Source organism: Erinaceus europaeus, chromosome 8, assembly GCF_950295315.1.
Source record: "Erinaceus europaeus chromosome 8, mEriEur2.1, whole genome shotgun sequence".
Taxonomy (NCBI): Eukaryota; Metazoa; Chordata; class Mammalia; order Eulipotyphla; family Erinaceidae; genus Erinaceus; species Erinaceus europaeus.
The window spans coordinates 108,139,788-108,211,876 of record NC_080169.1 but is presented as its reverse complement, the minus strand read 5'-3'; the positions used below and the strand labels follow the sequence as shown (position 1 = coordinate 108,211,876).

The window sequence follows — 72,089 nt, the reverse complement described above, 5'->3', positions numbered from 1 at the left end:
TAATGTCAAAGGACACAGATTATGATGATGTGCATGATACATCAAGTTCTAACAATGTGATTTTCAAAGTTAACCCGATTGCCAAATAATTTTATTATAGCAATAACTATCTATTGCCTTCTTAAACCCCAAGACAGCAGGAATCTCCCACTTCCTCTATAAATCCCATATTTCCCCCAGTACTGGAACCTCTAGGGTGGGGCTCACTTTCCAGCATGCTTCTCTCAATTCATACCAACTGATACTACATCTGTTGATCCCAACCTGTTTAATGCAATGAATACCACTTCGGCATGCTTCACTTCAGAATGTGACCAGAGATATCAGGCATAGAATGTCTCAGGCATAGAACTCTTCAGCATCATTACTTGCTGAGACGTTTCCTTTCTCATAGGACTCCTTAATTCCATTTCGGTGGTCCAGTTACTACCAAAGCCTCAAAACCTAGATATTGACCAGGTCCCATGAGACAGGGCACATGTACACATTTATCCATAAGTTAGGGCAAAATAAATACCTGAAAGCAAGAGTGCACAATAGTCTGCACTGAGTCAATAAATGAAGCAAGCAAGTAGAAAGACCTAAAAAGACACCTTAAAGTACCTAATGGAATAGTTTCTACTTAGACCTAGATACCCTCCTCACCTACTTCCTATTACACTTCCCTTAGTCACTCCAAAGCTAATCGTATCAAAATAAGGACTACAATAGCTGAATAAGGGCAAGATACTGGCATACTTTAATGATGACTCTTTAGTCACTATCAGGCCACCCCATCAGCTGGTGTCCTACTCTGGGATTCCCACACAGACATGATGGGCCTAGACCTTGAATAGATCCCTCTTTCCATTGTTACTGGTCATCTCCATCAGGAACAACACAATGAACCCCTTTGTGGGTCTCCATAGTATGTATGAAGTGCTGAAAGGCAGTGAAGTGCTATCTCATTGTTGTCTCTATTTGCATTTCTCTGGCAGTCAATGACTTCAAGCATTTTGTTTTTTTCACATGTCTGTTGGTTCTTTGGATCTCTTCTTTGGTGAATATCCTGTGAACATTCTCTCCCTACTTTTGGATGGTATCTCTATTTATTTATTCATTCATTCATTCATTCATTCATTCATTCATTCATTTTGTTTCTCAGTTTGGTGAGCTCTTAATATATTTTGGTTACTACCCTTTTGTCTGATGTATGACAAGTAAATATCTACCATTCTGTAAGAAGTCTCTTTGGGTGTATTTGTTTGTTTTTCTTTTCTAGCATCTTTTTTGTCACATAGAATAATGTTGACCACACCATCTTTCCTGAAACCTCTTTCCCAGATATTCTTAACTCTGTTTTTGTTTTGCTTATTTTGTTGTTTTGTTTGTTTGTTTACCTCTTTCTTCTCTGTTTGCTTCTTATTTAACTTCTATTTTTGGGGGGTGTTGGGGTGGAGGGCTTCTCTTTTCAAAAATTCATCTTTTAAAACTGGTGTTTTTCTACAGCATTGTGATGGATGGACTATACTTCTCTTACCCATTCTCCTACCTATGATTTCAATCTTTATGTTCTCTTGTTTTCATTTACTGCTATGTCCACAAAAGCAAGAACAGTTCCCCAGGCACTAAGGGTGTCAACAATTCAGTTCACCTAGCAGATTTAACATCCAGAATCAACAATTTTTTAATGTCCTACTTTCCTATACATTAAAATAGTTTTCAGGAGTCATCATAAAATAATCAGTAGGAACTATTACTTTCTCAATTGGTTTTGATTTTTTAAATTTTTTAAATATTTATTTATTCATTTTCCCTTTTTTGTTGCCCTTGTTGTTTTATTGTTGTAGTTATTATTGTTGTTGTTACTGATGTTGTCATTGTTGGATAGGACAGAGAGAAATGCAGAGAGGAGGGGAATACAGAGAGGGAGAGAGAAAGACACCTGCAGACCTGCTTCACTTCCTGTGAAGCAATTCCCTTGCAGGTGGGGAGCCAGGGGATAGAACTGGGATCCTTATGCTGGTCCTTGTGCTTTGTGCCACCTGCACTTAACCTCTGCGCTACCAGCCAACTCCCAATTGGTTTTGATTTTAAGGCAACATACAATAAAAAATAATTTTTCATACCTTGTCAAAATGAATCAAAACTTATATATAAAGTTTAGACTTCAGGGAGTCGGGCTGTAGTGCAGCAGGTTAAGCGCAGGTGGTGCAAAGCACAAGGACTGGCATAAGGATCCCAGTTCGAACCCCAGCTCCCCACCTGCAAGGGAGTCGCTTCACAGGCGGTAAAGCAGGTCTGCAGGTGTCCATCTTTCTCTCCTCCTCTCTGTCTTCCCCTCCTCTCTCCATTTCTCTCTGTCCTATCCAACAACGACAACAACAATAATAACTACAACAATAAAAAACAACAAGGGCAACAAAAAGGAATAAATAAATAAAATAAATATTTTAAAAAATTTAGACTTCAGTTTCTTATTGTTTTAAGTTGAAACACACATTTTAAAGAATAAATTAAACCCTCTAAGTGTCAAGTGCTGTGGCAGAGTTGGTATCACCCAAGCTCTTTTTCTTCACTTTCATAATTCACACTGCTAACATCACTTATTTATAATCTACTGTTGAGATACAAAATTATGCATTCACACAGAGGATTAAGATAAATAGCTGCTGTCAGATAATTAAAATAAAAACTTATAGACTTACTTAAAAAAAATGTAGTCAACTTTCCTTGTGTCAGACTGAGAAGATCTTAGAACTTCCCATATCAAAAACAATGTTTGAAAAATAAATAAATAAAATGCTAATTTGAAGCTTGCAGATAAATTGTTAAAACTCAATAGTCACTACAGCAGCAGTTTGTCAGAATTTAGGCTAATAAAAGATTTTCTTTTTTCAGGAAGAAGTATTTTATTATTGGCTTTGTAGCACTTGAGAATAATAACAAAAATAATAAAAAGACTGAGGCTTGTTTAGTTTTCTTCTACACAATAATGCACTATCTTGTAGCTTTACCACTCTTTTGTTAAGCACTTTTGACAATAGATATTTGTTGAATAGATGAATGCATCTGGTGAATGATTTCAAGACAGCTTTTACATCATCCATTCTCTTTGAAATTCTAAGCCTATATTTGTCACCTGGCTATTTCATAAGCTTAGATCTTCAGATCTGTGGCCCCAAAAGATCTCTTCTTTTTTATGCCCTACACTGGTAGATGACACCAGATTCAACAGAGTGGCTCAAGTAAGAAACCTGAGATTCCTATCTCTCTGTTTCTGCCAACCAGACACACAACTTGCTTAGTCTGCTCCCTAAACCTTCCTAGAATCCACGTTCACTCTCCTTTATCAATAACGATGGCTACTTCAGCACTTGATAGATCTGTTCAAGGTCATTACAACACCTAGCCCAGCCCCTCTACTTCAGTCTTACCTTATTCTTATCTCTCATTTTCTAAAAGGACTATTAACTTTCACTTTAAAATTATAGTGAGAATTAAAGAAGACTGAGAAAGTTAAAGAAGTTGAATGCAGTGTTTGCCCCAAAGATGATTTCACAAGTAACATCAGTTTCCTTTCCTAAAATATTGCTTGATACTCCGCTGCCTTGAAAATCTGAGTATTTTGAGCCAAAACAATTAATTCTGGGCTGAAATAATGAGACATGATTTTATATGCATAAACAGATAAATTATGCAGATAATTTGGGTTGTATAAATATGATCTAATTCAAAATATTCCCAAACTCATTTTATTATAGCAACAAACACATATTGATGATTAAAAGCAGCCCAAACAAAGTAAAGTCTGAATATATTGACGTAGAAATATATAGACACACAAAAATATCTTTGCACTAAGGACTTTATAATCTTATCCATGCATACAAATCATGGCGATGCAGAGTAACGCATGGCAAAAATTGAATAAACATCCTATATATTAGAGGGAGAGAGACAGAAGGAGATAGAGAGGGAGGACCCCAAAACTAAGGCAATAAGAATAGTATTTGAGAAAGATACAATGTATCTTAAAAGAAAAGTATGCAGCTAAACTGAGGTAAGAAAAGGAGGGCTAAATATATTTCCACTAACAAAAGAAAAAAATCTTGGCTTGTCAGAAAAATTCATGACACATTTTTGCATGCAAAAACATAGGAAAAAAAATGTGTCATGACTTTTCTGACAGCCCAAGTAGTAGAATATATAACCAAGTTTGAAGAGGACACAGAATTCAGAAAAGATACCAAGAGTGAAAGAAATCTGAGTCCCATGAACTGTTAGAATCAAATGCCTTTAGATTTTTTTCTGTTAAAGTTATGAAGTAGCAATCCAGAAACAATGAGATTCGATTTCATTGTACTGCATTTGGTTATATTTCTAATCATTTTGTTTTCATTGCTGGCACTGTGACCTTTCCAAAATTCAAATATGTATTGCCATGTCATTATTTAATATATATTCTATGGTTCTCTAGAGATGACATGAAAATAACCAAGGAGCACCTGAAAAGATATTTAATATCTCTAATTACTAAGAAATATAATTAAAAGGCTTAAAAGCACAGTCTCAATGAGATACTTGTATATTCATTCTCATAGCAGCATTAATCACAATACCTAAATGTAGAAAAAACACAGATGACCACTGCTAAGGAAAAGTCATGTCCAGGATTGCTGAATTCAAGTTCCACTGGAACTACCTGAGACTGGGAACTTTAACAATCTGGACCGTTTGTTTTTAGCTCCTTCACTGAGGAAAAGCAATTTGGAGAACACCTAAGGAAGGAAGTCAGGCTGTTTGTTTTTCTCACCTAGAGGGAAGTTAGAAACAGGCTGGGGTATCAACCTACCTCCCAACACCCATCTCCAATAGAGAAGCAATTACAGAAGTCAAACCCCTTACCTTCTGCACCACATTAAGAATCTTGGTCTGGGAGTCAGTAGGTAGCACAGCAGGTTAAGCGCACAGAGCGCAAGGCTCAAGGATGTCATAAGGATCCCTGTTTGAGCCCCTGGCTCCCCACCAGCAGGGTAGTTGCTTCCAGGAGGTGAAGCCAGTCTGCGGGTGTCTATCTTTCTCTTCCCCTCTTGTCTTCCCCTCCTCTCTCCATTTCTCTCTGTCGTATCCAATAACAACATCAATAACAACAACAATAAAAACAATAAGAGCAACAAAAGGGAAAATAAATAATAAATAAATAACCATTTAAAAAAAAGAATTGTCCATACTCTCAGAGAGATAGAAATTTTAGGGGAAGATGACTAGCTGGTTCAGAAACCCAATTTCATCACAACCCAGAGAAAGAAGAAGAGAAAAGGAAAGGCATTCAGAAGTAGTGATAGTTGTAGCTGTGACTTAAAATGGAAGAGAAGTCAGGACCATATATAGATGATAGATAGATAGATAGACAGACAGACAGACAGACAGATAATAATAAGATATGATAGATAAACCGTTATAGAAATAATAGAACATATCTGTGCCCTTGGGAAAATCAATGCAGTTTTCAGTGGATGGAATAGAGACACAGAACTCTGATGGTGGAAACAGTGTGGCATTGTACCCCTGTTACTTTGTAATTTTATAAATCTCTAGGAATTATATATATGTGGATATGAAAGAAAAGAAAAAGGAAGAACACTGAAAGAAGTAGTAGTAGGTGAAGACAACTTGGAAAGGAAGAAGGTAGAAGCTTTAGAAAGTCTCACCTGGTAAATAACTAAACTCAGGCCATTTAACTGACCAATGAAATGTTTCCTCCAGCTAGAAAGTGCTAACCTTGAACCAATAAATGCCATTCTGTCTGAATGGCCTGCCAATGTCTATACACATGTTTTCATTTTCCTAAACAATATATGCAATACCTGACTATGGCCTCCTCAAAATTCTTTGTGGAACACACCATAACAAACCAGACATCATGGTGAAGACACCTAAGTTTCATCCCCTCATAATAACCATCAGGAGATAAACAAAATGTAATACATAAATATAAAGGAATAATATTTAGTCTTTAAAGGAAAGAAAATTCTAATTCTTGCTAGAGTATAGATGAAGCATGAGGACTGTATACAATGTGAAGTAAACCAGGAACGAAGAAAGGAAGCAAACAAGCAAGGAAGAATGAAAAGAAGAAAAAGAAGAAAGGAAGGAAGGAAAGAAAGAAGGAAGGAAGGAAGGAAGGAAGGAAGGAAGGAAAGAAGGAAGGTAAAGACTGTATAAATCTGCTTATATGAGGAACTTATCAAAATTCAGGGAACCTGAAAGTAGAAAGGTGATGGTTTCCAGGAGCTGGGGAAATGGTGAACATCAACTTCTTTAATGAAAATAGGGCTTCATATTTACAAGGTGAAAAGTGTTCTTTAAATTGGTTATATAACTATGTAAATATATCTAACTATTGAATTATACACCTGTAAAATGTTTAAATAGAATTATATACCTGTAAAATGGTTACATTTGTAATAATACACAAGGACCTGGGTTCAACCCACCAGTCCCCACCTGCAGAGGAGCAGCTTGGCAAGTAGTGAAGGAATACTGCAGGTGTTTCTCTGTCTCTTCCTTTTCTAGATCCTCTTCCTCTATATTTCTGGCTGTCTCTATTTGATACATATAGTTTTTTTAAAAAATTAAATATTTGGGGGCTACTCTCTTCCCTGAAGTAGCTTTCTATTCCTATTTCTACTCTGACATCATCTGTCGGGGTCTCTGGCGGGGTGATCTCCAGGGGAAAGGTAATGGACTGGTTCATTCTCGCTCGTGACAGAGGACGACACTAAGTAAAAGACACCAGCGAGACCTTCAGCATGTTCAGACCTCAGATCTCAAGTCTCAGGTCTCAGGTCTCGTTTATTACCAAGTGGGCAAGGTTTAAGTAGAAAACCAAACAAAGAACATTGTTCAAATTTGTCCGAAATTACAGGTTTGTTAAAGGTCAGCTTGCCCCAATGGTAGGGTGCTGGTATGACAAGAATTGATGCAGATACATAAAGTTAAAGATGAAGTGATCATAGAACTTAACCAGCACCTTAAAAACAAGAAGAAGCAAAGGCCTGTCGTGATCTTGACCCACCCTAATTCCTCTGCATCTTGCCCTGAGGCCCCTATTTTGGCATCTTGCCCTGAGACCCCTATTTTGGCAGACACGTGTCCGAATTCTCCTTTGGACTCCACAGCCACTTCTTCGGCCACCCCCATTTTGGCAGACAGGTGTCCGGAACCACCTGCTGCCTCCACGGCTGCTTCTTCACCCACCCCTGTTTTGACAGACACATGTCCGAATTCTCCAGTAGCCTCCAAAACCACTTCTTCGGCCATTTGTCCAGAAGCTTCCACTTCGGTGACTCCTCCTACTGCTACACACTTATCAGAGCAAGTCCACACATTTCCGGTCAATGTTGCCCCCAATAGACAAAAACCTCAGGCCTGGTATCCATATTCTGTCACAGACCTGAAGGAACTACGCCAGGCTTATCAAAGATGACGGTGTTCATGCCCCATGGACCAGGTCCATTTTACAAGGTCTGCTTCAGAACCTTAATACCCCCCAAGATTGGAGGGATATGACTCGTGCTACACTCCCAGGCCACCTCTTCCTGCAATGGGAGGCATTCTTTCGCAACGAATGTTTACAACAATCGCGGAAAAATATTCAAAATCAGCCAGAGGGTAATTTTGATGCATTGTTTGGAACAGGCCAATTAGAAACAGGGATTCAACAGGCAGAAGCCAAGTTTCCACCGGGGTATTTTGAACAAATACGCCTGTGTTCATTAAAAGCATGGGAGCGATTCACACCACCCATGGGAGCAGCCTCAGCCCCCATTCTCTCCCTGCAACAAGAACCTAATGAATCCCTCGCTAAATTCATTGCCAGGGTCCGGTCGAGTTTGGAAAGGAAGATTTATAATCCTGACGCTTGTTTTCTCCTCCTGCGATCCATAGTCTGGGATGGAATGCTTCCGCATTTTCGACAGGCCTGTATCACTCTTAAAAACAAACACCCAGATACTTGGATTATAGCTACACAGGATCTCAGATCAAGCTCTTTTCAAGGACCTATGTTACAGGCCTATGCAGCTACCTTACATAAGCAAAAAGGGGCTTGCTTTCAGTGCGGTCGCCAAGGGCATTGGCGTAACCAATGTCCAGAAAATAGACCGTGACCCCGCCTCCAGTGAGGGCGACCCCACCTCCAGTCAGGGCAACCCTCCCTCCAGACAGGGAATCAGAGACCACGAATGCCTTGTCCCAGATGCCAGAAAGGATTTCACTGGAGGAGAGATTGTTGGTCAAGGTTCCATAGGAATGGCATGCCTCTGCCAAATGTAAACAGGGATTTAAACTAGGTATGGGGCTTCCCTTAGCCCCGCCCCCAAGAGGGAAGGAAGTGGGCTGCCCGCTTGGTGCTGTGCCCTTCTTCCACAAACAGAAGCCCAGCATGGGAACCAATCCATCGCTACACCCACCACGCCAAGTAACAATAACAGAGGGCGAGCAGAAGGAGGAACCCGCGGTATGTGGGAACTTCCAGCATAGAAATAACTGGCTGGAGCAAGAGAACAGCTCAAATTCGGAGCCTGAGATTTTATGGACCACCCCTGTTTTAGAAAGGGGTCACCCAACTATGACAGTAAAGATTGGTAATATTCCTTTTAAGTGTTTGATTGACACGGGAGCAGATAAGACAATATTAAGACAAGCAGAGGTTCCCCAGAGTTGGGAACTCCTCCCAGGACCACGCTTACATGGTGTTGGAGGATTGACTCAGGCATTCTGCACACGAGATTCCCTTGTGTGGGAAGATCCAGAAGGGACTACCGGATGCTTTCAGTCTTTAATAGCTGATATAAGCACCAATTTATTGGGAAGAGACTTGCTGGAATCTTTAGATGTAGTGATATCCTCAGACACCTCTGCAGGACACCACACTCACTCCTGTGAGAGTGCTAGACCCAACCAGCACCCCCAATACTAACTGCCACTGTTCGTAACAGAACTCCCCGCTTAGATTGGCTTTCTAATGAGCCTGTCTGGGTGGAACAGTGGCCATTGCCTAGGGAGAAGCTAGAAATTTTTAAAGAACTCGTCCAAGAGCAGTTATCTTTGGGACACATTCGTCATTCTCGGAGCCCATGGAATACTCCAGTCTTTGTGATTAAAAAGCGCTCAGGAAAATGGCGCCTCCTCCAAGATCTTCGTGCAGTTAATAAAACCATGCAGGTTTGGGGCTCCCCCCAAAGGGGTTTGCCTCTTGCTTCCGCAATTCCCACAGGAATTCCAATCATAGCTATTGATATACAGGATTGTTTTTTCTCTATTCCATTACACCCACAAGATTGTAAATGTTTTGCTTTCTCTGTCCCTTCTATTAATAATGCCAGCCCTGCCGATAGATTTGAATGGGTGGTACTGCCCCAGGGCATGGCTAATAGTCCTACTATTTGTCAAGAGGCTATTAAATATGCCCTTTTTTCATATATTCATAAGGGCCTTACGGTTTTTCATTATATGGATGATGTGTTAATATGGGGAGAATTAGATACAGATCTCTCCGCCCTACGTGATTTTCTAATACCTGCCGTAAAGAGAAGTGGACTTAATGTAGCTCCTGAGAAGATACAGCTAATCCCTCCAATATCTTTCTTAGGCTCAGAGATTTCCCTAACGCAGATTCATCCTTTAAAACCTTGTGTTACTTTTCCTTCTAATCTCACTCTTGCTTCTTTACAAAGTTTTCTTTGAAATTTGAATTGGCTTAGGCAGTATCTTTATCTGCCTACGAGCTGCCTGCAACCACTGTTCGATCTGTTAAAAGGAAACAAACAGCCCTCCTCAAAGCATATGTTAACCCCCGAAGCATCCTTGGCTCTGGAAAAAGTTAACCAGGCTCTCCAGGACATGCACCTCGTTCAGTTCTCCCCCTCCTCTCCAGTAAATCTTCTAATCTTTAAATCCACCCCCACGGTAGTGGGGGCATTGTGGCAGAAACATGGCATTCTCAAATGGCTTCATACGCCAGTAGGCGGAGCTCCAGGACTCCTTACCGAGATTGATGCCTTAGCATTTATGGTTCGCCAAGGAAGAAACAGATCGGTTCAGGTCTTAGGAAGGGAACCAGATTCAATCATTCTTCCCTTTTCTCTCACAGATACAGAATGGCTCATACGCCACCATTCTCTTTTTGCCATAAGTTTAATGGGTTTTCCAGGACAATTAGATAATCATTTTCCCTCTAATAATTTGATAGCTTCTTTACCTCTGTTGCCTCTACTAGTACCTAAACTTTTCTCTCAAGATCCCATCCCCTCTGCTCTTACAGTGTTCACTGATGGTGGAAAAAAGGGAGCTGCTGCCCTTATATATTATCCAGACCAGCAATACCCCAAACCTCTCTTTACTGAACTTCCTGATAATTCCCCTCAGTACAAAGAACTTTATGCTGTTTTCCTTGCATTAAAAGCTGTACTAGAATCCTTCAACCTTTTTTCTGACAGTGTGTATACTGTTAACTTACTTCCATGGCTTGCTCGATCTTATGTAAGAATTGATGACAACCCACTTTCTCCTCTTTCAATTCAAATTGCCTCTATGCTCTGTTCTCGAACCCATCCACTGTATGTTCAGCACCTACGTTCCCACAGCCCTCTTCCTGGTCCCCTGTCCGAAGGGAATGCTGCAGCCGACCACCTTGCCTCCACAGGAATTCTCCTAGCCTGTCTCTAATCCTGCTGACTTTCATTCCCTAACCCATGTTAATCTTAAAGGTCTTTGAGCTCGATTTCCTGATATTCCTCTGCCACAGTTAAAAGGTATTCTTGCTAAATGTTCCTCCTGTGCAGGTCTAATCAAAACACCTGCTATTCAGACTCTGGGGGTTAATCCTCGAGGTTTAAAAGCCAACGCTCTTTGGCAAATTGATGTTACTCACATACCTAACTTTGGCAAACAAAAATATGTGTTCGTCTCAATTGACACCTTCTCTAACTTTATGTGGGCTACAGCTCAAACTGGAGAAAACTCAAGAAAGCTTATAAGCCATATGCTCTCCTGTTTTGTTGTAATGGGCTCTTCAACTTAAAATGGATAATGGACCTGCTTTTACCAGCAAACAATTTAAAGATTTTTGTTCCCTCTGGAACATTACTCATACTACAGGCATTCCGTATAACCCACAGGGACAAGGCATTGTTGAGAGGGCCCATCAAACTCTTAAGGCTCAATTAAATAAAGAAGAAGGGGAAATGTACCCCCCTAATATCCAGCTGGCAAAAGCCTTAACTACATTAAATCTCTTTAATATTTACAAAAACTCAGACCAACCTCCTATAATTCTTCATTGGCAAACACCACCCACCCTCCAAGCTATTAAAGTCAAATGGAAAGACCCACTTGATAAAATTTGGAAAGGTCCTGACCCCCTGTTGACTATGGGGAGGGGTTTCGCATGTATTTTTCCACAAAATTACTCCAAGCCTGTTTGGGTTCCTGCCCGCCATGTCCGGTAATACCCACATGATGGCGCTGATATCCCTGAAGAACAAGAAACACTGCAAGAAGACTGGCTGCAAGAGGACTGGCTACAGGATGCACCCCAGGATCCATAATACAGCATGGTAGAATAAAAAAAAAAATCTGATTCACAGAACTCTCCCCCCCCCCCGAATGAATGTCTTATGCTATGACTGGCCAGTTGTGTTTTGTGAGTGAGTGAGTGAGTGAGTGAGTGAGTGAGTGAGTGAGTGAAAAAAAAAAAATTGAGTGAGTTGAGTGACCAAAATTTTTGTATGACCCATTGTGCTCAGAGTACTCTGAAAGTTAACTGACTTTATATAAAACGGCTGGATGCAGCCATGGTTTCTGGAGATGTCCAGAAACAGTCCAAAAATTGTTCATTCCCCTTTTTGATTTTTTTTAAGTCTTGATATAAATCTGAAATGTTTAGTCTTAAACTGTGTGAGTAAAGATGGTTCAACTATGACAGTAGATCTAAATTCGCATTTGAAATGATATGTCTTATTTACAAGTTTTTCTTCTCCTGTGTGTTATAAACTATATGTTTAATATGCGTGTTTCAAGTTTGGTAAACATTAACTTAACAGTTAAATTGTAACTTCGAAGCTACATTTTTACGAGAAGAGGTAAAATCAATTCATTTAAGTAACTGAGTGTTTAAGGTAAAATTCTAAATATTCAATGTGACAATTCATCATCTTCTAAGTTAAAATACAAATCCTCTATACAGGACATTTTTGGAGGGCCCCCAAAAATGTCCTGTAAGCTATCTTGTGGAAATTAATCCACAACAAATTTAGCATCAATCCGATATTGTAAATGTACCCCAAAAAAAAAAAATTGTCACTAAAATGTGTTAACTCTAGTAACCTGAGTTTGCTTAAAAACCCAATGTAAAAATAGTTAAGAATCAATATATGTGACTTAAATTCGGTATGAAAATTTTGCTATATAAAGACTGCTACATGAGGTCACATAAGATGACCTTTATACGAAATTATAAAGATACCTAAACCAATTATAATCATTGAGTTATCAATTGTAGTAAACTTCTAATTTGTTACAAAGTTTTTTCATAAGTAATTGACTACAGCTATGACACGCCTTCGCATAAAGAAGCATCTGCTCATATAGAATCCCCAGAAATCCATCTTGGATCCCTGACCTCTGACATCACCCACAATTACAGCCATCCCCCAAAACCCATGATGTGACCTGACACGATCTGGAGAACCTGATTCACAGACTCCAAAGGACAAGACTTTCCTACTGCCTTTCTCTCACCCATCGGTGTCTGCCCTTCCTGCTTCTGTTTCGCCCACCATGTTTTAGTGGTTCCAGGTCACTCTCTACAGAGAAGAAAAGTTCCAGTGGCCGTTCTCCTCCATCAAGATAGACGTGTGGCATTTATTTCCTGGCCGTTGACATTGGACTGATGCTTCTATAGAACTTGCTGGACACTCCCTTTATACTGCTGGACTTCTTGAAGAATGACTGTAGCAGTTCATAGAACTTTCTGCCAGCTGAATCAGGATTTTGCAATGCCAGATCTCCCCTCTAGCCCCTCGGCTTATCAGGCCCCCACTCCGCCACCCATCAGGCTCACTCTGTCCCTTGCTACTCTTACTTATCCCTCCCTGTCTTGAGCTAGTTCTTTTTGAAGACACTTATACACTATCATTCTGCTTTCTTCCCAACAGGTTTCTGTTCACCCCTACACTGCTATTCCCCTGATAGAGATGAAGCCTTTTACAGACATTGACCCAGTTGTATATGGCCATTAAGTAAGAGGAAGATGTTGGGGAATTGTGAGGATATGGTTGAGCTTGGAAGGGCTTGAGCCTGAGGGGTGTGTCAATCCTGTTAGTCTCTCTCTCCACGGAGAGGTTGAGCAAGAAGGGACAGTAGAACCCAAAAAAAGGTGTGCCTCTTATCAGTCTCCCTGCCTCACAAAGTGCCCCGCACTCCTGATACTATGGCAAATAGTTAAAAAAGAAAGGGGGATATGTTGGGTAGTATGCCATCTCCCCCTGGCTTCTGCTTAACCATATGCCTATATAGGGATTTACTGATCCCATTCAAAGCTCTGGTCTATTTACATAAATCACTTTTACATTTACATAAAGCACTCCCTCCAGGGCATTGGTGGTTCAGTGATAGGATTCTCGTCTGTTCTGCCCCCTCCTTGTCACACTCTGATTTTCACCAATCACTTTTCTCTCCACCCTCTCTATATGACATCCTGTTTCCACTCTACTTGGAGAGTATAATAACAGCTGCTCTTCTGATTAAAGACACTTGGAAATTGCTTTCCGGCTCTGAGAGTTCCAGAGTGTATCTCCTGCGGAAATGTATCTCCTCCTCTCCCATGCAGCAGCCTAGATCGGCTCCAGTTGAGTTCTCTCCAAGCCAGAGAGCACTAGCTCAGGAAGAAGTACCCTCAGGCTATCCCGGCAAAAAAAGAATATTTTTCCCATACTCTAATTCTTAACCCAAATTAAGTTATAGTCATCTCCTTGTCACCGCTATGACACCTTATTGGCTGGCCTGCTAAAGGCAGAAAATCCTATTGTTTCCAGGGGATGTGTTCGGAGCTCAGTGGCTAGCAGCTTCTCAGTCTGCCATCTTCCGGGAAACCCCCCCTCCAGACTTTTTTAAAGGATTTCTCGAAAATGAAAACTAGCTCCAAGTCCTTTGATCCAATGAGAGCTATACTTAAGAAGTCTTTGGATCCGCCCTCAGGGTTGTGGTGGTCCCCGGAGACTCCCAAGAGAAAGCCTCTGAGCTATAGTGCTCCCTCCAGGTCCTCTGCTGGCCGCCCAGCAGCGCTCTGCAACCGGCGGAGGAGCCGCCTTCCCGGGCGGAGGACAATGCCTGGCCCACCTGCCTTGCCCGCCGCCGCCTGGGAAGTCTGGAGCAGCCTGCCCGCTAGTCCGTGCCACCTTTACTCTAATTCTTAACCCAAATTAACTTACAGTCACCTCTTTGGTGACTATAATTATTGACTGGCCTGCAGAAAATCCTACCGTTTCCAGATGTGATCAGAGCACACACTGCTAGCAGCTTCTCAGTCTGCCATCTTCCGAGTAAGTGAATCTTAAGGAAGGCGGCCATGTGGCCTGCAGTCAATGGAGGGAAGTATTGGGGTTTCTGTGGACCTGAGAGTCAAGGAGGAAAGAACTAAGTCTAAGCTTCTCCCCTTTGCTCACCTCGGTTGAGAGAGACTAACCAAAAGGGTATCTTCTCAGACCTCCATCCAAGGATGGGGGTAGTTCTTCCTAAGCTCTATCAAGGTTACACATAGTCCCAACAATCATCTCCCCAGAGAATGTCTTTTGCTCATCTTCATGTTAGCTGTTGTGCTCAGGCAATAATTAGTAAAGTTATGAACCCCCTAGACTATACCTAAAAAAGACCTAGTAGCCTTTTCCAAAGTGGAGATCTCAAATCTTGTCTGCTATAGACTTACCTTTAGATTCTTGATTATTAAACATTTTGTTCTGATTTATATATTTTTTAATTATTATTAATTTTTTTGACTCCAGAGTTATTGCTGAGGCTCCATGCCCACACTATGAATCCACTGCTCCTAGAGGCCATTTTTTCCCATTGTTGCCCACTGATGTTGGATATGAGAGAAAGAAATCAAGAGAAAGGAGGGGGGACCGAGAGGGGGAGAGAAAGATAGACACCTGCAGACCTTCTTCACTGCTTGTGATGCGACCCCCCACACACACACACACACAGGTGGGAGCCAGGGGTTTGAACCGGGATTCTTATTCCAGTGTTTGCACTTTGCACCATGTGAGCTTAAACCTGCTGCGCTACCACCTGACCCCCTCTGCTTTATATCTTAATGCTTTTTCAGGCACCACGTTTCAGATGCTACCATGATGCCAACCTGACTTCACTGTACAGATGACCTCACCATGTGTCCTGGAACCCCACCTCTCCAGAGCCCTGCCCCACTAAGGAAAGACAAAAACAGGCTGGGAGTATGGATCAACTTGCCAATGCCCATATCCAAAGGAGATGCCATTACAGAAGCCAGACATCCCACCTTCTGCACCCCACAATGATCCTGGGTCCATGCTCCCAGAGGGATAAAGAACAGGGAAGCTGGGAGTCGGGCTGTAGCACAGTGGGTTAAGTGCAGGTGGCGCAAAGCACAAGGACCGGCATAAGGATCCCGGTTCGAACCCCGGCTTCCCACCTGCAGGGGAGTCCCTTCACAGGCGGTGAAGCAGGTCTGCAGGTGTCTATCTTTCTCTCCTCCTCTCTGTCTTCCCCTCCTCTCTCCATTTCTCTCTTTCCTATCCAACAATGACAAAAACAATAATAACTACAACAATAAAACAACAAGGGCAACAAAAGGGAATAAATAAATAAAATAAATATTTAAAAATAATAATAATAAAAAATAATAATAATAAAAAGTACAGGGAAGCTTCCAATGAAGGGGTTGAGATTTGGAATTCTGGTGGGGAGGATTGTGTGGAATTATACCCCTCTTATCCTGCAGTCTTATTGATGATTATTAAATCAATAAAAAATTAAAATAAGTTCATTTTCTGGTTACTTTCTCTGGAAGTTGAAAAATCCAAGACAAAAACACAAGTCAATTAATTAATTCTCCCCAGACTCTCTCCAAGCTATAGAAGACCATTGTATTGTCCCATAGAGGAGGAAAAAATGAACAATATGACACTTTTCTAAGAACATGAAGCCTATTGGATAAGGGCCCCATGCTGAAGATTTCATTTGATCTTATTTACTCCCTTACTCAAAATAAATTCAATAAGAGGTGAAGGATTCAACATTCAAATCCTGAATAGTGTAGTCAAAATGTGTTTGGTAGCAGATTTTTCAGTGCCAAGACAAAGGGGAAATTTGCTCAACTCACTGGGTTCTTTCAAGGCCAGCTGATTAAAGTAACATCAGAAATATTAGTAGAAGAAAAATTTTGTTACATATACATGGATAATATAGATATACATGAACACTAAAGTTAATGAAGCAAAATAACGATTACATTTGGAATGAAGAAATGCAATATATGGTCAGCAAAATATCTTACTTGAACAGTGTGCTGCTTTGCCAGTGTTGAGTCATGCCTCCTCCACAATGAAGGAGTTTCAGTGATATAGCTCATTCACTTTCAATCTGCCTCTCTATCACTGTCTAAATGAATGAGAAAGAAGAGGTAGAGGAGAAGGAAGTAGAGATTCTCTGTGACTACATGTTTGCCTGACCACATGGACAGGTTTTTCCAAAATGTTATTTCTACTATAAATCCTGATTCTGGATAATATTCTCAGTTGTTATTACTCTTGATAGCTTATCTTGCCTAAGCCTTAATAGTCTAAGTTGACCTCATACATCCTGTATGCTAAAGTGACACAAGTTTGAAAGATTTGTTCAGCCTATCTTGGAGTTTCTTTCCAGGATTATTTCTCAACATCACTGACACAGTCCAACACCAGGCCTTACCTGCCAAGATCAATCAGGTTGATATTCCTCTGATCTCTAAAAGGGTCATATGTGTCCTCATGAAATTCTATGACTTATTTTTATTAAAATTCTATAGCTCCCTAGCAGTGGGCTTTCCAGGACATACAGTAGGTCCATTTCTATTGCTATGAGTTATCTCCAGACTGTCTTCCACAGAGGTTGAAATGGGGTGGTTCCCATAAAAGGAAAAGCAACAAGGTCAGTCTGAAGGATTTATGACAGCTTAGAAGAGCTGCAAAGAACAGGTGGTCTGTAAAAAACGAGAGAAAATTTTCACCCCCTTCTTCACTTAAGAGAAAAGAAGATGAAGAGGGGGACAGTCAAGCAGCCATTGCAAGTCCCCCTGGGGCACTAACAGCCCATCTTTACCATTTTCTGGTTAAAGAACCATGCTTCCATCTTCAAATCTCTTACTGCCAAGATCAACAAATTGTCTTCTCATTTCTGTGTCTTGTAAAACTCTCCCTCTGGTGCATTGCAGCACTACTATAATCACCAAGATTTGAAAACAAACTAAGTAACCAAAGATAATTGAGTGGATAACTAAGCTGTGATATATAGACACTATGGATTACTATTCAACTTTAAGAAATAGTGAAGTCTTAACATTTGCTACATGTAATGATCTAGAAAGGATAACACTAAATGAAATAGATCAGAAGGAGAAAGACAAATACCAGATGATCTCACTTATATGTAGCATTTAGTAAACAAAGAAAGAGAACACATAAGGTAAGTAAATATTGACCATTGGTCTACAACTGCAGATTTAACATTACTAAGGTGGAAGGGACAGAGACAAAATAAATAAATAAATAAACAAATTGTTAAATTGTCTCTTAAGTACCCATTCTAGAAATAGGCAAGTTGATATATATTTAGAAATAGACCTTGATTTTTTTTGTATGGTGACAACTAGCAAATGTATTGAACAAATTAAAAGTTAATTTTGACAAAAATAATAGAAACAAACCTTAGCATAACTCATATCTTCTCTATTTACTATCTTTATGTCTAGATAAACTGATTTATCTGAGATCCTGAGTTTGACTAATAACATGAGTTTGTCTGAGAAACCTAATGTTCAGAACTCAGGAGGTTTGTTAGAAATATAAACTGAAACTAGGCAGTGATGTACCCAGTTAAGAACATGCATTACCATGATAAAGAACCCAGGTTCAAACTCCTGGTCCCTACCTGCACAAGCTGTGAAACAGAGCTTCAGATGTTTCTCTCTCCTTTATTCTATATCTTCCCTTCCCCTCTTAATTTCTCTCTGTCCTATCAAAGAAGAAATTCAATCAAGAAAAAGAAAATATATATTCAGAATTGGATAGTGGGTCACCCAGTAGAGCACACATCTTACTGTGAATAGGAACCAAGCATCAAGCTCCCAATCCCCACCTGCTTGGAGAAGATTCACAGGTGGCAGAGCAGTGTGCTATAGTTGCCCGTCTCTCTGTCTCTATCTTTCGTTCATTATCTTTCACTTCTTTTCAAAACATAAACAGAAAGAAAAAAAGTCAACATAAATACTGAAGTTGTACAGACACTGAATCCCAGCAATAACCTTGGAGGCAAAAATAAAAAAAAAATTTTAAAAAGGGAGGGTAAGGAAGTCAGCGCACTGTAGTGGGGGGAGATGGCCCACTGGTGGTTGGTAAGGTGTGCTAACATGTATTTTGAGGAGATGTGAAATCCTACCCCTGAGACAACAGAAATCCTGTAATTTATTCCCTCTATTAAATGAAAAGAACACAGTGAGCAATATCTCCCTTTTATAAAGGTCCTTGTGATTACAGTGACCCATTTAGATAATCCAGTATAATCACTTCTATATAAGATTCTTAACTAATCACACCTGCCAAGTCCCTATTAACAAGTCAGGTCACACTCACAGATACCAGGGATTAGGACCTAGATCTCCTTGGGGACTGTTAGTCTTCCTTCTACAAGTGAGTAGAGTAGCAGCATCAGCACGTCAAGCCACTTCCCTAGCTTCTACCAGAAACTTCTCAGTTAGCTGAGCTTCCAGTTCTGATTTTTGTATATTTATTTATTTATTTATTTATTTATTCCCTTTTGTTGCCCTTGCTTTTTATTGTTGTAGTTATTATTGTTGTTGTTATTGATGTCATCGTTGTTAGATAGAACAGAGAAAAATGGAGAGAGGAGGGGAAGACAGAGAGGGGAGAGAAAAACAGACACCTGCAGACCTGCTTCACCACTTGTGAAGTGACTCCCCTGCAGGTGGGGAGACTGGGGCTTGAACCTGGATTCTTATGCTGGTTCTTGCGCTTTGCGCCACGTGACTCCCCCAGTTCTGAATTTTATAGCTAGGTGCATATATCACATGACTGTCATCTCCCAGCATAACACCACAAACCCTCTCATGCTCTCTGACCTCTCTATGCTCAGTGAGCTGGGCACTGATAAATGACCATGTGAATCAATTCCACAGCATTAATCTATACCATCTCAAGCAAGCATTATAAAAGTTAAACTATTTTCTAAAACTTTTTTCAGTGAATTTTTGGGGCCTTGACTGTCTCATCATTCAACTTCACAATGGATTCTAAGAGTTCATCATTTCTATTTTATTTTACTTTAACTTATTCATTTTTTTTTTTTTACCAGAATACTGCACAGCTCTGAACCTGGGATTTCAGAGCCTCGGGCATGAAAGTTGTTTTGCGGGAGTTGGGCTGTAGCGCAGCGGATTAAGCGCAGGTGGCGCTAAGCACAAGGACCTGCATAAGGATCCTGGTTCAAGCCCTGGCTCCCCACCTGCAGGGGTGTTGCTTCACAAGCGGTGAAACAGGTCTGCAGGTGTCTATCTTTCTCTCCCTCTCTCTGTCTTCCCCCTCCCCTCTCCATTTCTCTCTGTCCTATCCAACAACAATGACAACAATAATAACTACAACAATAAAACAACAAGGGCAACAAAAGGGAATAAATAAATAAAAATAAATTTAAAAAAATAAAATAAAAAAGAAAGTTGTTTTTCCTAACCATCATGCTCTCTCCCCACCCAAGAGTTATGCTTTAATACCACAGAGTAGCCAAGCCAGTTTCCACTGTGTTCATACTTTGTACATAATTTGCACACCATGAGCCATAAGTGCTTGTAGGATACAGACGGTGTTAAAGAGACAGGAAATTAATAACCAAGTGGCTTTAAACAATTATCTTAGGGTGATGACGATATGGTGTCTGCCCCTGTTAGACTTTCAAGGAAGATGTGTTTATTTGCAAACTTGACAACTAAATGGATGTTATAGGACCTAAATAAAACCGAGTTTCTTAATTAGAGACTAATAAAATGTTAGCCGACAGTGTAAGGCAAGTTTAACTGCTCAAGAAAGTGTTCCAGCTAAAGGACAATAGCCTCCAATAAACCATAATAGATAAGAAGAGAGGGACTTTGAAGAGCCTGATACAATTTACAGCAGAGAATGTGAGGCTCGCCAATAGGCCTGCAGAGAGAAAGCTGTTCTCAATGTGAGCTGTGATCCTCTCCCACCATGCTGAGACACACTGACTCTTTCAAGTTTTCTGCCTTTCAAACAAAAGACGGAATTAAACCTTTTGAGGTCACCACATGTTATCTACGATTAGTCCCGCTTGGTGTTGAATAGCCTATCTATCTGTAACTTTTAATCAGCCACGCAAATGACAAAAAAATGAACACAAAACAAGCATTGCATCACACGCACACACTCATCGCTTATCTGAATGGACAGATGCAGAGACGCAGCCCAGAATAAATTAGAGCAAAATGAGCTCTAGATAAAAACAAGCTTAGTAGGGAGGGGAAAATGTGCTGTCATCAAAATGTCTTGGTCCCTTTGGAAAGGAGACAGATATTTAGGGATCCTTAACTGGAGTAAAGCCTGGTACAGAAGAGGGGTGTATGATGGTCACCCCAGGCACACAGTCTAGGTCCCTGAAGAAGTCAATTTCCTCTCTGCTGACCATCTCTTATATTTGACATCCAGATAGCTGCTAACACCAAGAAGGAAGGAACAACCTAAGGAAAAGAAAGCTCTGAAGTCATTTTCATCTCAGAGAAAAGATGGGGTTTGGGTGGGGCAGATAGCATAATGGCTATGCAAAAAGACTTCCATGCCTTTAGGATCCAAAATCCCAGGTTCAACCCCTACCACCCTGCACCCCAGCACCACCATAAGCCAGATCTGATCAAGATCAGTGATCTGGGGAGGGAGCGGGGAGAGATGTGGTTTGTTTTTAAAAGAGAAGACACTAGAGTCAATTGATTTTCTTTCATCATTTCTCTAAAATGGTTTTTAGCAGTTTCATTTGCTGTCGAGACATGATATCCTGTCAACTAACTGCCTGCTAATATCCATAAGGAGATCAAGAAACACAAACAAGAGGGAAGGGGATAGAAGAAGTAAACACTTAAAGCTCACGTGGCGCGAAGCACAAGGACCAGCGTAAGGATCCACGTTCGAGCCCAGGCTCTCCACCTGCGGGAGGGTCGCTTCACAGGCAGCGAAGCAGGTCTGCAGGTGTCTATCTTTCTCTCCCCCTCTTGCAAGTGTCTATCTCTCTCTCCCCCTCTCTCTTCTCTTCCTCTCTCCAATTCTCTCTGTCCTATCTAACAAGGACATTAATAACAACAACAATGATAACTACAACAACAACAACAATAAAAAAACAACAAAAGAGAAAATAAAAAAGTAAATTTTTTAAAAAATTTTTTTAAAAAAAGAAGTAAATACAGCATGTTCCCAGGTTCTCTGGGTCTCAAGGTGAGAGGTTGCATATTTTCCATGCCCTAAAGCTATACACAGCTATACCCCTGTACTACTGTTATGTTTTTTTTCTGACCATACCCATTACAAACTGAGACAAACTGAGGTCGACACAGGAAACAGAGGAAGATAAAGTATTTATTCACACAAGCACTTAGAATAGCTATTATAACAACTTACACATCTAAAGACACAGGAAGTGACACACATACACAGGAAGCTCAGGACAGCTGACCCCACCTCCCCCCAAGCTGGAGTACCAAAAATGGCCCCATAACCTGGGAGAGAGAGACAGAGAATATTTCTTTTTATAATGGTCAGGAACAAGATGGTCACTCTTATTTAGAGGGGCAGAGGGGCAAAAGGGTGTTTTTTTTTTGTGAGTTCTGTAATCTCACTCTTTGTAAACAGTTGTCCTTGGGATGTTCAGCTGGAGGGAGTCTCTTAACATCTGAAGAGCCACTTGGCCTTGGGTGCTCAGCAAGAGGGAGTTTCCCAGTATCTGAGGAGCCAGGTGGCCTCTGTCTGGCCGCCTGAAAAAATGGAGAACTTTTAAAATGAGAGAGCTCTGAGAAAAGCCTCTGGTGAACTCCCTTTCTCACACTATCACTTGGTCACAAAGAATACTGTGTCATTCACCTGGTATTAACACTATCTTAACAAAAGAAAATTTGCTCTCAGACCCACCCAAGTAAATATTATAGACTGTTCTTGATCATGACTCTTAATTCTGATTCTGCCAACTGATACCCTGAAATATAATGCCAGAAATATAGACCTTTATCAACTTCTTTCATTGTTTCAACAGACAGTAGCCTCAAATACAGCTTTATAAAATAGTCTGGTTTCCAATGCCAGTTTTAGTATCATGAACACAATATTGCTACGACTGCTATCTTTAATGTTTGTTAAATATATAAACTAGGCACTGTATTAAAGCAAAAAGACTAGAAAGGTAGCACTTCTCATGTTCTCCTTCTTGGACTATGACTAAAATGGCAGAAGCTTCTTGAGAACAAATATTTCAAGTCTTTTTCTTATGACAGCTCAGAGCTGAGCACATAGTACATGTTCATTTGAAAAGAAATGCTTGAATTTAAGCAAGAATGCTACTATCTAAAAAACAGTATTGTCAGTGTTTATGAATAGCACTAAATTTTATGATTCAAGAGAAAGAAGAAATCTGAGGTGCTGTTTAGCTGAATTTATTTTATAAATGATACAAGTTATACCTTAGTGTTTTAGGTGCAAAATTTCCTACAGGTGACTCAGTTTGCTAATGACTGATTATTCTGAGCTTGTGTTGCTCTTATCACTTCTAGAATTTTCTATTCTGATTTAAAATGCATACTGAAAAGTGAATTAGATACTCCAAATTGTGTCCAGAGAACTGAGACACACTGAGAGGGCCTGAGATAACCTTTCAGTAATAGTTCAATAAGCTAGACTGAAAATATAAAGACGATACATATATCTTCAAAACTTTGAAAGTTCATCATACCTGAGAGTGATTAAGCTGACATTAGCTGGGAATGCAAATCAAGACCAGTTACTGATCTCTCAATGACAGCTGAGCTACAGTGGAAAAGGTATTGTCATGGAACAGTGACCCCAGTAGCCTTAAAGATTATCAAGTACAAACTACCTGTCAAGTTTCACAACCAACTAGTAGCTGAAGCTAAAGCCAGGCAACTTTAGAGAGGCTTAAATTATACCATACTTAGATCTTAGGACAATCCAGCAGGGTAGATATCATCCCCACTTTATACCCAGGAAACAGAGACTCAGAGGTTAAGAAGTCTTTTCAAGGTCAAACACCTTATACAGGACAAAAATCAATTATTAAGAAAGCCTACAAAATTTCAAAGATTTGGGAGGCTGGGTGGTGGCACACCTAGTTGAAGGCACATGTTACAGTTTGCAAGGACCCAAATTTGAGCCCTTTTCCTTGCCTGCAGGGGAAAACTACGAGTGGTAAAGTACGGCTGCAGGTGTCTCTCTGTCTCTCTCCTCCCAGCCCCTTTGCCCTCAATTTCTGGCTGTGTCTATCCATTAAATAAATAAATATTTTTAAAAAGTTAAAAATTCAGTAGTTGACTAATATGAAGATCACAGAAGCTCTGGGTCTCTGTATAAGTCTTTCCAGGATAGGATAAACGAAATTAAACTAAAGTAGGAGACAAATTTTATCCAATGCTATATATTGACATCAGACCAAGAGTTAGTAAAATTATAAAAGAACATTGAAAAAAACAATTGGCAAGCCCAACATGGAGAGTTAGGTGCCTAAAATTCCAAAATCCCACACTTACCCAATATATAGGTAAGCCACAAATACATCTCATTGCTGTACATGGCTTTCAATTGTGAGATTACTTTTATTTTTTATTAATTTTTTAATTATCTTTATTTATTTATTGGATAGAGACAACTAGAAATTGAAAGATAAGGAGGTGACTTAGAGGGAGAGAGACACCTGCAGCACTGCTTCACCAATCACAAAGCTTTCCAAACCCTGCAGGTGGGGACGGGGAGCTTGAACCTGGGTTCTTGATCTCTGTATCATGTGTGCTCAACCAGGTGCACCACCACCTCATCTCCAGCATCATCTCCCCAGACAGTAACTTGGGTTCAACTGAATACCAGATGTCAGGCTCAGGAAAAAAACTAATAAAGTCATGGGCACTTTGGAATATACCTAAAATAAACATACTAGCTATTTCCAAAATGGAGACCCCAAATATTCATCTGCACTATTCCATGGTTCATGATTAGTCAAAAATCTGTATGCCCTTATATGTTAAATCTTTTTCAGCCACCAGGTTCCAGATGCCACCATGATGCCAATAGGCCTTCCCTGGGCAGACAACCCCATCGATATGTCCTGGAGCCCCACTACCCCAGAGCCCTCCCTCCTAGGGAAAGAGAGACAGGCTGGGAGTATGGATCGACCTGCTAATGCCTATGTTCCACGGGGAAGTAATTACAGAAGCCAGACCTTCCACCTTCTGCACCCCATAATGACCCTGGGCCCATACTCCCAGAGGGTTAAAGAATAGGGAACCTATCAGAGGAGGGGATGGGGTATAGAGTTCTGGTGGTGGGAATTGTACTCCTCTTTTATATATTTTTTCGCTTTTGTTGCCCTTATTGTTTTTCATTGTTGTTGTAGTTATTGTTGTTGTTATTTATGTCTCCATTGTTAGATAGCACAGAAAGAAATGGAGAGAGGAGGAAAAGACAGAGAGGGGGAGAGAAAGATAGACACCTACAGACCTGCTTTGCCACCTGTGAAGCGACTCCCCTGCAGATGGCGAGCCGGGGGCTTGAACTGGGATCCTTAAGCTTGTCTGTGTGCTTTGTGCCACATGTGCTTAACCCGCTGAGCTACCGCCTGACTCAATCGTACCCCTCTTATCCTATGGTCTTGTCAGTGTTTCCATTTTATACATAAAAAATATATAAGATTCCGGATGCCAGCAAGATGCTGACCAGACTTCCCTGGACAGACGACCCCATCAATGTGTACTGGAGTTCCACTTCCTCAGAGCCCCACCCGACTAGGGAAAGAGAGAGGCAGACTGGAAGTATGGATCAACCAGTCAATGCCCATGTTCAGCGGGGAAGCAATTACAGAAGCCAGACCTTCCACCCTCTGCAACCCACAACGACCCTGGATCCATACTCCCAGAGAGATAGAGAATGGGAAAGCTATCAGGGGAGGGGATGGGATATGAAGATCGGGTTATGGGAATTGTATGGAATTGTACCCTCTTATTCTATGGTTTTGTTAATGTTTCCTTTCTTAAATAAAAAAAAAAGAAAAAAGAAATCAAGTTGAAAAAAAATATATATATATATAACCTTTCTTCAAAATAGAGAAATGATAGAAAAGTAACTCTGTGGGCTTTAACAATATCTGCGAACACTGCTGAGATCCAGGTTGGTAGGAGTAGATCACCCTGTCTGCAGTTTGCATATGAAATAGCAATTTATCTGCTGGCACTTACACTGAATCTTCATTATTATCTATTTACCAGATATCTTAATTGAACAGAAAATACATCAAGAATATTTTGTAGCTGTGGTTAAAAATTTAAGCTAAATCCCGTATTCCAAAAATATGTATTTATTCATCATAACAACAAAGTTATCTGCCCCTGATCTGAGAGAGCACAGTAAAATGAACTTTGGCTGCCATCACAACTCAGCTGTCTGTCATTGACTCATATTCAGATGAGACTGAGAGACTTCGCTAGCAATTACTTTTTTCTCACTGTTTCTGCTTTCTCTGGATAAAAGGATTTATTTTAATACTAAAAAAGAAGTCATTTACAGATTAACATTTGATTTGATCATTATAACCTGAGCTGCTTTTCTTTTCTTAAGGACTCTTCTAATGCATAGAAACTACTTTGGTCTGACGCTAATTACACCCAAATCTTTCCATAGAGTTTTCAAGTAATCCTTGTATAGAAAATCAGGTAGTGTCATCCTAGCTCCTTCTACTCTTCAGACACCAGTATGACCTAGGAAATAACCTTTTTGGGCCACAGCCTTCTGTGAAAATTAGTGAAAGTTATGTAACTTGTTCCCATAAAAATACATAGACCACATATACACAAAATCTTAGGAATGTTGCCTGATAATAAATCTGAACCTTAGGGGGCCAGGAATTGGCACACCTGATTAACTGTATATATTACCAAGCAAAAGTTCGAGACTCCACTCTCCACCTACAGGTATGCAGGTGTCTATCTTTCACTACAATTATTCCCTATAACCTTTCGGCACAATTAAATAAAAAAAGAGGGAGAATGACCCCCCAACATTCAGTTGGCTAACGCATTAATGGAGTAACTACACTAAACCTTTTTAATATTTACAAAAATTTGAATTGTCCACCTATTATGTCTCATGGGCAAATGCCACCCACCCTTCCAGCCATAAACTTATGGAGACATTTTTGTCAACTCTGGATGTCTTTATATTTGCTTTCCTTTTGATAATTCAGGCAGTTGCCTCATAGCTGTTGATTATTATGGTGGATGCTGTTACTGGTCTTGCAAAATCCACGGAGTCCCTGTTGGCTTATCTCACATGATTACCAAAAGGGTTCCACACCGATATTCAACCCTAGCCGACAATATTTTTCCAGCAAAGGATCTCTTAAATTTACCATTCATGCCCCGTGGCACCCCAGGTGGGCCACTGGAGTCACTGGAAAACTTTACTACAGTGCTTATTCTAATTTTCCCTCTGCTGACATTTTCATCTCTCGACAGTCCTTGCCTCTAGAGAAATTCAGATTCAAAACATGATAACCAAACATGAACAAGCTCTTTCTCAAGCTCTTACCTCTCATTCCTCCAACTTTGATCTGTCATCATGGCCTGATTACCTTCAATATGTTGTTTCTCTTATTGATCAATCCCCTGCTCTCCCCAATGCCTTGAATTGTTTTCTGTGTACTTCTCTTAACAGACCCCTTCTAGCAGCTACACCAGTAAACAACACCCCAGCCAACCTCATTAACCTACCCAACTCCTCCCTTTCTGCTGACTTACCACTCCTTACCTCAATTCCTCTCTACACAGAAGCTATTGGCTCTGACTTCATCCTTACATGTCTATTAACTTCCTCCTTTACTCCCAATGTCCCTCGATGTTCAAGAAACCTTACTTTGTCTTCTAACATGTATGCCCCTCCTCTGTTTGTGTTCTGATGCAATTCTACCCTATATTTTTGTGTCAATTCTTCCCTACCCAGCCCTTGCCTCCTAGTCTCTCTTGTTCCACAGCTAACCCTCTATGAAGAAGAAGAGTCCCATTGGCTGACATCCCACCTGAGGGTCAGACATGCAGTGTTCTTTCCCTGGTCATTGGCATTAGACTGACCGCCTCCATTGGGCTTGCTGTCGGTGCTTTGGAACAATCTTTCTATATGGCTGGACTCATCAAGAATCAACTTCAACAGTCCATCGACTTCACCTCTCACAGCTTGGAGTCTCTCCAGAGACAGGTAAACTCTCTCGCTAAGGTGGTACTCCAGAACCGTCGAGCCCTTGACTTGATTTTGGCAGAACAGGAAGGAACATGTTTAGCATTACAAGAAGAATGCTGTTTTTTTAATGAATGAATCTGGACTGGTAGAACAAAATGTTGATACTTTGCATAAACTCAGCGTGACATTAAGAATTTCTTTTCCTCTCTTAATACTAACTCTTGATTTACTTCCCCTCTAACTTCTTGGCTTTTACCTTTCCTAGGCCCCATGATGGCTATTGAAGTTCTGTTACTGATTGCTCCTTGCCTCATTCGATTCCTCAAAAGGGACATACATGACATTATAAACGTTACAGTTCAGAAATTTTCTGTTCATCCCTACACTGCTGTCCTTATGAAAAACATGACATCCTTTGCTGATATAGACCCATAGACACTGCTCATTAATAAAAATAAAAGGAGAAATATGTGGGATTATATGAAAGCATAGTAGAGTTTAGAGGAACTCTCCCATCCTTGAGATAGAGGTCTGGAAAGACACCCAACTTGTCAGTCTCTCCCTTCCAGGGATAGAGGTGGAGGGAAATGTTTTCCTGACTCAGTTTCCTCTTTTTGGTCTCCCAAGCTTCGCAAAGGCCTGCAACCTCTCACAGTTAACTCATTCCCCTGCTGCAGACAAAATGGCTGCCTGCTTAAAAGTTCACTTAGATTTCACTATGTTCACTATAAGTTTACCACCGTTTGATCACACACATAAGCATACTCCATCACACTCTTGCCAGTACCCCAGCAGTGAGACCCCCACACCTTATTTCCTTGTTCTTTGATATCTATGATTTACATCAAGTTCTGCCCTTCTCTGCTTCATCTCACTCTGCTGGTTTAACCACTATGTTTTTCTTAATACCTTTAGATAATTAACATGTCTTACAACATGGAAACTAATTGCTTTGACCTTTTGGTATATCATCATTTCTACCCCTCCCCACCTTAGGGGTACCTGACCTTTACAAACCTGTTATTACTGACAAATGTAAAAAATGTTCTTTGTTCTACTTGCTATATAACCTTGTCCTTCTCAGAATAAAGTTGAAGTTCATACTTGAATTTCTCCTGGTTATTCTTTCTGCATCATGCGACCACTAGAATTGGTGCCGGGAAAGCCAGTAGCTACCTTGATTGTGAGGCCACCCATGTGAGCACCAGCATCTCTGTCTCTATTTTATAACAAAGAAAGGAAGAAAGGAATAAAATAGAAAGAAAGTAGAAAGAATCTAGATGTTTCCTCCACATACATGAGGACAAGACCATTGAGCTAACTTTATGGTTGGTATAATGAGTATTACATACATATAATATATGCAATACTATATTCCTAAAGTTGCATAGCATTGTAAATAAAGAGTAAATCAATTTTAAAAAGTAACATTGAAATCTGCTTCCACTTTCTATGAACTAGTATAATATATATATATATATATGGAGAGACAGGGGGGGAGGGAGAGAGTATATATTCCCACCCTCTCTCAAAAATCATAATGTGAAGACAGTATAAAAATATGATAAATGATAGATAGGTGATAATTAGATGATAAATAGATGATATGTGAGTAGACAATAAAATGATTTAAATATAGACTATGCCAATTTTCAGATAGTAGGAACCATATAACATCAAGTTGAAAAGTGTCTTCATGTCAAATAGAAAGACCCTTTACATGGAATGAGAGAAGAACTTTACATATCATACATCAGACAAAAAGTCTAATAACCAAAATATAAAAAGAGCTCACTAATGTCAGCAGCAAAAAGAAAAAAAAAAAAAAGCTCCATCCAAAAGTGAAAAGGATATGAACAGAATATGAGGAGATCCAAAAAGCCAGCAAATATATGAAAATATAGCTCAGGAAATGTTTTAAAGATCACATTCATTTATGTAATGCAACCCTTAAACATGAGATAAAGATGTAAAAGTGAGTAGCAGTCTTAAATTTTCCAGTGGGAGGGCCCTGGGATATAGCTCACCAGAAAGGGCATGTACCTGGCCATACATGCAATGCAGATGTGATCCCTGAGAGTATATATGATTCCCACAGCACTAATGGAAAATTCAGTGTTATGGCTTCTCTCTCAATGAATATTAAAAAAAAAGGAGAAGGAGGAGGAGGAGAAGGAGAAGAAGAAAAAGAAAAAGAAGTCCTGACTTTGCAAAAATGAAGGAAAGAAAATGCAAAAGGAACTTCCTGGACAAATACCAGCTCCTCTAGAAAAATGAGTACTTCTTTGTATTCATTGCACATCAACAAAATATTACATGTTGCAGCAAAATTCAAAACACCTTGACTCTATTCTAGAGATAATTTGGGCAGGGGAACTGCAAAATCACATATTATTTTGGCAATCATCTTTTATTATTTCTAATGCCTAAAAATAGTTCAGCCCTCCCCAATTTCTGAGCAGTGAAAAATGTTGGATTTTGTCTTTCTGTGTATGAAATAACACACTGAATCATGTGTTGTAGTAACTAAGTAGATTCCTTAAGAAAACTGTTTGCAAACTGTGATGATCAAATGCCAGGTTTCTAAGGAAAAAGAGTAGGAGCATCCCAGGTGAGGAAGGTGGGGGTCCTGAGGGCTGGGGCTATCATCCTCTGGCTTCATGTCAGCCCATATTTTTTTGTTTTGTGCACTGGAATCCCATATGACATTTTATCTGAAAGTGGAGCTCTGCTTTAGAACAATTGATTATTGAGGATTGCTGAAGAAGGCATTAAAGGAGTCCAAGAAGGCTAGATGGCAATTTTCTAGGATGGGAAGTTTTAAATAAAATGATGGTAGAAGGAAGGATAAACAGATAAGCATAACATAACTCAGCATAATCACATAAATCTGAAAAAGGACAGAGACATTCAGGACACCTAAACAACAACAACAAATTTCCTTTAATTCCAAGTTTTGGAAGATTTTTTTAGTTGACTTATGCAATTCTCCCCTTTTCACTACTCCCGGGTGGGGGGGAGTGGAGAGGGATACACATATAGTCAAGTGCAAATGTGTATGTAAAGTCACAGGATAAATTAATGCCAGCTAATGTGATGGTTGCTGCAGCTGTTGTTGTTGCTCCAATCTCATTTAACTAAAGCTAATTATATTAAACTATGAACTTCAGCAAATCCTTAATGGAAAGCAATTTGATCAGTTTCTTCCATCCTTGGGAATACTCTCCATTAAAAAAACTCTTAGGGAAGCTATCAAGGGAGGGAGTGTGATACGGAGTTGGGTGGTGAGAATTGTGAGGAGTTGTACTCCTCTTATCCTATGGTTTTGTCAGTGTTTCCTTTTTATCAATCAATCAATCAATAATAAATCTACCACACTTTGGTCTAGGCGGAAGAAGCAAGATGACGAAGGGGACGTTGTCCATAGGGAAGTGGCGCGAAAAGACACACCTGCTTTGTGGGTGCTGCAGCTCCAAGGCCTACTACCACAGGCAGAAGCGCATGTGCGGCAAGTGTGGCTACCCCGCCAAGTGCAAGCGCAAGTATAACCCGGATAGACAAGGCCAAGAGACTGAACACCACAGGCACCAGACGCATGTGGCACCTGAAGATTCTGTACCGCTGGTTCAGGCACGGATTCCGTAAAGGAACGCCTCCCAAACCCAAGAAGGCCATGGCTGCAGCCTCCAGCTCATCTTGAGGACTCCCAACAGTTGCACAATAAATGTTTTGTTTTAAAACAAAACAAAAAAAACTCTACCACAAAACATTCTTCCTCGGATATATTATACTTTCAGACTACTTCTTGTCGTATTCCCAGTGTACCAAAGATATGCACTTTTTTTTCCTCACTGCATTTAGGAATGTATTCACTGAAAGACACTACAATATAGCACAATCCTATCACTTTTGCCCCATGTGTATGCTGGCTAGAATATAAATGATTGGCTATTGACGCTCAGCTCTGGTCCTCAAAAGAAGCAAGTCAATGTTCACATTTTCTATAGTAAGTGGGAGAGAAGATGAAAGGATATACTTTATTTTAAATAATTAGTCTATTGCTATATGACTTACATATCAGGAAATTCTTTTTTATAAAGAAATTAGAATACTGACTAAAATATCGTGCTTTTAATTATTTCATTACTATTACATGAAATAATTGCACTGTGTGCAATTGCAACTTTCTGAGCCTGATTTATATAGCATTATGGCTTGGTTCCCTGCATTTAATATCCCTGAAAACTTTATTGGCAAAGACATAAGCCTATCCTTATTGTAGTTGTCAAATTTATACAATTAAGATTTGAATGCATTAGGGATTACAGTTATGAAATACAAATGTTTCTCTTCTCCCTCCTGAACATGAGCCTGGAGACAGAGTAAGAGCACTTCTCCCTCAGTATTTCTTTATACATCCAATCAGTTGAGGACTATTAACTCTGCAATATTTGCCATATATTTCATCCTGGGAGTTGATCATCTCTGGGTATCTCGCACACTCCTAACTTTTTCGAGTGAAATACAATGAGGTCACAAATGCATGTCCTTTCCAAGAGAAGCCAGTTGAAGTTGCATTTTTTATACTGGATTTCTTTCTTTTTTATTCTTTTTTTATTGAGGGTGTTAATGCTTTATAGTGCAATCATTGACAGATGCATACAATTTCATTATACAATATCACTCCAGAGTTTTCTTTACATCCATCCTCTAACTCCATCCCTAGAATCCTTTGCAGTACACCATGTTCAGTCCATGATTCACTTTGCATTCTCTCTCCCCAAAGTCCTTTGCTTTGGTGAAATACAACATGTCCAGTACATGTTTCACTTTATGTTCTTCCTCTCTGTCCCTACCTTATTAGGTCCCACTAATAAGTGAGATTATTTGGTATTCATCCTTCTCTTTTTGGCTTATCTCACTCAACATGATGTCCTTGAGGTTCATTCAAGAGGATGCAAAGGAGACAACTTTGTCATTTTTAACAACTGAGTAGTAATCCATTGTGTATATATACCACTATTTTTTTAGCCACTCATCTGATGTTGAAAATTTGGGTTGTAAATCCAGCTCCAAATCTCAGGTTCTTGCAATTACAAACTGCGCTGCTATAAACATAGGTATACACATATCTCTTCTGATAGGTGTTTCTGTCTCCTTTGGGTAAATCTCCAGGAGAGGAATTGCTGGGTCATAAGGTAGATCTATACCTAGTGTCCCAATAAGTCTCTAAATTGTTTTCCACAATGGTTGGACCATTTTGCACTCCCACTAGCAGTGCAGAAGTGTCTCTTTTTTTTCCACATCCTATCCAACATTTGTCATTTCTGTCTTTTCTGATGTATGATATTCACACAGGTGTAAAGTGGTATCTCAATGTTGTCTTTATTTGCAGTTATCTGATTACCAGTAACTTTGAGCACCTTTTCACATATCTGTTGGCCCTCTGAATCTCTTCCTTGGTGAAATGTCTATTCATGTCCTGGTTCAATTTTCTAATGGGATTGCTTTTTTATTTTTTTGGTGCTTAGTTAACTGAGCTCTTTATGTATTTTGGTTACTAATTCTTTATCTAATGTGTATTGTTTAAAGATCTTCTCCCATGTCATTGGGTAATGGTACCCTTTGCTGTGCAGGGGCTTTTCAGTTTGATGTCATCCCACTGGTTTATTTTTGACATGACTGTATATATACAAAACCCTAAAGAGTCCAGTAGAAAACTCCTTGAATAATATAGTGAAGTGGCAGGTTACAAAATAAATATATAAAAATCAATGGCATTCCTCTAAGCAAATACCAAATCAAAATAAGAAAAGTTTCAGAAATCAATCCCCTTCACTATAGGAAAAAAAATTAAATATTTGCAAATATAGTTAAGAAAGGGAGTAAAGAAATTAATTATATGCTAAAAACTATGAAACACTCTTCAAGTAATAGAAACAGAGACACAAAGAAATGGAAAGACACCCCATGCTTATGGATTGTAAGGAATAACATCATCAAAATGACCATCCATTCCAGAGCCATATATAGATTTAATGCCATTCTCATCAGTGTACCAATAGACTTCTTTAAAGAAATAAAACAAATGTTTCAGAAATTTATGTGGAACAACAACAAAAAAAAATCCCCAGGATTGCCAAAGTAATCTTAAGAGAAAAGAACAAAACTGAAGGCATTACACTGCCTGACTTCAAGCTATACTACTGAGCCACTGTAATTAAAATGACCTGCTACTGGAGCCAAAACAGACACACAGACCAGTGAAATAAAACTGGAGATCTAAAGATGAGCCTCCACATTTACAGCAAATAAATTTTTGACAAGGGGGCTCAAACCACTAAATGGTGAAGTTCTGTTCAACAAATGCTGCCAGGAAAATTGGATTGAAACATGTAAGCAGATGAAATTGAACCATCACTTATCACCATGTAGAAGTCAGCTCCAAATGGATTAAGGACATGGACATTAGGGCAGAAACTATCAAATACATAGAAAAAAACATTAGCAGGACACTTCATGACCTATGCTTCAAAATGTCCTTTAAAGATTTAAATCCAACAGCAAATAAAACATTGACTTTCTTTCACTCAGTCATGAGCCTCTGTCAACCAGTCACCACAATAGTCCAGGTCTATCTACTGACTTAATTAAAGGCATTTACATATCAGATGGGTACAAGGAAAGCCAACCACCTCTGAGGCCTCTTTTCCAGGAGTCAGATCTTCTCCTCTGGGAATATGAGCAGGAGGTACATACAATAAACGACTGTCAACTTTCAATCAGGTTGGATTCTCTCTGATGTACAACTAAGTGATAATTTCAAATCTCCATAGAGCTCTTACAGATTTTAGTTAAAAGGTGTACAACTCAGGGCCAGGTGGTGGCGCACCCGGTTGAGCGCACATGCTACAGAGCACAAGGACCCGGGTTTGAGTCCCCCCTCCCCCGTCCCCACAACAAGGGGAAAGCTTTGTGAGTGGTGAAGCAGGTCTGCAGGTGTCTTTCTCTCTCTCTCTCTCTCTCTCCCCTCCTCCTCTCAATTTCTGGCTGTCTCTATCCAATAAAGAAAGAAAGAAAAGAAAGAAAGAAAAGAAAGAAAGAAAGAAAGAAAGAAAGAAAGAAAAAATTAAAAGTGTACAACTGTACCCCCAAAGTAAGTATCCATGTTCTCCCAAAAGGAATATAAATAGCAGAAAGGTTAAGTAACTTTCACAAAGTTAAAAAAAAAAAAGGTATCAGGGAAGGGAAGGGGATGGGATATGGAGATTATGTGGTGGAAGTTGTGTGGAGTTGTACCCCTCCTACCCTATGGTTTTGTTAATTTATCCTTCCTTAAATAAAAAAATAAATTTAAAAAAAACTTAGGAGATAAGTTCAACAATGATTTCCGATTAGTTTTTCATTTTATGATATAAGCACATAACAAAAGCACTGATAGACTAGGAGGTTCCCGGAACACGGTGGACTGAGAAGCTGCTAGTGGCTTGAGCTCTGACCACATCTTCTGAAAACGGTAGGATTTTCTGCCTTTAGTAGGCCAGTCAATAAGGGGTGACACCAAGGAGAGGTGACTATAACTTAATTTGGGTTAAAAAATAGAGTAGAAAAAAAGGGAAAAATTTTTTTCTTTTAAATTATTAAGCACACCTCCTCCCCTTCCCCCCCACCATAACCAGTCCCTGGGGACCAGTTCCTAGCAGGCTCCCCTGCTGAGCTTCTTTTTTTTTTACAAAAATTCCTGTCCCACCAGGGAGTATCATTCATTCTAAGTCTATACCCTTCTGAAACCTTTGGCCTTTTTTCTTTCTAAGTAGCCAACCCCCCCACCTCATCCTGCATAGCTAATTAAATAAGTAAAAATAAATAAATAAACTCTTTCGTTTCACCGCTCTTTTATGACTGTTCTTTTTCTTATCTTTTCTTTTTTCTCTCTCTTTTTCTTTTTTTTTCTTTTTCTCATTCTTGACATCCTTTCTTCCTTAATCCTACAGCTTCCAAAGCCACAGGCCCCATCCCCCACACCACCAAACAGTGTGCTTTTTTGAATTCACTGATACACATTTGGGGATTATTTTGAGGAAGAATTCAAACTCAGAGTGGACTCTCACTGCGAGTGTCTCTGCTCAACTTCCCTTCCTCCTTTAGCTACCCCTAGAATATAAAGTGGATAGTAGATTTGCATAAATGTCTATTTCAGCTATCCTTGTCTAGTCCTGAGTTTTGTTTTGTTTTTCTCTTCTTAACAATCAGCTACCTCTGATCATGAGGTTTGAGGTAATCTGGGACAGGGTTTTTTTTACCCTGCTCTATTTTATTATTAATACTATATAAAGGCATATATCTTCCCCCCCTTTAGGTTGATCAGAATTAACTCTTAGGGTATCTTTCACTGCTAGGGTAGTGGGCATCTTATCTATTGTGGGAGGAACTTGTCTCATTACTCCTACCTCCTCTACAGACTCTCCCCTCCCTCCTCCACCTAGCTAATTAAAAAAATTAAATTAAAAATAAAGTAATCAAAAAAACTTTCCTTTCTCTGCTTTTTAATTACAGCCCTTTTTGTTATCTTTCATCTCTCTTGTCTCTTTTTTCTTTTTTTTCTTTTTTTTATCTTGTCATACACTTCTTCCTTCCTTCTTCTTTGTCTTTCTGAATTTGTGAATTATTTTGGGAAAGAAATCTGACTCAGAGTGGACTCTCTATGTGTGTATCTCTGCTCTACTTCCCTTTCCCCTCTTGTTACACCTAGAATATACAGTGGATAGTAGATTTGCATAACTATCTATTCTTGCCATCCCTTCTTTCTTTTCTCTTTCTTCTTCACTGGGATTTGGTTATTATTTTTTCACATACTGGAGAAATTGTTTGGCTAACTGTTAGTGATTAAACTGCTTCAATACTTGCTTCAGTTGCTACTGTAATTCCTGAGGTTGGTGAGTGCAATTGTCATAAAGGTATTTAGTACAGTGTTGCTTGTACTCAAGACACAACAGCTAAGGAACAACAGAGCATAAAAAAAGAAACACATAAATCAAACAAATGGATAGATCAAAAACAAATAAAACTGCTACTCCAATGAATGAAGACAAGAGCCCAGAAGAAACTACAAATCAGCCAGAAGTAACCATAGATAAGAAAAGTATGCAAGCAATAATAAAATTGTTAATCACAGAAATGAAAACAACATTGGAGGAAAGGAATGGCAGTATTAAGGAAACAACAGTTGAGACCCCCAAGGAATATACTGATTATCTTGAGGCAATTAGAGAACTGAAATCTGAAATAGCTGTAAAGAAGAAAGAAGCTGAGGCAAGGGAAAGCAGACTAACAGAAGCAGAAAACAGAATTAGTCAGACAGAGGATGAGTTAGAGAAAACAAAGAAAGAGTTGAAAGAGCTTAAAAAGAGATTGAGAGACACTGAAAACAACAACAGAGACATATGGGATGATCTCAAAAGAAGTAACATTCGTAGAATTGGCCTGCCAGAGGTAGAAAGAGAGGAAGGGGAAGCAAACATTCTAGAGGAAATAATAGAAGAAAACTTCCCAGACCTGAATAACAGAAAGGACATCAAGATTCAAGAGGCCCAGAGAGTACCAAACAGAATCAACCCACCCAGACCTGAAGACACCAAGACACATCATAGTCACAATGAAAAGAAGTAAAGATAAATAAAGGATCCTAAAGGCTGCAAGAGAGAAACAAAAAATCACATACAAGGGAAATCCCATAAGATTATCTGCAGACTTCTCCACTCAAACTCTAAAAGCCAGAAGAGAATGGCAAGATATCTATTGAGCCCTGAATGAAAAAGGGTTTCAACCAAGGATAATATATCCTGCTAGACTTTCATTCAAACTAGATGGAGGGATCAAAATCTTCTTAAACAACAGGTAAAGGAGGCAACCATCACCAAGCGGGCCCTGAAAGAGGTTCTAAAAGACCTCTTATAAACAAGAACATCACTATAATACTGACAATATATCAGAGCAAACAAAAAAATATTTTTTGAACAATGGCACTACAATACATTAAATCTATAATATCAATAAATGTCACTGGCTTAAAATCACCCATCAAAAGGCACTGAGTTGGGGGATGGATCAGAAAACATAACCCAACCATATGCTGCTTGCAAGAATCCCATCTGTCACAACAAGATAAACACAAACTTAAAGTGAAAGGATGAAAAACTATCATACAGGCTAACGGACCACAAAAAGGGGCAGGAACAGCCATTCTCATCTCAGACACGATAGATATTACATTAAATAAAGTAATAAAAGATAGGCAAGGACATTACATAATGATTAGAGGATCAATCATCCAAGAAGACTTAACAATTATTAACATCTATGCACCCAAAGAGGGACCATCTAAATACGTCAAGCACTTACTGAAAGAATTTCAAAAATACATCAATAGTAATACAATAATAGTGGGAGACTTCAATATCCCAGTCTCACACTTAGACAGATCAACAAAACAGAGAACCAACAAAGATGCAAGAGAATTGAATGAAGAGATTGACAGACTAGTCCTCTTGGACATTTTCAGAGTCCTTCACCCCAAAAAACTGGAATACATCTTCTTTTCAAATCCACATAATACATACTCAAGGATAGAACACATGTTAGGCCACAAAGACAGCATCAATAAATTCAAGAACATCTAAATAATCCCAAGTATCTTCTCAGACCACAGTGGAGTAAAACTAACATTTAACAACAAACAGAAAATTATTAAAAGTCACAGAATTTGGAAACTTGCAACATACTCCCTAAGAACCACTGGGTCAGAGATTCACTAAAGCAGGAAATTCAAATGTTCCTGGAACCAAATGAAAATGAAGACACAACGTATCAAAATATTTGGGACACAACTAAAGCAGTAATGAGAGGGAAACTTATAGCCATAAAATCACATATTAATCAGCAAGAAGAAACTCAAATGAACGATCTTACTGCACACCTCTAGGACTTAGAGGAAGAGGAACAAAGGAACCCTAAAGCAACCAGAAGGACATAAATCACTAAAGTTCGAGCAGAAATAAACAACATCGAAAATAAGAGAACCATATAAAAGATCAATGAAGCCAAATGTTGGTTCTTTGAAAGATTAAACAAAATTGACAAACCCCTAGCCAGACTCACCAAACACAAAAGAGAGAAGACTCAAATTAATAGAATTGTAAACAATGGAGGAGATATCACAACTGACACCACAGAAATCCAGAGAATCCTACGAAACTTTTATAAAGAATTATACGCCACCAAGCTATAGAATCTGGAGGAAATGGAACAATTCCTAGAAACCTATGCACTTCCAAAACTGAACCAAGAAGAACTACAAAATCTAAATGCACCAATCACAGACAAAGAAATTGAAACCATTATTAAGAATCTCCCCAACAACAAAAGTCCTGGACCAGAGGCTTCACAAACGAATTCTACAAAACTTTCAGGAAACAGTTAATACCCATACTTCTTAAGCTTTTCCATAAGATTGAAGAAACAGGAATACTCCCTTCCACCTTCTATGAAGCCAATATCACGCTGATACTAAAATCTGATAGGGACAGAACAAAAAAGGAAAACTACAGACCATTATCTCTGATGAATATAGATGCCAAAATATTAAACAAGATCTTGGCCAATTGGATACAACAACATATCAAAAAGATTGTTCATCACGACTGCTGGGTAGTATGCCAGCTCCCTCTGGGTTCTGCTTAACCATATGCCTATATAGGGATTGATTGATCCCATTCAAAGCTTTGGTCTATTTACATAAATCACTTTTACATTTACATAAAGCACTACACTCCCTCCAGGGCATTGGTGGTTTAGTGATAGAATTCTCACCTGCTCCACACCCTCTCCTTGTCACACCCTGATCCTCTCCTTGTCACACCCTGATCTTCCACCAGTCACTTTTCGCTCCACCCTCTCTATATCACATCCTGTTTCCACCCTACTTGGATAGTATCAAAACAGCTGCTCTTCTGATTAAAGACACTTGGAAATTGCTTTCCAGCTCTGAAAGTTCCAGAGTGTATCTCCTGCGAAGTTAGTGCAGCACGAGTTCTTGATCCCTCTCCCACGCAGCAGCCTAGATCGGCTCCAGTTGAGTTCTCTCCAACCTAGAGAGCACTAGCTCAGGAAGAAGCACCCTCAGGCTATCTCGGCATCTGGCGCCCGGAACGGGGACACGTAGCATCAGATTTACAAGGAGACATCCTAGATAAGTACACACCTTTTGGGTATCTGCAATATTGTGTTAAGGCACTGTGATTTTTTTTCTTTCTTATTGTTTTCCTGAGATCTCTCCACCATGGAAAATCTTTTCCAAATTCTGCATTCTTTTTCCAGTATACTGGGACATTTTTCTCGGGGCTGCACCTTATATCCTGTTGATCATCATAGCAGCTTTTAAGGGATATATAGGGCAACGTCTCAAAAGGCTTAAGGACCTAGAGGCTGAAGTCCAAGAGATAAAGGAAGTGATCATAGAACTTAACCAGCACCTTAAAAACAAGAAGAAGCAAAGGCCTATCGTGATCCTGACCCACCCTAATTCCTCTGCATCTTGCCCTGAGGCCCCTATTTTGGCATCTTGCCCTGAGGCCCCTATTTTGACAGACACATGTCTGAATTCTCCTTTGGACTCCACAGCCACTTCTTTGGCCACCCCCATTTTGGCAGACAGGTGTCCACAACCTCCTGCTGCCTCCACGGCTGCTTCTTCCCCCACCCCCATTTTGACAGACACATGTCCGAATTCTCCTGTAGCCTCCAAAACCACATCTTCGTCCGCTTGTCCAGAAGCTTCCACTTCGGTGACTCCTCCTACTGTTACACACTTATAAGAGCAAGTCCACACATTTCCTGTCAATGTCGCCCCCAATAGACAAAAACCTCAGGCCTGGTATCCATATTCTGTAACAGACCTGAAGGAACTATGCCAGACTATCAAGGATGATGGTTGTCATGCCCCATGGACCAGGTCCATTTAACAAGGCCTGCTTCAGAACCTTAATACTCTGCAAGATTGGAGGGATGTAACTCGTGCTATGCTCCCAGGCCCCCTCTTCCTGCAATGGGAGGCTTTCTTTCGCGATGAATGTTTACAACAATCGCAGAAAAATATTCAAAATCAGCCAGAGGGGAATTTTGATGCATTGTTTGGAACAGGCCAATTAGAAACAGGGATTCAACAGGCAGAAGCCAAGTTTTCACCAGGGTATTTTGATCAGGTACGCCTGTGTGAATTAAAAGCATGGGAGCGATTAACACCACCCATGTGAGTGGCCTCAGCCCCCATTCTCTCCCTTCAACAAGAACCTGATGAATCCCTCGCTAAATCCATTGCCAGGGTCCAGTCGAGTTTGGAAAGGAAGATTTATAATCCTGACTCTCGTTTTCTCCTCCTGCAATCCATAGTCTGGGATGGAATGTTTCCACATTTTTGACAGGCCTGTATCACTCTTAAAAACGAACACCCAGATACTTGGATTATAGCTACACAGGATCTCAGATCAAGCTCTTTTCAAGGACCTATGTTACAGGCCTATGCAGCTACCTTACATAAGCAAAAAGGGGCTTGCTATCAGTGCGGTCGCCAAGGGCATTGGGGTAATCAATGTCCAGAAAATAGACCGCGACCCCACCTCCAGTCAGGGCAACCCCACCTCCAGTCAGGGCAACCCACCTCCAGACAGGGAACCAGACACCACGAATGCCTTGTCCCGGATGCCAGAAAGGATTTCACTGGAGGAGAGATTGTTGGTCAAAGTTCCATAGGAACGGCATGCCTCTGCCAAATGTAGACAGGGATTTAAACTAGTTGTGGGGCTTCCCTTAGCCCCGCCCCCAAGAGGGAAGGAAGCAGGTCACCCGCTTGGTGCTGTGCCGTTCTTCCACAAACAAAAGCCCAGCTTGGGACACAATCCGTCGCTAGACCCACCACGCCAAGTAACAATAACAGAGGGTGAGCAGAAGGAGGAACCTGTGGTATGTGGGAACTTCCAGCATAGAAATAACCGGATGGAGCATGAGAACAGCTCGAATTCAGAGCCTGAGATTTTATGGACCACCCCTGTTTTAGAAAGGGGTCACCCAACTATGACAGTAAAGATTGGTAATATTCCTTTTAAGTGTTTGATTGACACGGGAGCAGATAAGACAATATTAAGACAAGCAGAGGTTCCCCAGAGTTGGGAACGCCTCCCAGGACCACGCTTACATGGTGTTGGAGGATTGACTCAGGCATTCCGCACACGAGATTCCCTTGTGTGGGAAGATCCAGAAGGGACTAGCGGATGCTTTCAGCCTTTAATAGCTGATATAAGCACCAACTTATTGGGAAGAGACTTGCTGGAATCTTTAGATGTAGTGATATCCTCAGACACCTCTGCAGGACACCACACTCACTCCTGTGAGAGTGCTAGACCCAACCAGCACCCCCAATACTGACTGCCACTGTTCGTAACAGAACTCCCCGCTTAGATTGGCTTTCTAATGAGCCTGTCTGGGTGGAACAGTGGCCTTTGCCTAGGGAGAAGCTAGAAATTTTAAAAGAACTCGTCCAAGAGCAGTTATCTTTGGGACACATTCGTCATTCTCGGAGCCCATGGAATACTCCAGTCTTTGTGATTAAAAAGCGCTCAGGAAAATGGCGCCTCCTCCAAGATCTTCGTGCAGTTAATAAAACCATGCAGGTTTGGGGCTCCCCCCAAAGGGGTTTGCCTCTTGCTTCCGCAATTCCCACAGGAATTCCAGTCATAGCTATTGATATACAGGATTGTTTTTTCTCTATACCCTTACACCCACAAGATTGTAAACGTTTTGCTTTCTCTGTTCCTTCTATTAATAATGCCAGCCCTGCCGATAGATTTGAATGGGTGGTACTGCCCCAGGGCATGGCTAATAGTCCTACTATTTGTCAAGAGGCTGTTAAATATGCCCTTTTTCCATATATTCATAAGGCCCTTACGGTTTTTCATTATATGGATGATGTGTTAATATGGGGAGAATTAGATACAGATCTCTCCGCCCTACGTGATTTTCTAATCCCTGCCTTAAAGAGAAGTGGACTTATTGTAGCTCCTGAGAAGATACAGCTAATTCTTCCAATATCTTTCTTAGGCTCAGAGATTTCCCTAACGCAGATTCGTCCTTTAATACCTTGTGTTACTTTTCCTTCTAATCTCACTCTTGCTTCTTTACAAAGTTTTCTTGGAAATTTGAATTGGCTTAGGCAGTATCTTTATCTGCCTACGAGCTGCCTGCAACCACTGTTCGATCTGTTAAAAGGAAACAAACAGCCCTTCTCAAAGCGTATGTTAACCCCCGAAGCCTCCTTGGCACTAGAAAAGTTAACCAGGCTCTCCAGGACATGCACCTCGTTCGGTTCTCCCCCTCCTCTCCAGTAAATCTTCTAATCTTTAAATCCACCCCCACGGTAGTGGGGGCATTGTGGCAGAAACATGGCATTCTCAAATGGCTTCATACGCCAGTAGGCGGAGCTCCAAGACTCCTTACCGAGATTGATGCCTTAGCATTTATGGTTCGCCAAGGAAGAAACAGATCGGTTCAGGTCTTAGGAAGGGAACCAGATTCAATCATTCTTCCTTTTTCTCTCACTGATACAGAATGGCTCATACGCCACCATTCTCGTTTTGCCATAAGTTTAACGGGTTTTCCAGGACAATTAGATAATCATTTTCCCTCTAATAATTTGATAGCTTCTTTACCTCTGTTGCCTCTACTAGTACCTAAACTTTTCTCTCAAGATCCCATCCCCTCTGCTCCTACAGTGTTCACTGATGGTGGAAAAAAGGGAGTTGCTGCCCTTATATATTATCCAGACCAGCAATACCCCAAACCTCTCTTTACTGAACTTCCTGATAATTCCCCTCAGTACAAAGAACTTTATGCTGTTTTCCTTGCATTAAAAGCTGTACCAGAATCCTTCAACCTTTTTTCTGACAGTGTGTATACTGTTAACTTACTTCCATGGCTTGCTCGATCTTATGTAAGAATTGATGACAACCCACTTTCTCCTCTTTCAATTCAAATTGCCTCTATGCTCTGTTCTTGAACCCAACAGCACCTACGTTCAGCACCTACATTCCCACAGCCCTATTCCTGGTAACCTGTCCAAAGGGAATGCTGCAGGTGACCGCCTTGCCTCCACAGGAATTCTCCTAGCCTCTGTCTCTAATCCTGCTGACTTTCATTCCCTAACCCATGTTAATCTTAAAGGTCTTCGAGCTTAATTTCCTGATATTCCTCTGCCACAGTTAAAACGTATTCTTGCTACATGTTCCCCCTATGCAGGTCTAATCAAAACACCTGCTATTCAAACTCTGGGGGTTAATCATCGAGGTTTAAAAGCCAATGCTCTTTGGCAAATTGATGTTACCCACATACCCAACTTTGGCAAACAAAAATATGTGTTCATGTCAATTGATACCTTCTCTATGTTTATGTGGGCTACAGCTCAGACTGGAGAAAACTCAAAAAAGCTTATAAGCCATATGCTCTCCTGTTTTGTTGTAATGGGCTTACATCTTCAACTTAAAATGGATAATGGACTAGCTTTTACCAGCAAACAATTTAAAGAAACAATTTTTGTTCCCTCTGGAACATTACTCATACTATAGGCATTCCATAAAATCCACAGGGACAAGGCATTGTTGAGAGGGCCCATCAAACTCTTAAGGCTCAATTAAATAAAGAAAAAGTGGAAATGTACCCCCCTAATATCCAGCTGGCAAAAGCCTTAACTACATTAAATCTCTTTAATATTTACAAAAACTCAGACCAACCTCCTATTATTCTTCATTGGCAAACACCACCCACCCTCCCAGCTATTAAAGTCTCTTGATAAAATTTGGAAAGGACCTGACCCCCTGTTGACTATGGGCAGGGGTTTCGCATGCATTTTTCCACAAAATTACTCCAAGCTAGTTTGGGTTCCTGCCCGCCATGTCCGGCAATATCCACATGATGGCGCTGATATCCCTGAAGAACAAGAAACACTGCAAGAAGACTGGCTGCAAGAAAACTGGCTGCAGGATGCATAGTACAGCATGGCAGAATAAAAAAAAAAATCTGATTCACAGAACTCTCCCCCCCCCCCACGAAACTCTTATGCTATGACTGGCCAGTTGTGTTTTGTGAATGAGTAAAAAAAAAAAAATTGAGTGAGTTGAGTGACCAAAATTTTTGTATGACCCATTGTGTTCAGAGTACTCTGAATGTTAACTGACTTTATATAAAATGGCTGAACGCAGCCATGTTTTCTGGATACGTCCAGAAACAGTCCAAAAATTGTTCATTCCCCTTTTTGATTTCTTTTTTAAGTTTTGATATAAATATGAAATGTTTAGTCTTAAACTGTGTGAGTAAAGATGGTTCAACTATGACAGTAGATCTAAATTCGAGTTTGAAATGATATGTCTTATTTACAAGTTTTTCTCCTCCTGTGTGTTATAAACTATATGTTTAATATGCGTGTTTCAAGTTTGGTAAACATTAACTTAACGGTTAAATTGTAACTTTGAAGCTACATTCTTATGAAAAGAGGTAAAATCAATTCATTTAAGTAACTGAGTGTTTAAGGTAAAACTCTAAATATTCAATGTGACAATTCATCATCTCCTAAGTTAAAATACAAATCCTCTATACAGGACATTTTTGGAGGGCCCCCAAAAATGTCCTGTAAGCTATCTTGTGGAAATTAATCCACAACAAATTTGGCATCAATCTGACATTGTAAATGTACAAAAAAAATTGTCACTAAAATGTGTTAACTCTAGTAACCTGAGTTTGCTTAAAAACCCAATGTAAAAATAGTTAAGAATCAATATATGTGACTTAAATTCGGTATGAAATTTTTGCTACATAGAGACTGCTACATGAGGTCACATAAGATGACCTTTATAGGAAATTATAGAGATACCTAAACCAATTATAATCATTGAGTTATCAATTGTAGTAAACTTCTAATTTGTTACAAAGTTTTTTCATAAGTAATTGACTACAGCTATGACAAGCCTTCACATAAAGAAGAATCTGCTCATATAGAATCCCCAGAAATCCATCTTGGACCCCTGACCTCTGACATCACCCACAATTACAGCCATCCCCCGAAACCCATGATGTGACCTGACACGATCTGGAGAACATTACTCACAGACTCCAAAGAACAAGACTTTCCTACTGCCTTTCTCTCAACCATCGGTGTCTGCTATTCCTGCTTCTGTTTCGCCCATCATGTTTTGGCAGTTCCAGGTCACTCCCTACAGAGAAGAAAAGTTCCAGTGGCTGTCCTCCTCCATCAAGATAGACGTGTGGCATTTATTTCCTGGCTGTTGACATTGGACTGATGCTTCTATAGAACTTGCTGGACATTCCCTTTATACTGCTGGACTTCTTGAAGAATGACTGTAGCAGTTCATAGAACTTTCCACCAGCTGAATCAGGATTTTGCAATGCCAGATCTCCCCTCTAGCCCCTCGGCTTATCAGGCCCCCACTCCTCCACCCATCAGGTTCACTCTGTCTCTTGCTACTCTTACTTATCCCTCCCTGTCTTGTGCTAGTTCTTTTTGAAGACACTTACACGCTATCATTCTGCTTTCTTCCCAACAGGTTTCTGTTCACCCCTAAACTGCTACACTCCCCTGACAGAGATGAAGCCTTTTACAGACATTGACCCAGTTATATATAGCCATTAAGTAAGAGGGAGATGTTGGGGAATTGTGAGGATATGGTTGAGCTTGGAAGGGCCTGAGCCTGAGGGGTGTGTCAATCCTGTTAGTCTCTCTCTCTATGGAGAGGTTGAGCAAGGAGGGACAGTAGAACCCCAAAAAGTGTGCCTCTTATCAGTCTCCCTGCCTCACAAAGTGCCCCTCACTCCTGATACTATAGCAAATAGTTAAAAAGAAATGGGGATATGTTGGGTAGTATGCCACCTCCCCCTGGCTTCTGCTTAACCATATGCCTATATAGGGATTGATTGATCCCATTCAAAGCTTTGGTCTATTTACATAAATCACTTTTACATTTACATAAATCACCACATTCCCTCCAGGGCATTGGTGGTTTAGTGGTAGAATTCTCACCTGCTGCACCCCCTCTCCTTGTCACACCCTGATCCTCTCCTTGTCACACCCTAATCCTCTCCTTGTCACACCCTGATCTTCCACCAGTCACTTTTCACTCCACCCTCTCTATATCACATCCTGTTTCCACACTATTTGGAGAGTATCAAAACAGCTGCTCTTCTGTTTAAAGACACTTGGAAATTGCTTTCCAGCTCAGAGAGTTCCAGAATGTATCTCCTGCGAAGTTAGTACAGCATGAGTTCCTGATCCCTCTCCAACGCAGCAGCCTAGATCGGCTCAAGTTGAGTTCTGTCCAACCCAGGAATGCAAGGCTGGTTCAACATCTGTAAGTCAATCAATGTCATTCACCACATCAATAAAAGCAAAGCCAAAAACCACATGATTATCTCAATAGATGCAGAGAAAGCCTTTGACAAAATCCAACACCCATTCATTCTCAAAACTCTACAAAAAATGGGAATAGATGGGAAATTCCTCAAGATAGTGGAGTCGATATATAGCAAACCTACAGCCAACATCATACTCAATGGACAGAAGCTGAAAGCATTCCCCCTCAGATCAGGGACTAGACAGGGCTGTCCACTGTCACTGTTACTCTTCAACATAGTATTGGAAGTTCTTGCCATAGCAATCAGGCAAGAGAAAGAAATCAAAGGAATACAGATTGGAAGGGAAGAAGTCAAGCTCTCACTATTTGCAGATGATATGATAGTATACATAGAAAAACCGAAGGAATCCAGCAGAAAACTACTGGAAGGTATTAGGCAATATAGCAGGGTATCAGGCTACAAAATCAATGTACAAAAATCAGTGGCATTTCTTTATGCAAACACTAAATCTGAAGAGGAAGACATCCAGAAATCACTCCCATTTACTGTTTCAGCAAAATCAATCAAATACCTAGGAATAAAGTTGACCAAAGAAGTGAAAGATTTGTATGCTGAAAACTATGAGTCGCTACTCAAGGAAATAGAAACTGACACCAAGAAATGGAAAGATATCCCATGCTCATGGGTTGGAAGAATAAATGTCATCAAAATGAATATTCTCCCCAGAGCTATATAGAAATTTAATGCAATACCCATCAAAGTTCCACCAAGCTTCTTTAAGAGAATAGAACAAACACTACAATCATTTATCTGGAACCTGAAAACACCTAGAATTGCCAAAACCATCTTGAGAAAAGAAACAGAAATAGAGGCATCACACTCCCAGACCTTAAACTATATTATAGAGCCATCATCATCAAAACAGCATGGTACTGGAACAAAAATAGGCACACAGACCAGTGGAACAGAATTGAAAGCCCAGAACTAAGTCCCCACACCTATGGACATCTTATCTTTGGTAAGGGGGCCCAAAGCATTAAATCTAAAAAAGGAGGCTCTCTTCAAAAAATGGTGCTGGGAAAACTGGGTTGTAACATGCAGAAGAATGAAATTGAATAAATTTATCTCACCAGAAACAGAAATCATCTCCAAATGGATCAAAGAGTTAGATGTCATACCAGAAACAATCAAATACTTAGAAGAAAACATTGGTAAAACAGTTTCCCACCTACACCTCAAGGTCATCTTTGATGAATCAAACCCAATTGCAAGGAAGACTATAGCAGAAACAAACCAATGGGACTACATCAAATTGAAAAGCTTCTGCACAGCCAAAGAAACTATTAAACAAACAAAGAGACCCCTCAGAATGGGAGAAGATCTTCACATGCCATACATCAGACAAGAAACTAATCAAAATATATAAAGAGCTCAGCATCCTTAGCACCAAAAAAGCACACGACCCCATCCAAAATTGGGCAGAGGATATGAACAAAACATTCACTACAGAGGAGATCCAAAAGGCTAACAAACATATGAAAAACTGCTCTAGGTCACTGATTGGCAGAGAAATGCAAATTAAGACAACACTAAGATACCACCTCACTCCTGTAAGAATGGCATACATCAAAAAGGACAGCAGCAACAAATGCTGGAGAGGATGTGGGGACAGAGGAACCCTTTTACATTGCTGGTGGGAATGTAAATTGGTACAGCCTCTGTGGAGAGCAGTCTGGAAAACTCTCAGAAGGCTAGACATGGACCTTCCATATGATCCAGTAATTCCTCTCCTGGGGATATACCCCAAGGACTCCATAACACCCAACCAAAAAGAGGTGTGTACTCCTATGTTCATAGCAGCACAATTCATAATAGCTAAAACCCGGAAGCAACCCAGGTGCCCAACAACAGATGAGTAGCTAAGAAAGCTGTGGTATATATACACAATGGGATACTATGCAGCTATTAAGAACAATGAACCCACCTTCTCTGACCCATCTTGGACAGAGCTAGAAGGAATTATGTTAAGTGAGCTAAGTCAGAAAGAGAAAGATGAGTATGGGATGATCCCACTCATCAACAGAAGTTGAGGAAGAAGATCTGAAAGGGAAACTAAAAGCAGGAATTGACCAAATTGTAAGTAGGGCACCAAAGTAAAAGCCCTGTGGTGAGGGGTAGACATGCAGCTTCCTGGGCAAGTGGGGAGTGAGAGTGGGTGGGAGGGATGGGTCTTTTGGTGGTCGGAAAGTTGTTTATGTATACTCCTAGTAAAATGTAGTCTTATAAATCACTAGTTAATTAATATGAGAGGGGAAAAATTAATTATATGTCTCAAAGTTTTTTAAAACACAAACTGAATCTTTTTAATATATAGGCTGTGTAACTGATATGCAGACTCTCTCAAAAGCCTAGACCAAGTAGATCAGAAGCAACCAATAGCACAGCTATATACAAGATACTGGGTACTGTACAGAAAACCCTAACAAAAGGACTTTACAAAGTTAACCTAATTACCAATTAATGTGATGATAACATTAACTATCTTTTTGAACCCTAAGACAGCAGGAACCGCACATCTCCACTATAAACCCTCTACTTCCCCCAGTCCTGGTACCCTTGGATAGGGCCCACTTTCCCATATGCCTCTCCCAATCCATATCAAATAATATTGCATCTGCCGATCACAACCTAACCAACACAACGATTGCCACTTCAACATGCTTCACTTCAGACTGTGTCCAGAGACTTCACTTGTGGAATGACAACCCTTCAGCTTCATTACTCGGGTGAGTCCTTTCCTTTCATAGTATACTGTAATTCCATCTCAGGTGGTTCACTTTCTAACAAAGTCCCAAAACCTAGATATACACCAGTTTCTGTGAGAGAGAGCTTATGTTCACACGTATCCATAAACTACTGCAAAATATATACCTGAAAGCAGAAGTACACTAGAATTTGCAATGAGTACCCCCCGAACACTTCCTCTCCACTATTCCAAGGTTTGGGTCCATGATAGCTCAACAATTTGTTTGGCTTCGTATGTTAACTCTCTTTTCAGTCACCAGGTTCCAGATGTCATCAGGATGCCTGCCAGGCTTACCTGGACTGAAGACCCCACCAATTTGTCCTGGAGCTCTGCTTCCCCAGAGACCCACCCTACTAGGGAAAGAGAGCGGCAGAATGGGAGCATGGACTGACCAGTCAATGCCCATGTTCAGCGGGGAAGCAATTACAGAAGCCAAACCTTCTACCTTCTGCAACCCACAATGACCCTGGGTCCATGCTCCTAGAGGGATAGAGAATGGGAAAGCTATCAGAGGAGGGGGTGGGATATTATGATTGGGTGGTGGGAATTGTGTGGAGTTGTACCCCTCCTACCCTATGGTTTTGTTAATTAATCCTTTCTTAAATTAAAAAAAGCACTAAAAGTATTAGAAAAGTTCGATTAAACTTCCATCTGTATTCAGCCTAAGCAAGCCTCTTCATTCCTGTTTTTTACTTATACTACATCTAGTGGAAGATTGATAATAATGTCTTTCAACGTGGTGTCTGGGTGGTGGTTCACCTGATTGAGCACACATATCACAATGTGCAAGGACACAAGTTTGACCACCTGGGCAGTCCCCGCCTGCAGAAGGAAAGCTTTGCAAGTGGTGAAGCAGTGCTGCAGGTGTCTCCCTCCCTCTCTATCACTTCCCTCTTGATTTCTAGCTGTCTCTATCCAGTAAATAAAGATAATAATGAAAAAATAATGTCCTTCAATGCTGGTTGTGGAAATTAGAATTTGACTTTGTAGAGTTATTCCTGGTGCATAGTACTTGATGCAGGCTCATCTTTGTAAATGTTGTAGTCATTTAATGTGTCTGTGGCTGAGGGAGAAGAAGGAAGAGTGAAAAACTAACTGGTATTTTTCCAATGAAAGACTGTGGAGATGAGATTGCTGCTAAACAAGACAGGCAGTACTGATTTCCACTGAAAAAGAACATATCTTAAGGAAAAACTAGCTATCAGAGAAAAAGAAGTGGCTGAGTTTCAGAAAACTTCCAGAAACCATATATCCATGTCACTCCTTTTATACAGGTAAAGAATTCAGAACAAATAGTTGTTTTTCTTTCTTCTGTAAGGTCACTGGGAAAAGAAAATAAGTAGCTTTCCTGAACATTCTATTTTCAGCACGTGATTTCTTTATCTTCTTAAAGATCTTCAGTAGATTCAACTGGAATCTCACCTGCCTTAGTGTAAGCCCTTTTAGTATTATTCAGTCCTTCACTGACAGAAAACTTGTTAGTTCTTGGTGTAACTGAAATTTTTCCTAGATGAAAGTACCCTAGCCTTTTCTTCCATAAGCAAACCAATTTCCACTATTTTTATAGTGTCCATCATTTTCCATCTTTATTCTTCACTCTTCTCACCTGAAACATTTTTCCTCTTCCCACAGTAATTATTATTTTTTTATAGAAGATGACATTGATGAAAACTATTTTATTACCTTGGAAACCTTACCTTTTTACTCTTTACCTTATGGAATCTGTCTTAGTTTCTCTACAAGAAAACCAATCATTTTCCCTGAGGTTTGACTTACTGGAAAATCTCAATTTGAATCATTAACTATTAGGTGATATGTATCTAGAAAGATAAAGAACCTTTGGAATATCTTCTAGATTTGCCTCAGATTGTTGACAGGATGAGACTAACATCATCCTGAAGGATAAAATAGTGATGAGTGTGTAAATATAAAGTGTTACAGCTAGTTGTTAATTTGGGGTCTGAGTAATAATCCCACACTTTGTTCATTAAGAAATAGATATTGAGGGGCCAGCCAGTGGGGCACATGGTTGAGTGCACACATTTCAGTGCTCAAGGTTGCATGTTCAAGCCAGTGGTCCCCACCTGCAGGGGGAAAGCTTCTCAAGTGGTGAAGTAGGGCTGCAGGTGTCTCTCTGTCTCTCTTCCTCTCTATCCCCCTTCCCCTCTCAATTACTCTCTGTCTCTATCCAATAATAATTTTTTTTAAAAAGAAAATCTTTTAAAAAAAGAAAGGAATAGATATTGACTATGACAGTCCCTTATTTATCTGAATAGCTTAAACTTTCTCATGGTTATTAAAGCTCTGAGCTCCATTTGTTGTATCCAAACCAGTATTAGGTTTGTGGGGTCTGGCCTCAAGTTAGGGAGTAAATACACTTGGTATTTTGGTGGGGTCTAATTTAACCTGAAGTTTAACTGCATTTACTTTTTTGATGATTCTGGTAAGGTTGTTATAAAGACAGTAATTATACTTTAGGTGATACATATATATATATATTTGCTTATCAGATAAAAGACTACAAAACCTGGAAAAGGGCAAGAGACTAGTTCACTCAATGATGGCTTTTCTAGCTAATACCAGATCACCCAATCAAGTGAGGCCTTAGTCAGGGGATCCTTGGATTCCCACATAGATGTGTTGGGCCTAAACCTCTAGTAGATCCCCCTCTCCATCATTGAAAATCACTTCCATTAGGAAAGTCATCATAAGTCCTCTTGTGGGCCTTTCAAAGACCTTGCCTTCACTGTAGAGTAGCAATGGTTGGAACTGCCCCATTCTCCAAAGAGAGGCTGGATCAAACTACTATATCCCTTGAGGAAGACTGGTCCTGAAATGATTGGATCAAGAATGTTCCCACTGTGACCATGGGCTTTGAACACAGACTGACAGGGTGTTGTAAATTAACTTAAAAAGGGGTTGGTGGTTGGGGGCTGCTTTCTGTGGTGTGAAAGGACTCACAGCAGAAGCTGGGAACTGGTTTACACAATACATTCCACACACCACAGATCATACAAGCAAGAAAAACCTAGAAATCACAATAGCACCACCTGCTGGCCATCAGTAACCAGCACAAAAAATGTGCACACAGAGAAACAGAACTAAATAGCCAACCAACTATGCCATATCAGCCAGACAGAAATGAAACAGAGGAAATCCAAGGAATTACAAATTTAGAGAGACTCTCAGAGACAGACTACACAAAGCTCATTGTAAGGGCATTCCAAGAATTAAGTAAGAATTAAAAGAGTAATAGTAATGTTACTATGGAATTAAAATGCATGAGAGATGAATTTATGACATCATTAAGTTCTTGAAAGAAGAACTTCAGTCAGAACTCCAAGGAGTAAAAACACCCTAACTGCAACCCATGCCCAGGTAGAAGGCTTAACAAATAGATCCACACATTCAGAAGAAATAATCTCCAGATTATTTCCAGAAGATATGTCCAGCCCATTCTTTCAATTCAAAGGTGAGGGGGAGGAATGGTTTATAAAGACTGAAGCAATTATCTGTGTAATTGCAGATTCCATCAAAAGATTGAATATAAGAGTAATAAGTATATCTGAAGAGGAGGACAAGGCCAAAGACCCAGAGTCCATTTTCAGAGCAGTTTTAGCTGAGAACTTCCCTCACTTAGGAATCCATTAGAAAATTCTCATCCAAGAGGCAGAACAATCACCCAGATTTATAAATACAAAAAGACCAATGCCAAGGCACATTATTGTAAAACTATCAAAAGTCAACGCCAAGGAAAAAATTTTGCTGGCTGATAGAGAAAAGAAAGAAGTCACATAAAAAGGCAGAGCTATAAGACTTTCATCAGATTTCTCTTTACAAACTCTAAAAGCCAGGAGAGAGTGGAATGACATATTCAAAGTTCTAAAGGAGAGGAAATTCCAGCTGCGAATATTGTATCCTGCACAATTATCCTTCAAATATGAGAAGAAATAAAGGTTTTCTCAAATATTCAAGAACTAAAGAAATTTGCCACAATCAACCCCACCTTACAAGAACTACTGAACCGAGTCCCACAAGAAAGGAGGAAGCAAAGGAATACATGTTCCAAACACCAAGCTGAAGATGCTACCACAATGTTAACCTGACTCTCCCAGACAAAAAACTTCACTAATGTAGCCTGGAACCCCACCACTCCAGAGCCCTGCCCCAGTAGGGAAAGATAGGGACAGGCTGGGAGTATGAATCAACCTGTCAATGCCCATGTCCATACAAGAAGCAATTACAGAAGCCAGACCTCCCACCTTCTGTACGCCATAGTGACCCCCGGTCCATGCTTCCAGAGACATAAAGAATAGGAAAGCTTCCAATGCAGGGAGTGGGATATGGAACTCTGGTGGTGGGAAATGTGTGGAATTTAACCCCTCTTATTCTATGGTTTTGTCAATACTTTCTATTTTACAAATAAAAGAAAAAATAGAAATAAAAAGAATAGGAGACAACAAATATTAAACTTCTGACTTACACACTGAGTTTTGGAAATGATAGGGTGTAGAGTACTTAGCATGTCACCACTATGAGTGGTGGTAGGTTGGGGCCAGTCTGCACAACCTGCAGGGGGAGGGCTCTGAGAAGAAGGATAAAATCTCTTGCAGGTATGGTTAGACAACAAAAGAACTCTACACTACCCAATAACTGAGCTCCCCAAAGTCCCACTACAAGAAAATGAAATCAGGAAGCTCAGATATATCTCAGAACAGGCTTAATTAAAGTTTTTTCTCAAAGGCTGGCCTGATTATTTTGAGGCGTGGGGCATAAAGAGTGGAGTTTTTATAAAACCTATTTCTTTTCTCAGTCTTTCACCTGAGGCAATGTTCCCCTTATATCCTAACCTCTCTTTGCTGTATAGCACACACAATTCTTATTAAATCTTTTTCCCTAAAATGATTCTCTTTCTTTGACTTGATGAATATTCCTTAAAGCTTGATATAGGTTTTTTCTGTAATTTAATGACACTATGTCCGAGATACATTCACTATTACAGTAAATCACACAGTCCTGCATCTACTTAATGCAGCTAAAAAGTATCAGAATTGTCTGAAGTGTCAATTTTTCCTTATCTTGGGCTAACAGAACTATCCCCAACAAAGAAAACACCTCAGAACTGCTTTCTGGAGATTCCCCTCCAGTATGCAAATAGTTTTGAGGAAAAACACAATTTGGCCTTTTCAAGGAAAGACAAAGCAAGCAAAAAAAGCTATTAATAGAGTTAAACTCTGAAATACCAAAACTAAGTGATTGGGTGATACAGATTTTGTAGTTCCAAGAAGTCCTCCAAAATGCTGAGCCTCCAAGATGAAGGAGCTCAGGGTGATCCCGTCAACATGGTGCCTGCTGGGAAGCCAGATTTGTTACAGGAGAAATGGTACCTTGAGCAAAGTAGATGACTTGTTGGTTGACTTTTCACTCACAATTTAAAAATGTGGAAAAATAAACTGTGAGAGAACTATAGCTTTTTCCCCCACTAGATTATCAGTGAAGCCTAATTCCTACATAACTTCACCATTCTTGATCACCATGATTTTGTTCTTTTATTTTAGTTTTTTTATTTATTATTTAAACAGGAGGAGAGGCAGAAGGGATTATGAGAGAAGAAGAGAGGAGAGACACCTGCAGCAGTGATCCACAGCAAATGTAATTTCTCTTTGCAGATGAGGAAGGGGAATGGGTCTCCAACATGAGTGGTGGTACACTATAATATATACACTTTATCAGATGTACCACTACACAGTCCTGGCCATGAACATACATGTAAGCAAGGTATTACTTAACTGTTGGTCAACACTGAGCAATGGAAACCACACAGAGTTCTTTCTGGGTAAAGAAGAAGGCCACTCAGTTTCAAAATTTCTTCCTGTGTGTCCTGTCCATTCCTTTCCTTAACTGTCTTAGTACTATATCCAACAAATGTCTTGTTTATCTTTTCTGCAATCAAATCCAAAAAGAACTGGACATAAATCATCTCTAACTTTTAATCACTAAATGGATTCAGAAGTAAATTAATTTCCTGAGTGAAATTTTATAAGCATTTATATTTTACAGTCTTTGATATATATATCAAATATATATATAATAATTATATATCTTCTTTTTTCTTTTTCTTTTTTGAATTTTTTTAAATTTCTTTATTGAGGATTAATGTTTTATATTTAACAATAAATACAATAATTTTTACATACATAACATTTCTCAGTTTTCCACATAATAATACAACCCCCACTAGGTCCTCTGCCATCATGTTCCAGGACTTATACTTTCCCCACCAACCCACCCAGAGTCTTTTACTTTGGTGCAATACACCAACTCGAGTTCAGGTTCTAGTTGTGTTTTCTTTTCTGATCTTGTTTTCTACTTCTGCCTGAAAATGAGATCATCCTTTATTCATCCTTCTGTTTCTGACTTATTTCACTTAACATGAGTTCTTTAAGCTCCATCCAAGATGGGCTGAAAACAGTGAAATCACTATTTTTAATACCTGAGTAGTATTCCATTGTATATATATATATATATTTATATATATATATATATATACACATTTCTTTTGTTATTTATAAAATGGAAATATTGACAAGACTATAAAGTAAGAGGAGTATTATTCCACATCATTCCCACAACCAGAACTCCCTATTCAATCCTCTTTCTTGATAGATTCCCCATTCTTTATCCCTCTGGGAGTATGGACCCAGAGTCATTATAGGATACAGAAGGTAGGAGGTGTGGCTTCTGTAATTGCTTCCCCGCTGAACATGGGTATTGATTGGTTGATCCATACTCCCTGCCTGTCTCTCTCTTTCCCTAGTGGGGCAGGGACCTGGGGAAGCATGACTCCAGGATACACTGGTGGGGTTGTCTGCCCAGGGAAGTCAGGTTGACATCATGGTAGCATCTGGAACCTGGTGGCTGAAAAAGAGTTAAGATATAAGATAGAACAGATTGTTGACTAATCATGAACTTAAAGGTTGGAATATTGTAGATAAGGATTTGGGGTCTCCATTTTGGAAAAAGCTAGTAGGTCTATTTTAGGTATATTTCAAGGGGCCCATGACCTTACTAGTTTTTGTGTGAGCTTGACATGTAACAGGCAGATGACCTAAGTTATTGTCTCAGGAGATGGTGTCATAGTTGGAAAAAGGACTAGAAAGCTGGATCAGGAAAAAGAATAGCTCCCAAATATGGTGAAAATATGTAATTATTATTAACTGTAAATCCTACTGGTTTGATCTGGGGCCCATATTCAGCACAGAAGCCTATGTAACCTCTGCATCCCTAGGTTGCAGGAACATGCCTGGCTAGGGACATGCCAGGCTGCAATAATCTCAGGACCAATCTTCCTCAGGTAGCAGGTAGAGTATGTTGTCCAACCTCCCTTTGGAGAATGGAGCATACCCTACCATTATTGATCCACATTGAGGGCAAGGTCCTATAGGGGCACACAAAGGGGTCCATTATGTTGTTCCTGATGGAGATGATCAGTGACAGTGGTGAGAGGGATCTGTTAGTGGTCTAGGTCCATCATGTCTGTGTGGGAATCCCAGGGCTCCCTGACTAGGGCCCTAGGTGATGTGGTGGCCTGGTTGTGACTAAAGAGTCATCATTAAGGTATGCCAGTCTCTTGTCCCTATTCATCTTTTGTACTCCTTACTTTGTCTGACACAGTTAGCTTTGGAGTGATTGGGGGATATGTAATAAGAGGAAGATGAGGAGGGTAATTAGGTCTAAATAGAAACTATTTCATTAGGTACTTTAAGGTATATTTTTAGGTCTTTCTACTTGCTTGCTTTATTTTTTTAACTCAGCAAATTATTGTGCACTTTTGCTTTAAGGTATATATTATCCCTTAACTTATGGATACATGTACGTATGTCCTATCTCATGGGATCTAGTCTATATCTAAGTTTTGTGGTTTTTGTTAAGAAGTGTGCCACTCAAAATGGAGTTAAGGCATCCTATGAGCTAGGAACAATCTCACCAGAGTAACAAAGCTGAAGAGTTGACATTTCAAGCCTGACATCTCTGGACACAGTCTGAAGTGAAGCATGCTGAGATGGTACTGGTTGCATTGATTAGGTTGGGATCATCAGATGAAGTGTCATTTGGTGTGATTTCAGAGAAGCATGCAGAAAAGTGAGCCACACCCTAGAAGTTCCAGGACTGGGAGATGTATGGGCTTTAAAGAGGAAGGGGAAGATTCCTACTGTCTTAGGGTTTAAGAAGGCAAGCGATAGTTATTGCTATAACCAAATTATTTGCCAATTGGGTTAACTTTGAAAATTCCATTGTTAGGATTTTCTGTATCATATAAGACCTCACCATAATTCATGAGCTTTTATGCTATTTATATATATCTGTATCTTATAAAGTTAACACCACCAGTTGCTTCTGTTCTCCTTGATGGCAGACAACACCTGGTGTGAGTTCTGCAAGGAATGTGCTTTCAACCTGGGAATCTGGGGTGAGGGTAGGATTATTGTATAACTTTATACTGGATTCTGGAATAGATAAGAATCTAGAATAGATTATTTTTGAAAAAGTGTAATATATATATGGAGCTACCAATAGCTTACCCGAGACTCACAAAAACATTTTTTCAAATCTAGGCATTCTTTAAAGACAATGGCTATTGTCTGTCCAGTCATTCACCTTAAATGAACAACTGCCTTATAAAAACAATCTTTCCTATAATTCATGGTCAATATATACCCAAAATAAAAGTGTCTAATAGTCCTCTGTGATTAGACTTAGAACTATTTAGCTCAGCAATCTGGTAGAAAGACCTAAAGAAGGCATCATAAATTTTCTAATCAAATATTTATTACTTAGGCTTAGGTACCCTCCTTTCCTACCCCCTACTTTGCTTCCCTCAATCACTTTACTTACTCAACTAATTACACAAAATAAAGTATTTAAGATACATCCCTTAATCTCTTTTGATAGCATCAGCATTATTTTCATCCCCTGATAATCTTTATAAGAAACACTGTATACAGTTGGCCAAGAGATATACTGGCAAATAATATTTATCAACTAAAGGTCAGTTATTGTCTCTATGACAACCTTTAGTAGAACACCAAACAAGTAAATGCAGTAAAACTCAAGATTAATTTAGACTCCACTAAAATCCAAGGTACATTTCCTACCTAACTTGAAGCCATAGCTCATAAAGTTAATACCAATTTGAATACAACAAATGATACTCAATGCTTTAACAATTGGGAGAAAACCTTGGTTTTTCAAGTAAAGGAGGGACTACAAAATCTGGAAAAGGGCAAGACACTGGCTCACTTAATGATGACCTTCTTGGTCACTGCCAGGCACCCCATCACCTATGGCCCTAGTCAGGGAATCCTTGGATTCCCATACAGATTCAGTAGGCCTAGACCTCTAATAGATTCCCCTCTCTCCATCATAACTGGTCACTTCCATCAAGAATGACATCATAAGGCCTCTTGTGGGCTTACTCAGGACCATACCCTCATTATTATGAGTTACAGATAATAAGGACTGTCCCACTCTCCAAAGGGAGGCTGGATCATCCTATTTTGTCATTCAAGGAAAACTGCATCCTGGAATAACTGCAGCCTAGAATGTCCCCAGCTGTGACCATGGACTGCAAACACAGATGGACAAGAAGATTATATAGGGATGAATCAATATGGGCTCCAGGTCAGTTTGACATGGTAAATAGTTAATTGTATTTATATTTTTTTCTTCTAGTTTTTAAAAAGTATTCCCTTCTGTTGCCCTTGTTCTTTTTTGTTGTAGTTATTATTGTTGTTGTCATTGATGCCATTATTGTTGGATAGGACAGAGAGAAATGGAAAGAGGAGGGAAAGACAGAGACAGAGAGAGAAAAACAGACACCTACAGACCCGCTTCACCACCTGTGAAGTGAGCCTCTTGCAGGTGGAGAGCCAGGGGCTTGAACTGGGATCCTTATGCTGGTCCTTGCACTTTGTGCCATGTGCGCTTAACGCATTGCACTACTACCCTACTCCCTTTTCTTCTAGTTTTTTAAGATATTCTCTGTGCTGATTCAGTTTTCTAGCACTATTCTCAACTTTGACACTGTTTTCTCAGACAATATTTTTAGTCCACCTGCAGGTTACCTATCAAATTCAAGCAAAATTACTAAAGTCATGCCCCCTAGAAACATATCTAAAATAGACTTCCTAGCTTTTCTCCACTTTAAGATTCCTATTCTCATCTGCTCTATTGCTGCTTTATGGTTCCTGTTAGTTAAACATTTTGTCCTGATTTATAATTTACTCCATTTAAGCCACCAAATTTTGATTGCTACTATGATTTCATATTAACTTCTTTGTGCAGATGACCTGGAATCTCATCTCTCCAGATCCTTACCCCACTAGAGAAGACAGAAACAGGCTGGGGTTATAGACTGATCATCTTATACTCATATCCAGGGGAGAAGCCAAAACTGAGACCTTTCAGAACTCCCAAAGGTAATTTTATTTTTATTTATCTATTTATTTATTTTCCCTTTTGTTGCCCTTGTTGTTTTATTGTTGTTGTTATTGATGTCATCATTGTTAGATAGGACAGAGAGAAATGAAGAGAAGAGGGGAAGACAGAGAGGGGGAGAGAAAGATAGACACATGCAGACCTGCTACACTGCCTGTGAAATGACTCCACTGCAGGTGAGGAGCCGGGGACTCGAACTGGGATCCTTACACCAGTGCTTGTGCTTTGTGCCACATGCACTTAACCCGCTGCACTACTGCTGGACCCACCCCAAACTAATTTTAATCCATACTCCCAGATGGAGCAAAATAATAGGAGTAAGATGATCAGAGATCTCTAAATTCCAACTCTGTCAGAACCCAGAGAAAAAAGAGGAAAAAGAGAGAGAGATTTGGATGTAGTAATAGATGTATATGCAACACAGAAAGGAAGAAAAGATAGAACCATAGGAAAAAATGGAAAAATGTAGAAAAATAGTTTTAGAAATAATAGTTAACCCATATATGCAACCTTAAGAGAACTACTGTAGCTTACAGTGGAGAGATTGGGAATTCAGAACTCTGATGTTAAGAATAATGAGGATTTGTACCCCTGTTATCTTATAATTCTACAAATCAATATTAAATTGCTAATAAAAATATCTAGAATAAAAAAAAAGGCTGGGGGTATGGGTCAACCTGTCATTGCCCATGTATAGCAGAGAGGCAATTACAGAAGGCAGACTTTCTGCCTTCTATACTCTATAAAGAATTTCGGTCCATACTCCCAGAGAGGTAAATCCTTAAGGAAACTGACAAGAGGGTTCAATTCCATCAGAGGATAAAAAAAAGAAGAAGAAGAAGAACATTCAGAAGTAGTAGGTGTGACTTAGAAAAAGAAGGCAGGATCATAGAAAAATAGACATATCTATATAAAGATAGCTCACAGATGATAGATGGATGGATGGATGGATAGATGATAGATAAATGATAGATGATTATGATAGACAGATAGATGATTGATAGGGCAATAATTATAGTTCATATCTGTGATCGTGGAAGAACTGCTTCAGTTTCCAGTGGAGGAAATGGGGACATAGAACTCTGGGGGTGGGAAAAAAAGTATAATTATACCCCCTCTTATCTTCTATTTTTGAAAATAAATACTAAATCACTAATAAGAATGTTTGATGGTTAAAAATACAATATACTATGTAAAATTTGTCAGTCATCGCTCATAAACTAACCTTTCATGCACTTGTTTGTAGGGAGGTTGTGGGGATGTGGTGGAGCCTGGCAGGGTTTGACTTGAGAGGTGAGTCTGTCTTGTTAGTCTCTCTCTCTCTACAGAGGGGTTAAGCAAAAGGGGGGACACATGAACCTCAAAATGTTGGCAGCCACATAAGTCTTCCCTGCCTCACAAAAACATCCTGCATCTTCCTGCCTCCTGGAGCCGGCATTCCTTAAAACGTTAAGCCTGCTCCACCCTGCGTTCCTTTTATTATCTACATATCAATCTTCTGCTAAAGGTTTCCTTCCTAATTCCCCACAGGGTATTGCTAATCCTACCAGTTAATCCATACCATTCCCAGCCCCCTTTGTCTTTTCTCCACCCCTTTCCTAACCATGTATGGTATTGTCAAGCCACTTCCATTTCTGTCTTGTCTCTTCCATCCAGAGCTGGAGAAGGGCAGGTGTGCAGACCCAGAGGCTGATACCATTGTGGTTTGCTCCACGTGGCTTAACCAGGTGTGCTGACCGACTCTGGGGCATTGGAATGAATGAAGATTTGAATTGCCTTACTGCCACAAGCTTAATTGCTGGGTCATCTCTCTCTCTCATGTCGCTAGCCCGACACTTGTTTAGCTCAGGCATGTCTCTATTCAGAGCCAAAGTCATACTTGTCTTGCAACCAAAATAAAGACTATATATATGTATGTCACAAAACTTTCTTGGGGTTCAATAGTAGAGCAGAAACTCAGCAGATCCAGGACAGTCTTTCTCCTCTAGGCTAGTAATTAGCATCTATTTCACCACTAAATCCCATTGTCATTTCCTCCCATAGACCTCAAGATCTAAAAGATTTTGGCTACAAAGAGGTACATATTAAATGTTAATTCATTTTCTCTTTTCATTAATCAAACAAATGCAGCTGCCAATAATCAGAACTCTGGATAGACTGAGATAAATAAATTACAGCACTGAATTTATTTTATCCCAGCCTGAAGCAAAGAAACAACATTTTGATTAGTCAATGCAATGTTATTATGATCAAATGTACATTTTCTCTAGATTTTCTGAAATATCAAACGTAGCTCATAAAGGGAGGCAAGATAGCTTATCTGGGAACACTTGCATTGGCTTATGAGGGACTTCAGTTCAAGTCCCCTGGTACACTTTATGTAAATACTATCACCCTAAAGGAAGCTTTGATGCTATGATGTCTTTCCCTCTCCTTCTGTTTCTGAATCTGTCTTTCTTTCTATCATTTCTTATCTTCCCATAAAGATGATGTCCCTAAAATGAGGGCAAAAAGAAAAAGTAGCTCATAAATCCGGCTGACTGAAATACTGAAGTCTAGTCAAGATAGAGGGTTCTGACTCTAGCTTTGCAGCTTCAGAGTTAGAGCTGACACATTATAGTTCTACCTGTCTCAACACAACCACTTTTAAGCTATATTGCTCATTTAATTAATTCAGTTAGTTGCTTCCACTAGGATGGTCATCATAGCTTCAGACTTGAAAGATTCCATGATTCCACCACTCCCAACTCTTGTTTTACATAGAGTGGATGAGAGATTAAGAAAAAGAAGGAGAAAGACAAAGAAAGAGACACCACCATAGCACTGCTCAGTGCTTGTGAAGTACTTCCCACATACATTCACAGGTGCTCCTCTATGGTGATAAGAAAATCACCTCCTACTGAGCCAAGTGTGCTACACTAGGGAAGTACAGCACACTTTGTGGTCCTTGGGATTTATTTTTTCTATTTCATATTAGATAAACAGAGAGTTTTACCCATGTGCACACACACACAGAGGGTGAGAGAGAGAGAGAAAGGTCCTGGAAGTGGCACAGTGGATAAAGGAATGGACTCACAACTATGAGGTTCTGAGTTTGAACCCAAGCACCACACGTGCCAGAGTGGTTATCCAAATAAATAAATAAACACACAAATAAGCAAACCAGGCTATATATATATATATATATATAAAATTCAAGTACCACTCTGGTACATGGAATGTCTAGTCTCAAACCAGAAACCTCAAGCACAAGAATCTCACACACTAGCAGCTGAGCTATTTCCCAGGAGTTCAACCTTTATCAAGGGCTTCAGGACTATAGTCCGGGCAATACAGACTCTGGAGTCATGTGCCTAAATAACCCAGAAACAAGCAAACACTTACATAACCGACATAAGAGTGTTTTTTTTCCATTATGCAAATTAGGTCTTCAGCTAATGCACTTCTGATTGGTATGAATTCATCACACCAAACCTGACCAGCCAATTGTAGGAGGCCTTGGAGTTATGGATATGGTCGCCTGGATGCTGAACACACTGACTACACTGGATGTGTCTGCCTCCTTACCCTCATCAGCCTCCTAGCACTGTTTGGAATGACACCCAGTTTATTTCGTTTTCTCTTTCTAATTGGTTAGGGAAGATCTCTCAGGTACGCTTTTCCTCTGTTGTTTCATTAACTCTAAGCTGTTCTCTTTCCTAGATTCTAAAATAGTAATAAGCATACCAGCCCATCAAACCAATGATAGTCTCTCCACTCTGTTTTATATTTTGTGTCCTAATTCTTTGAATTTTTAAAATTTTTATTTATAAAAGGAAACACTGGCAAAACCATAGGATAAGAGGAATACAACTCCACACAATTCCCACCACCAGAACTCTGTATCCCATCCCCTCCCCTGATAGCTTCCCTATTTAACCCTCTGAAAGTATGGATCCAGAGTCATTATGGGGTACAGAAGATGCAAGGTCTTGTTTCTATAATTGCTTCCCTGCTGAATAAGGGCATTGACAGGAAGATCCATACTCCCAGCCTGTCTTTCTCTTTCCCTGGTGGGGCAGAGCTCTGGGGAGGTGGGTCTCCAGGACACATTGATGGAGTTGTCTGCCCAGGGATATCTGTTTGGTATCATGGTAGCATCTGGAACTTGGTGGCTGAAAAAAGATTTAATATATAAAGCCTAACAAATTGTTGACTAATGATGAAGTTAAAGAGTGGAATATTGGAGATGAAGATTTGGGGTCTTTGTTTTGAAGACAGATAGTAGGCCTATTTTAGTTATATTCCATAGGGCCCATTGACCTCACTAGTTTTTGCCTGATCCTGACATCTGATATGCAGGTGCACCCAAGTTATTGTCTGGGAAAATGATGTCATGACTGGGAAAGGGTCTAGAAAGCTGGGTCAGGGAAGAGAGTAGCTCCCAAATATGGGGAAAGTGTATAAATATTTTTTACTGTAAACCCCATTGATTTGATTTGATCTTGGGTCCATATTCAGCTTAGGAGCCTATGTAACCTCTGCATCCCTCTATGTCTGAGCTCACATTCTGTGGAAATGAGTAGGAACTTTCCAAGCTGCCAAAATTTCAGGACCCATCTTCATCAGGTGGAAAATAGAGCATGTTATCCAGCCTCACTTGGGAGTATATAACATTCTCTACCATTGTTGATCCACATTGAAAGCAAGGTTCTATGGGGCCCACAAAGGGATCTATTGCATTGTTCCTGATGGAGATGACCAGTGACAATGGAGAAAGGTATCTATTCAAGGTCTAGGCCCATTATGACTTTTTGGGAACCTCAGGACTCCCTGAATAGGTCCCCAGCTGATGGGGTGGCCTAATAGTGACTAGAGAGTCATCATTAAAAGTATGCCAGTCTCTTGCCCTTATTCAACTTTTGTAGTCCTTACTTTGATAAAGTTAGCTTTGGAGTGACTTAGGGAAGTGTAATAGGAAGTAAGTGAGGAAGGTATCTAGGTCTAAGTAGACAATATTTCATTAAGAACATTATGGTGTCTTTTTAGGTCTTTCTACTTGTTTGCTTCATTTACTGACTCACTGCAGACTATTGTGCAATTTTGCTTTCAGGTATATATTTTGACCTAATTTATGGATACATGTGTGCATATGCTCTATCCCATGGGACCTGGTCTATAGTTAGGTTTGAGGGCTTTGTTAGGAAGTGAACCACCCTAAATGGAATTAAGGAGTCCTATGAGAAAGGAAAGGTCTCACCCGAGTAATGAGGCTGAAGGGTTGCATTTCATGCCTGACATCTATAGACACAGCCGAATTCTTTGTATTTTAATGAAATGTACACTTAATCCTCCTGTATAAAAACCTCGACTTAAAACTGATGCTTCTGTTAAGCTAAACTTCGAAAGCTGAAATGAGATCAGTCATGAATTTACTTTGGGGGGAGAGTAGCACATGAGGTGGAGCACGCATGATACTATGTTAAAGGAGGTGAGTTCAAACCACAGCTCCCCATCTGCAGGGAGGGGAGGCTTCAAGAAATGTGAAGCAAGTCTGTGGATGTCTATCTTTTCATCTCCTTCTCTATATCCCCCTCCCATCTCAATTTCCCTCTGCCCTATCGAATAAAATCAAAAGAAAAAAAATGGCTGCCAGGAGCAGTGGATTCGTAGTCACAAAAATGATCCCCAGTAAGAACACTCATGGGAATAAAACTACATAAGAAGAGAAAGAAAGAAAGAAAGAAAGAAAGAAAGAAAGAAAGAAAGAAAGAAAGAAAGAAAGAAAGAAGAAAGAACCAAAGAGGAGGGCAAGGGAGGAAGGAAGGAAGGGTAAGGGGAGGGAAGAAAAGGAAAGGAGCTAAAGATAAGGTAAGTGGTTAAAGAAAAGCATTAATTAGTATTAACAAGCTTAAACTATTCTTGATTCTACTCTTTACCTATTGTTTGCATCTCTGGTAAACGTCCAGATTATTAGTCCCTAGGATCATGGTATGCAAGCTTCTTTTGAGTTTTCAAAAAGCTGCTAGTGAAGCATCTGCTGTAGACTACCCAGTCAAGGGATTTTTCACCCAGTAAAAAACAGACAACAACCAGGTTGTGTACTCAAGATCTCTGACCTTGTTTTAAAATGACTCCACTTATATCTATTGGTAACCCCACCCCTCAAATGCTATTCTCACAGCAGCACCTGTGAAATAGCCTTGCAAGTAGGCAGTTCTTCCAGGTCTGTCCAAGAATTTCAATTTGGTTGAAATACAACTTTAAATAGCAAAGATTTTTTTGTTTTGTTTTAATTCAGTGAGGAAATACAGTTGCTCATAAGAATAATATACTTAATTTCAGAATTTTTACTTTTATTTTCCTATTAATTGGGGGGAGAGAAGGGGAGCATTATATAAACAAAAGAAAGCAGAAGTAGCTAGAGTCTCACTGCCCTTAAATCAATCACAGATGACATGCTAGAAAGAAAGAGAGAAAGAGAAGGATAAAGAAAGAGAGAGATAAAGTAGGAAAGAAAGAAATGAAGAAGAGAAAGAGAGAAAGTATGGAGGTAAGGAGGAAGAAGGAAGAAGAAAATTATTCTTGAATTGGCAAGATAGTTCACCTGGGGAGGTGCCTGCTTGGCCATGCACAAAAACCCAGATTGGAACCAAATTTCCATTGCAGTTGGGGCAGTTTAGGTGCTGCAGTGTCTTTATCTCTATCTGACTGTCTTTGTCTCAGCCTCTTTCTTTCTGAAAAAGCTCAGATCAGTGAAGTCCCCACAATGGTAAGAAAGAGAAAGATAAACCTATACCTAAACACTACAAATTTAGCCTGTGTGCTTTCTTCAAAATACTGGTTTTTACTATAAAATACAGCGGGTACAAAAATGGCTAAACACCTATAAGAAACCTCTCCCTACCATCACTGATCATCTACATCAGGAACAATACCATAAACAGAGAACAACTATAGTTGTCCTCAACAGAGAACAACTATAGTAGAACCACCCCACCCTACAAAGGGAGGCTGTGTCAACATACTCTGCCACTTGAGGAAGACTGATCCTGAAATGAGTGCAGCCTATCTCAGACCAACAGGGATGCAGATGTTACACAGCAGCCTGTGCTAAACATGAATAGACATGGGTCCAAGGTCAGATGGGTGGGTTGACATCTAATGGTATTTATATATTTTCCCATATTTGGAAGGTACTTTTTCTGATCTAGCTTTCTAGTCCTCTTCTCAACTGTGACACCATATTCCCAGATTATAATTTTAGCTTTTGAGCTCAGGCAAAAATTAGTAAAGTCATGGGCCCCTTGGAATATACCTAAAATAGACTTCACAGCTTCTTTCCATGTAAAGACTCCAAGTCTCATCTGCTATATTCTAACCTTTAGGGTCCTGAATACTAAACAACTCATTCTGCTGTATATCTTTTTTTCTTTTTTTTTATTTCTTTTTTTATATCTTTATTGGGGAATTAATGTTTTACATTCAACAGTAAATACAATAGTTTGTACATGCATAACATTCCCCAGTTTCCCATATAACAATACAACCCCCACTAGGTCCTCTGTCATCCTTCTTGGACCTATATTCTCTCCACCCACCTACCCCCACCCCATAGTCATTTACTTAGTTGCTATACACCAATTCCATTTCAGGTTCTACTTGTGTTTTATTTTCTGATCTTGTTTTTCAACTTCAGCCTGAGAGTGAGATCATCTCATATTCATCCTTCTGTTTCTGATTTATTTCACTCAACATGATTTTTTCAAGGTCCACCCAAGATCGGCTGAAAACGGTGAAGTCACCATTTTTTATATATACCATTGTGTATATATACCACAACGTTCTCAGCCACTCGTCGGTTGTTGGACACTTGAGTTACTTCCAGGTTTTGGCTATTACAAATTGTGCTGCTAAGAACATAAGTGTACACAGATCTTTTTGGATGGGTATGTTGGGTTCCTTAGGATATATCCCCAGGAGAGGAATTGCAGGATCATAGGGTAGGTGCATTTCTAGCCTTCTGAGAGTTCTCCAGACTGTTCTCCACAGAGGTTGGACCAATTGACATACCCACCAGCAGTGTAGGAAGGTTCCTTTGACCACACACCATCTCCAGCATTTGCTGCTGTTACCTTTTCTGATGTATGACATTCTCACAGGAGTGAACTGGTATTTCATTGTTGTCTTTATCAGCATTTCTCTGACAATCAGAGACTTGGAGCATTTTTTTATGTGTTTCTTGGCCTTTTGGATCTCTTCTGTGGTGAATATTCTGTCCATGTCCTCCCCCCATTTTTGGATGGGGTTATTTGTTGTCTTGTTGTTGAGTTTGGCAAGCTATTTATATATGTTGGTTATTAAACTCTTGTCTGATGTGTGGCATGTAAAGATCTTCTCCCATTCTATGAGGAGTCTCTTGGTTTGGGTAGTGGTTTCTTTTGCTGTGAAGAAGCTTTTTAATTTGATGTAGTCCCATAGGTTTATACTTGCCTTAGTCTTCTTTGTAATTGGATTAGTTTCATTGAAAATGTCTTTAAAATTTATGCGGAAAAGAGTTCTGATAATATTTTCCTTTAAGAATCTGATAGTTTCTGGTCTAACATCCAAGTCCTTGATCCACTTGGAATTGACTTTTGTATTTGGTGAAATATAGTGGTTCAGTTTCATTCTTCTGCATGTTTCAACCCATTGTTTCCAACACCATTTGTTGAAGAGACTCTGTTTTCCCATTTAATAGTCTGGGCCCCTTTGTCAAAGATTAGATGTCCATAGGTGTGGGGGCTCACTTCTGGGCTCTCAATTCTATTCCACTGGTCAGTTTGTCTATTCATGTTCCAGTACCAAGCAGTTTTGATGACAATGGCCCTATAATATAATTTGAGATCTGGGAGTGTGATGCCTCCAGTTCTGTTCTTTTTTCTCAAGATTGTTTTGGCAATTCTAGGTCTTTTCTGGTTCCAGATAAACATTTGTAGCATTTGTTCTATTCTCCTAAAAAATGTGCTTGGCATCTTGATGGGGATAGCATTAAATTTGTATATGGCTCTGAGTAGTATTTTCATTTTGATGATGTTAATTCTTCCAACCCATGAGCATGGAATATCTTTCCACTTCTTTGTGTCTTTTTCAATTTCCTTGAGTAGTGACTCATAATTTTCAGTATATAAGTCTTTCACTTCTTTGGTTAGGTTTATTCCTAGATATTTTATTGTTTTTGTTGCTATAGTAAAAGGAATTGATTTCTAGATTTCAACTTTTTCTAAGTTAGTGTTTGCATAGAGGAATGCCACTGACTTTTGAATGTTAATTTTGTCGCCTGACACCTTACTGTATTTCCTGATGATTTCCAAAAGCTTCTGGATGGATTCCTTAGATTTTCCTGTGTCATCTGAAAACAGGGAGAGTTTGACTTCTTCTCTTCCAATCTGTATCCCTTTAATTCCTTGCTCCTGCCTAATTGCTATGACAAGAACTTCCAACACTATGGTGAATAGTAACGGTGATAGTGAGCAGCCCTGTCTAGTACCTGATTTGAGCAGAAATGCTTCCAGTTTTTCACCATTGAGAATGATGTTGGCTGTAAGTTTGCTATATATAGACGTCATTATCTTCAGGAATTTTCCATCTATTCCCAGTTTTTGTTGTGTTTTGATCATAAAGGGATGTTGGATTTTGTCAAAGGATTTCTCTGAATCCATTGATATGACCATGTGGTTTTTGGTCTTGCTTTTGTTGATGTGGTGGATCACATTGATTGATTTACGTATATTAAACCAACCTTGCATGCCTGGGATAAACCCCACTTGGTCATGATGAACAATATTTTTAATATACTGCAGTATCTGGTTGGCTAAAATTTTGTTCAATATTTTAGCATCTATGTTCATCAGAGATACTGGTCTGTAGTTTTTTTTTTTGGTTGTGTCCCTGTCTGCTTTTGGTATCAGAGTGATGTTGGCTTTATAGAAGCTGGCAGGGAGTACTCCAGTGTTTTCATTCTTCTGGAAGACTTTTAAAAGTAGAGGTATTAGTTCTTCTTTGAAGGTTTTGTAGAATTCATTTGTAAAACCATCTGGTCCAGGACTTTTATTTTGGGGAAGATTTTTGATAACTGCTGTGATGGGCCTGTTCATGTTATCTACTTCCTCTTTACTTACTTTTGGAAGTTGGTAGGTATTTAGGAAAGCATCCATTTCTTCCAGGTTCTCTTGCTTTATGGCATATAGTTGTTCATAGAAGCCTCGCATGATATGTTGAATTTTTGCAGTGTCTGTTGTGATATCTCATTTAGTATCCAATTTATATGATCTTCTCCCTTTTTTGTTTTGTGAGTCTGGCTAAAGGTTTGTTGATTTTGTTCACTCTTTCGAAGAACCAACATTTACTTTCATTGATCTTTTGTATCGTTTTCTTATTCTCAATGTTATTTATTTCTGCCTTAACTTTAGTGATATCTGTCCTACTGGTTGCTTTAGGGTTCCTTTGTTCTTCTTCTTCTAGGTCTTTAAGAATTGCAATCAGGCTGTTTATTTGTGCTTTTTCTTGTTTCCTAATATGTGCTTGTATAGCTATGAAATTCCCTCTCAGTACTGCCTTAGCTGTGTCCCAAATATTTTGATAGCTTATGTCTTCGTTTTCATTGAAGTCTCGAAACATTTTGATTTCTTCCTTGATTTCCTCTTTGACCCATAAGTTGTTAAGAAGTGTACTGTTGAGCTTCCACATTTTAGGACTACTACTAGTCTTTTGTTGATTGTTAAGTGTTAGTTTAATTCCACTGTGGTCTGAGAAGATGCTTGGGATGATTTCAATGCTCTTGAATTTGCTGATACTGTCTTTGTGGCCTAACATATGGTCTATCCTTGAGAATGACCCATGTGGATTTGAGTAAAATGTGTATTCCAGTTTCTTGGGGTGAATGACTCTGAAAACTCTGTCCAACAGTTCTAGTTTATCTATGTCTTCATTTATCTCCCTTATGTCTTTATTGATTTTCTGCCCAGATGATCTGTCAGGTTGAGAGAGTGGGGTGTTGAAGTCCCCTACTATGACTGTTTCTGTTAATATATTGCTATAGCTCTTTCAGTAGAAGTTTGATGTATTTAGATGGCTTCTCATTGGGTGCATAGATGTTAATAATTGTTAAGTCCTCTTGATTAACTGATCCTCTGAGCATTAAGTAGTGTCCATTCCTATCTTTTTTAATCTTATCTATGTTAAAGTCTATTGTGTCAGATATAAGAATAGCTGTTCCTGTCCTTTATTGTGGGCCATTGTCTTGTATGATAGTTTTCCATCCTTTCACTTTAAGTCTGTGTTTGTCTTGTTGAGTTAGGTGGGTTTCCTGTAGACAGTATATTGTTTTGGTTGTATTTTCTGATCCATCTTCCTACTCTGTGTCTTTTAATAGGTGAATTCAGGCCATTGACATTTATTGATATCAAAAATTGGAGATAGAGTGAAAATATTTTAACGCCATTCTTATAGAGTTATTGAGAGTTGTGATATATGGAATATTTATGGTGGTCTGACTGTTTATAGGA

General features: G+C 39.7%; 1 pseudogene; it reads left to right on the top strand.

The window, feature by feature from the left end:
- Window positions 1–31,196: 31,196 nt before the first annotated feature.
- LOC107523409 (large ribosomal subunit protein eL37-like) lies at window positions 31,197–31,494 on the top strand (annotated as a pseudogene).
- Window positions 31,495–72,089: the final 40,595 nt, after the last annotated feature.